Below are 72,089 nucleotides of genomic sequence, written 5' to 3' on the forward strand. Positions count from 1 at the left end.
ACTACAACCAACCCAGACCTCACAGGTCAAACTACCCATACAACCCACCACAAAATTTCTATCCACCTCGAGAACCACATTGTTCCGTACACCAGGCTCAAGCATACACTCAGCCTCCGGTTCGCCCGCAATGGCGCGCACCGGCTCCCCAGAACATATATGCACCCCCACAAAACACCTATCCTCCACCGAGAGCATATAGAAACCCTTCAGGGGCAGGCTTTCGGGGAAATCCAGATGCTAGGAATGACAGGTTGCGGAAACAAAGAACTTTCACGGAGTTGGGAGAAACCTACACCGCTTTGTTCCACAAACTGAGGCAATTGGGTTTGGTTAGTCCTGTCCAGACTCGAGAACCAAATCCCCCACCTCAGAATTTGGATCGATCAATCAGTTGTGAATACTGCTCAGGGATGCTCGGACATGATACCGAGAAGTGTTGGAAATTGAGGCATGCCATACAGGATCTTATTGACACCAATAAGATCGAGGTCCAGACACCGGAGGCTCCTAACATCAACCAGAACCCACTGCCAGCGCACCACGAGACTCACATGATTGAGTTAGTGTATGAGGGAGGAGAGTTGAGAAAACCCTCACAAATAGTGATGATGATCCAGGCCGCCCCGAAAGAAGTCTCAACCAGTGGAGGAACGAGGGTACAGTCGCAGGGAGAAGGCGTCAAGCCAGTAGTGATATTGGGAAAGAGTCCGTCCGCCATAACAAGCAAACCCAAGCCAAACAAGTTGGTAATATCAGGGATTCCGCCCACACCTACAATTGTGTTGAAAGGGGTATGTAGAGAACCGGTCACCATAAAGCCTGTAGTCCAGCTGCCGATGATTGATATCAAGGTTGTGCCTTGGAAATATGAAAAGGCGGTGGTGATGTATAAAGGAAAACAGGTGGAAGAAGTTAGTTGTGAAGCGCAAGGGCTGACTCGATCAGGTCGATGTTTCGCTCCGATGGAACTAAGGAGAACCAACCCAGCTGCAACCAAGAAACCTATGTCCGAAGAAGAGGCTGAGGAGTTCCTGAGGAAGATGAAAGTACAGGACTATTCTGTGGTCGAACAGCTAAGAAAAACACCGGCCCAGATCTCACTGCTATCATTACTGATCCATTCTGAGGAGCATCGGCGGGCCCTGATGAAGATATTGAACGAAGCTCATGTACCCAATGAGATTTCTGTAAACAACTTAGAAACCATTGCCAACAAGATCTTCGAGGTAAACAGGGTAACATTCTCAGATGATGATCTGCCGGTGGAAGGTACGGAGCATAATAAAGCTCTATACCTAGCTGTCAAATGTGAGGACTCGATGGTAACTCGAGTATTGATAGATAACGACTCAAGTGCCAATATTTGTCCACTATCTACCCTGAACCAGTTAAAGATCGACCACGGAAGAATCCACAAGAACAGCATCTGTGTCCGAGGGTTCGACGGAAACGAAACAGCCACTGTGGGGGATGTTGTACTTGAATTGACCATCGGTCCAGTCCTGTTTACCATGGAGTTCCAGGTGTTAGATGCCATAGTATCTTATAACCTTCTGTTGGGACGACCATGGATTCATGCAGCCAAAGCAGTGCCCTCCACCCTACATCAGATGGTGAAGTTCGAGTGGGAAAGACAAGAGGTCGTGCTACACGGCGAGGACACGGCGCGCACCATGGGTGGCGCCATTGTACCTTTCATAGATACCGATAATGGAAAAGGTCCTTGGGTCTACCAGATTTTTGATACAGTGTCGGCCAACAAAATTTCTGAAGGAGAAATCATCCCGCACCCTAGAGTAGCTACCGCAACAGTCATGATGGTCTCGGAAATGCTGGGTAATGGATTTGTGCCGGGAAAAGGCCTGGGAGTCGAGCTTCAGGGGATTTTCCAACCTGTCACCCTGCCTAAAAATCTGGAAACTTTCGGATTGGGGTTCAAACCAACCGCAGCAGATAAGGAGCAAGCGCGAAAAATGAAGAAGAGGGTCTGGTTTCTGCCCAAACCGGTGCCACGTCTCTCAAGGTCCTTTGTCAGAGCCAGTGCCAAGGGGTCGCCCGTCCCAAAGATCCTAGGACCATTGATTGGTATGGATGGGGACCTGAATCAGAGTTTCGAGAGGCTATTCGCTGATGTCAGTATGGTAGAGGCTGGAGAAGGTTCCAGCAGAGCAGAGATACAGTTTGTGGGGCCTGAGGCCAAAACCAACAATTGGACTGTTACTCGTCTTCCTGTCCGAGGGGAGTCTTGGTAGTAGGCTTTGATTTATGTTTTGTTTGTTTTGTTTTGTTCGGATTATTCCAGGGTGTAATCCAAATTTTACTTTTGTTTTGTAAAAGTGTGAACCCTTTTATCCCGCAAGTTTAATAAAGTTCTCTTCTTTTGTCCCATTTTAATTTTGTTTTGTTCTTTTTCTTTCTGAACAGTTCTCTTTTTACTGGTTCTAATGACATGGCATGCACAGCGGATCTTCGACCTAGTCTAATAAATCAATCTGAATCCGACTCAATGATGCAAGAGGTCGTTTGTGACGATGAATCTGAATGTGACGAAGGTGAAGCCTTCGAAGAGATAAACCGAGAACTGTGCCAATTTGAGGAAAAACCCAAACCCAACCTAAATGACACTGAGGCTGTGAATCTAGGAGACGCTGATAACGTCCAAGAAACCAAAATCAGCATCCACATTGAGCCGAATGTTAGGGAAGAATTGGTCAAAACCCTCATGGAATTCAAAGATGTTTTTGCATGGTCATATGACGATATGCCTGGATTAAGCACCAATTTAGTAGTTCACAAATTGCCCACTGACCCGGCATACCCTCCGGTCAAGCAAAAGCTAAGGAAGTTTAAACAGAAATGAGTGTAAAGATCAAAGAAGAGGTGATTAAGCAGTTGCAGGCGAAGGTCATTCGGGTCACTCGATATCCTGAGTGGTTGGCCAATGTGGTACCAGTCCCAAAGAAGGATGGGAAAATCAGGGTGTGCGTCGACTACCGCAACCTCAACAAAGCAAGTCCCAAGGACAATTTTCCGTTACCCAACATTCATATCCTGATCGATAATTGTGATGGGTGCGAGATTGGATCCTTTGTGGATTGCTATGCGGGTTATCATCAGATCCTAATGGACGAGGAGGATGCGGAAAAAACAGCATTTATTACGCCATGGGGAACTTACTACTATCGGGTAATGCCGTTCGGATTAAAGAACGCCGGGGCAACGTACATGCGAGCAATGACTGCTGTGTTTCATGACATGATACACAAAGAAATCGAGGTGTACGTCGATGATGTGATCATAAAATCTTGGCGTCAGGAGGACCATGTAGCAGACCTAAGGAGGTTTTTCCAAAGACTCCGAAGGTATGATATCAAGCTTAACCCGGCCAAATGCGCATTCGGGGTTCCATCAGGAAAGTTGCTAGGGTTCATCGTCAGTCGACGAGGGATTGAGTTAGACCCATCCAAAATTGAATCCATCCGAGATTTGCCACCGCCAAGGAACAAAACAGAGGTAATGAGTTTGCTGGGTAGACTCAATTACATCAGCAGGTTCATCGCCCAACTCACAGCAACTTGTGAGCCCATATTTCGGCTGCTGAGAAAGGATGCTGCGGTAGGTTGGACGGCAGAGTGTCAGGAGGCCTTCGACCAAATCAAAGGGTATCTGTCTAATCCACCCGTATTGGTCCCGCCTAAGCCTGGGAAGCCCTTAATTCTTTACCTGACGGTCCTGGAAAATTCATTTGGTTGTGTACTGGGGCAGCATGATGACACGGGAAGGAAGGAGCAGGCCATCTACTATCTTAGCAAGAAATTCACAGTACATGAGGTCAAGTATACTCAACTCGAGAAAACATGTTGCGCCCTAACTTGGGTAGCTCAGAAGTTGAAGCACTACTTGTTTTCATATACTACTTATCTCATATCCCGTTTGGACCCATTGAAGTATATCTTTCAGAAACCTATGCCCACAGGAAGGTTGGCAAAATGGCAAATTCTACTCACAGAGTTTGATATCGTCTATGTGATGAGGACAGCCATGAAAGCCCAGGCGCTGGCCGACCATCTGGCAGAGAACCCCGTTAATGAAAAATATGAGCCCCTAAGAACGTATTTTCCCGACGAAGAGGTAATGCATACAAATGAGCTGGAGTTACCCGAAGAACCGGGTTGGAAGCTTTTCTTCGATGGAGCTGCAAATGCGAAAGGGGTTGGAATAGGAGCAGTACTCATTTCTGAAATAGGACGCCATTATCCTGTTACGGCTCAACTACGCTTCTATTGCACCAACAATATGGCCGAGTACGAAGCATGAATTTTGGGTCTACGATTGGCTGCGGACATGGATGTCTAAGACGTTTTGGTCTTGGGAGACTCGGACCTCTTGGTACATCAGATTCAGGGTGAATGGGAAACGCGAGATCTAAAGCTCATACCATACCGACAATGCTTGCATGATCTGAGCAAGCGATTTCGATCGGTGAAGTTCAAACATATCCCGAGAGTTCACAATGAGGTTGCGGATGCCTTGGCCACTTTAGCATCAATGCTGCACCACCCTGACAAAATGTATGTTGATCCTCTGCACATCCAGGTCCGTGATCAGCACGCTTACTGCAACTCCATAGAAGAAGAAGCAGATGGCGAACCCTAGTTTCATGATATCAAGGAATACCTCAGAATGGGGATATATCCGGAATAGGCCTCTGGAGACCAAAAAAGAGCCCTTCGGCGTTTGTCGAATGGTTTCTTCCTCAGCGGAGGAGTATTGTACAAAAGAACCCCGGATTTGGGATTGTTGAGATGCATAGATGCCAGTCAAGCAACGACGGTTATGGCAGAGGTACATGCTGGAGTTTGTGGGCCACACATGAGCGGATATGTATTGGCAAGAAAGATCCTTCGAACAGGGTGTTATTGGCTCACCATGGAACACGACTGTATCACTTTCGTGAGGAAATGCCATCAGTGCCAGATACATGGAGATCTGATTCATTCTCCGCCAACAGAGTTACATACGATGTCAGCACCCTGGCCGTTTGTGGCATGGGGCATGGATGTCATTGGGCCCATCGAGCCGGCAGCATCCAACGGTCATAGGTTCATTCTAGTGACCATTGATTACTTCACCAAATGGGTTGAGGCTAAAACCTTCAAGTCGGTAACCAAAAAGGCAGTGGTGGACTTTGTTCACTCCCATATCATCTGCAGATTTGGAATCCCAAAAGTGATCATCACGGATAACGGTGCGAATCTTAACAGCAGCCTGATGAGAGAGGTATGCCAACAATTCAAGATTACCCACCGCAATTCCACCCCATATCGTCCCAAGGCGAATGGAGCGGTCGAAGCAGCCAATAAGAACATCAAGAAGATACTGCGAAAGATGGTGGAAGGATCCAGACAATGGCACGAGAGATTACCCTTTGCTTTGTTGGGTTACCGCACTACCGTTCGTACTTCTGTAGGTACAACTCCTTATTTATTGGTGTACGGAACTGAGGCCGTGATACCAGCGGAGGTCGAAATTCCATCCCTCCGAATTGTCGCTGAAGCCGGGATTAATGATGATGAATGGGTCAAAGCTCGATTGGAACAGTTGAGCCTGATAGATGAGAAAAGATTGGCAGCAGTGTGCCATGGTCAGCTGTACCAGAAGAGAATGGCAAGAACATATAATAAGAAGGTGCGCCCCAGGAAGTTTGAAGTAGGGCAGCAGGTATTGAAGAAGATCCTCCCACATCAGGTCGAGGCAAAAGGCAAATTCGCCCCAAATTGGCAAGGGCCTTATATCGTGACCAGAGTATTGTCCAACGGTGCTTTGTGTTTGACAGATATCGAGGGGAGATGTGTCGACATGGCTATCAATTCTGATGCAGTCAAGAGATATTATGCGTAATTTCTTTAATTATGGCAATTATTGGTTCGTTTGTTTGTATTTGGCATTTATTGGATAATGAGATGACGGAGGCAATTCTTTCTTCTATCCAAACACTTTTAACCCTTGCTTCCCCCTTTGATCCTTAAGTTATTCTTCCATACCCCTCTTTTGGAATCACTAATGGAAAAGAAAAAAGAAAAAAAAAAGAAAAATCTTTAAAGGAAAATGAAAAGAAGGAGAAAGAAAAGGAAAAGAAGATAAAATCATAAGAGATACAAAATGGTGGGAACTACGTTTGACCTGATTCCTCAAAGAGGATACGTAGGCGCCTCACGGCTCGGTCATAGTGTGCATCACAGTGTATATAGGATGCATAATGTACATAGTGTGCATAATAGGCACAGTGTGCGTAACGCACGTAGCTCAACCTAAGTGTAAAAATAAGATTCCCCAAGCAAGAAAACTGGGGCAGAGGTTATGTTTTAAGTTCCAACAAAGGTTTGATTCCAAAAGTTGTAGCACATCACCCATCAAATTATTTTCATTTTTATAGCCTTTCTTTAGCCCCACACCAAAACCAACATCAACGTCCAAAAGACCTCCCGATCAATGTCCAAGAGATGCCAAGTCAGGCAAATAAGGCCGAGAATAATACACCGATCACCAGCAAAGAAGAGGATCGTAAGACTGGGAATGAATTGATGGTCAAAGGAATCTCCAGAAGAGAGGGTCGTATCAACAACACCCCGATTCCTCGAAAGAAATAAAATGAGAGAGTCTTATCGGTGAAAACCTTCACAGGCACCGAAAGGCGACGTAAGATGAGGGATATAAAAGGAGAGAGTCTTATCGGTGAAAACCTTCACAGGCACCGAAAGGCGACGTAATATGAGGGATATAAAATGAGAGAGTCTTATTGGTGAAAACCTTCACAGGCACCATAAGGCGCCGGGAGATGAGAGAAAGAGAGAGTCTCATTAGTGAAAACCCCTCGAAGGGCACTATGAGGCGACAAGACAGATCAACAAAAAGCGACCACATTCGCAACGAAATGGACACTCATTTATCATCCCCAGCAAGTCAGACCATCGGGCAAGTCGATTGATATGAATAGACTGGGTCGGGAATCTATGGTGCACGTCATGATCACGGGGACCAGTCATGTCCTCCAGATAAGTTCTTCTGAGTTTCTTCTCCCACCAAATATTGGTTCAGAAAGATTTTCTCCTTTTTCTATCTTTTATTTCTCTTCCTAAAAATTTGTCTTAAAAAGGATTTTTTTCAAAGCTTACTACCAGAGACCGAAGGGGAATTCATCCAATGCAGGATAACACAAACAATCTTAAAGGCCGGCCCCTAGGCAATGCAATAATCGTGCCTCGCAGTTTTGGAGGAAGTAAGCTCCAAAGGGAATGGTTTCGGGAGTAAAAGCAGATTCCCACAGCATGTGCTTAAAGAGAAAGCAGAAAAGGGAACAAATTGAAAACCAGCCCCAGCAGGCTAGAGACCCCCAGCAGGCAATTTTGTCCACTAACCAATTATGGGGACATAGAGCAAGAAAAGGGGAAGAGAGGAAAAATCATCCGCCGGAAAGGCACCCTCTACCACCACGATTAAAACTAATTAAATCCTTTTGTCTGCTGCAGGAAAACAAAGGATTGATGATGGCAGCGAGATGCAACGCCAGGGAAATCACCAAAAACCGGGGCAGAAAATTTTCTGCCGATTGTCAAAAATTTTCTCGGAAGAACGGGGAAACAATTTCAAATACATTTAAGTTCTAGGTCGCCCACTAGTATAATGCGGGAATACTTTTAAGTTCTAGGTCGCCCACCAGTATAATGCGGGAATACATTTAAGTTCTAGGTCGCCCACCAGTATAATGCGGGAATACATTTAAGTTCTAGGCCGCCCACCAGTATAATGCGGGAATACATTTAAGTTCTAGGTCGCCCACCAGTATAATGCGGGAATACATTTAAGTTCTAGGTCGCCCACCAGTATAATGCGGGAATACATTTAAGTTCTAGGTCGCCCACCAGTAAAATGCGGGAATACATTTAAGTTCTAGGTCGCCCACCAGTATAATGCGGGAATACATTTAAGTTCTAGGTCGCCCACCAGTAAAATGCGAGAATACATTTTAAGTTCTAGGTCGCCCACCAGTATAATGCGGGAATACTTTTAAGTTCTAGGTCGCCCACCAGTAAAATGCGGGAATACATTTAAGTTCTAGGTCGCCCACCAGTATAATGCGGGAATACTTTTAAGTTCTAGGTCGCCCACCAGTATAATGCGGGAATACATTTAAGTTCTAGGTCGCCCACCAGTAAAATGCGCAGCACCAAGGAGCGGAAGGCTGCAAAAGCATGCACGCAATTCAAAAGGAAGAAGGAACGCGTCTCAGAAGAAGCAGTTGGGTACGTTATAGCATGCCCAACATAATGATTTTGATGAAGAAAGCCATACCACTGAAGAAACCATGGAAAGGCTTAAAGAAGAGGGCTATGTTCCCAGCAGATCAAGCGAAGTGATGAAAACTGGTATTCAGAAAAGGCGAAGGACCAGTATCATCCCCCCAAGTTCACAAAATAAAGGCATCAGAGGAAAGCGCTGGCCGACAAGAAATCAAGGCAACAAGAACCAGTCGAGGATAGATGAGATCTCATGATCCATAGTCTAGCTTAGTTTCTTGTTTTTCCTTTCAGACAATGTAACAAGGAGATCAGTGAGCAGTAGCATCCTACAGCAGCATGCAACAACGCACAACAGCAGCGAGCACTACAGTCACACGGTAGTCCCAGCTACCAAAATTTCCCGAACTATATTGACCTGATTCCCGTTCAGCCCAGGATATGTAGGAAACCTCTGAAGCAAAGGTTCGGTCAAATATTTTTCAAAAAATGCTTCACACGGAGTACTCAGACGAGCAAAAATCGCCCGCTTTATCTTTGCGTGAAAACCCTTCGTGTCTTCGTGCAAAGAGGGGCAGCTGTAAGCACGTGATTTTTGCTTCACGGACAATCGCTCCAAAAGAAAACAAAAATAGTGACAAATGACTCCGCTGTACAATTCTTTCGATTTTTCGTGGCATGTGCTGTTTAGTCATTTGTGGTTTGGTCCATGTTGCATTTGATCTTATCAATCAAAATACAAAGTATGTCTGTCATGGTAATCAAACCGTAATTCGGTCATTGAAAGAAAATTCAAAAAAAATATATATATGTGCATCGTCCGTTCTAGGTTGTGATTTAACTTGCTTAAACATTTTAATTTGGCGTGATATTGGTGTTGAAGTGTTACATTGTTGTTTGTTTTAATTTCATTTGTTTTATTATTTATTTGTTATTTTTCATTTTTTGTTTTAAAATTAGAAAACAAAGAAAAGTGATAAAAATTGATTTGGGCCCAAGAAATGAAACAAAATAGGCCCAAAACCACGTCCAAGGACCCGGTCCAAACCAGGCCTGCCCAGGCACCTCCCAAAACGACGCCGCATCAGGCGTCTGATCTGAGCCGTTCAAACACACCCATCCAACGGTCCACATACACACCCGTAACCCGACCTGTTTAGCCGGTCCAACCCAACCCATCACTTAAACCCAAACGACCCCGTTTTAATACCAAACGACCTCGTCTCACCCCTCACCATCAGATCCAAGCCGTTGAGATCATCTGATCCAACGGCTCAGATCTAAACCCCTAGACCATATATAAGCTTTCTATCACACCCCACGCCCCCTATCCGAACCCCCCCCTTCACTTCACTCATCTCCTTCCCCAAAGCCTGAAACCTCCCAAACCCTAGCAGCCGCCCTGATTCCCCTTTCACCAGAACCCGGCGGCATGAATGCCGATGACCCCCTCTTGAACACCCTAAGACCCCCTCACTCTCCTGAACATGGATCTGTTACTCCCTAGCCTCAAATCACCTCCCATCGTCTCGAATCTGGATTTGAAGATTCGAGACAAAACTCGATCTATGCCAAACCTCACAATCTTCATACCAGACACTCCCCTGACCTCCCTCGTGACCAAACCAGGCCTGGTTTGGTCCGAATCTACCCACAACTTCTAAAAAACCAGATCTGAAAATCCAGACCTTAGAACACATGAACCTGGGGAATCCGGCTAGCCTTAACGGGGGTTTGAGGTCTAATAGACCTTAATCAAGGTGTTCTCATGTGAGAACACCCTGATTAAAGTTTGTTCGGCCTCAAAGGGTCAAAGTTGAGTCAGATTTGGTTCAGTTTTGTTTGGACATTTTTTGGTAAGTTTTCTTTTCCTTTTTGTTTTATTCAACTGCTAGTTAAGTTGTCAGCATGTTTCGTTGTGTATGTTTGGTTATTTTCTTTTGTTATTTTCCATTCGGATTTCTTCCATCTATGTCAAAGACCTTTTATTGGGTCAGTTGATTTTCTGTGTGTTCTGAATGTATTCTGTGGTATACATGATCGTCAATTAAATTAGTCGTCAAATGAGTTAATTCATATAGGTTCCCAGTGATTGAACAAAGTTGTCTGAAGTCATTCGGGACTCTATACGTGTTGTTTATATGAACGATTGATTGTTATGTGTTACGATTAATATAGTCGAGTCGATGTATGTCGTCAATTAGTTTCAGTCATTAATGGTAACAACTTGATCCGTGTTGTTTATTTCTACTGTGATCGTATTTGAATCCCATTAGGAACTGAATTGTATTGCCTATTGGTTTTGTTCAAAGTTGAATTAAAAGAACATCTAGGGGGTAGGTTATAATGGCAGTTCAGACTTTGAGCTTAAATGGATGCCATGTTCACTTAGTTCAGATGGTGGGCAGCATACGTATGGTCAGTTGTTTTGGATTAAAATAGCCTGACAGCACATGCTGTCAGATTATATTCCTGCTGCCCATACTTTGGTTAAATAAACAAGAGATTAGGACACTTTAACAACAAAAAGAGAGAGGGGCTGTCAGGGATTTCATGGGAGTTTTGTTATTTAAAATGAGTGAGTGGAAAAACAACAGGGAGGGGGAATTTTGAGTGGTCAAACAGACTGTAAAGTGTTAAGGTTAGGCTATAAAAGAGGCAGACTTTCCATTAGAAGAGAGATTTTTTTTGGAGCCGAAAAGAGGAGGTTCTTCTGGAAAAAAACTTAGTCTTGAGAGAGGTCTTGTGAGTTAAAGGAAACTGAAAAAATATAAGGAAATTTCCAGAAACACTGTAACCAAACACTGTCTGAAAACTACAGAAGAATTCATATTGGTCAAGCTGTCTTGGCCAAGTTCTGTTGTTTGCCCTGATTGAGCTGCTTGTGATTGTTGAACTGCTGGTGTTGCTGCATCGAATACTCTGTTATTTCTGTTGTTTCACTACTCTTTTCTGGGATTACTTGTTTGGTGCTCGACCATCTGTTGGTTTTCTTTGTTCTGGAAACTGTTGCTGGTTGTCTGTGGACTGTGGAAAACACTTGTGGTTGTTGGTTTGTTGCTGTGTTGTTGCTGTGTATCTGCTGTTGCTGTGTTTGTTGCATACTACCCAGCTGATCATTCCTTTCTTCTTTTGTTCTCTATACCAGGTACACAACCAATACACTGTCAAATGTAATTGGAAAATTGAGCATGAATACAAAAAGAAAAGACCTGAAGTTGACTTTCATACATAGATTGTTACATTAGATATCATGTACTGTATAATAATTTTCATTCCTGTGTTGACAATAGAAGTAGCCTGTATGCCCAGTGTATATCAATATAGATTAGCTGAATGATAGTTTATATATGTATGCTGATAGGTGAAAATATTCCCAATGAAATAGGTTGTATCTTAGACTTAGTTTAACTTTGTAGTATGTCCTTTAATGTAGGCCAAGCATGAAAATCGTACTCTACTAGTTAAGTTCTTTCCTTTCTGATAAACTGCTTCATATAACTGGTAAACCATGTTTTAAGACAAAGAACACGGAGACTGCAATCTCAACCTCACGAAGGTCGAGCCCAGGTCGAAACAGACCAAGCAGGTCTGCATCGAACAAACAATGGCCCAGGTCTGGTCCATCACGCATGGGCTGGATTTGGGCCCTTAATTTTTGCTAGGATGACTGTGTACGTGGCCGTGCTTCTGATTTTGTGCAAGCACTCGGAATTCTGTATAGATAACTTGCAAGCATGTAATTAAGTAGGGCTATCTACTGTTTTCAATTAGTAGAGACAAACGCGACAAGAAACGTAGTTGCTATAGGATATCCTTTTAAAATAAGGACGAGATGAGCCTCGACAAAAAAATAAAGAAAAACGCACAAATTGCGGGGCCCTTGTTAAATATATATATGTTGAAGCATTCAGTCCCTAAGGTGGGTCGTTTAGCAAATCTCACGACCCTCCCGGAATAATAACGCGATAGCCTCTTTAAGCGCGCATTTAATAATTTTACCTTCTTAAATTCGGGTGCGCATTTATGTGACCCAAATCCAAATCTCGACGGATTCGAAATGTGTTTCTAATCACGGGTACATTGATTGTGACGTGGTTCGAGATGCATGTCCATGACGTCGCAAATTCCTTTTAAAAATAGAACGAGACGAGCCTCGACAAACAAAATGTACAAAGCTGCGGGGCCCTCTAGATGTATGTATATATTAAAGTATTTAGAATTCGGGATATGCCGTTTAACGAATTTTTACGACTTTCCCCAAAATAACAAGACGCTAGTTGCTTTAGGCGCGCCTTTAACAATTTATTTTCCTTAATTCGGGTGCACATTTATGTGACCCAAATCCAAATCTCAACCGAGTCGAGATATATCGATAACCACGGGTACATTGATGTAACGTGGTTCGAGATATGTTTTCACGACGTTGCAATTCTCGTAAAAATAATAATAATGACAAAAGCGGTTAAAAGATAAAATTTGCACATGGTTCATAATTGTATTTAAAATCAGATAAATAAGCCGAATATAACAGTTGAGCGACCGTGCTAGAACCACGGAACTCGGGAATGCCTAACACCTTCTCCCGGGTTAACAGAATTCCTTATCCGGATTTTTGGTACGCAGACTGTAATATAGAGTCATTCTTTTCCTCGATTCGGGATTAAAATTGGTGACTTGGGACACCCTAAATCTCCCAAGTGGCGACTCTGAAATAAATAACCCAATCCCGTTTCGATTGTCCTTTAATTGGAAAAACTCCCCTGCCCCCTCGCGGGTGATAAAAAAGGAGGTGTGACAACGAGGATAGAAGATTTAATGTAAAGTGAAAATGAACAAAAGAAGTGGTAGTTATAAGAACTCGGCGACGTTTCGCATCCAGGGATAGCCGACCGGCGGCTGACACGCATTTAATGCCATTTTGACATGACTGACGAGACATTTCAGATGTTTTGTTGTTTCTATCACGACGTATCAAAGTGGGAATAAGGAATTCATGTCATTTCTCGTCATTTACTCTCCGAGAAACGAGGGGACTATCTATGTACGGGTAAAATCGATCTCGTGATACACCCCGATCTCCGACATGTTAAGCTAATCTCGAGATATGATAACAAGGGGCTGAGACCGAGGTATAAGTCTCATCGATTCAAAGTCCGGGATTATAATGCCCACCCTCGAGAGTATCGCGGTCATGGTTCGGGATCGGTCTTAGCCTTGATTCATTTCAGAGGACGTTATCAGGAAATCAAGCCCAGCCAACAAAATGTCGTGATATCTGTGACCGACCAGATATCACGGCGGGGATCTCAACACGTATCAATAGGAAATCGGCAATCAGTTAATTAAAAGTTTTTTTACTTTTATAAGAATTTTACCTAAAATGAGACTCTCCTACTATATTGGAGGGGGGGGGAGGGTCTGATGTTCCATAACACATATTGTAATACGCATTACAAGGCAATATATTATTATTATTTTTTCTCTCATTAGCTCCTATCTTGTTCATCAGTGCTGGTCACAGTGTGCCCGGATCGAGAGGGAAGATTTCACTAAGGCGGAAACTATCCTACGCGCGTGGTTTGAATTTGTTTTATTTTTACTTGTTTAATCTAATCTAATTCATAACTTTGTGTCAAATTAATCCGCGTATCCTTAAAATCACTTACAAATTCAATTGTTATCCGATTTTAAGGGTAAACATAATTCTATTCTATTTTTCCTACTATGCTCTCAACTTTAACTTGCAAGCTGTTCATAAAGCACTGGCCAAGCATTCATGCCTTGTGATGCAGTAGCAACTATCCAGATTTGCATCAAAGGGCCCCAAATTCCCTTATCCACTCACCTCTGTCCATTTATTCCCCCTGAGTGTCATTGTTCTGTCTTACAAGTGATGTTAAGATTTTATCTAGGGTACCTCTCAAGTTCCTTCCCCAGTCGTCATCCCTGAGTCCCCATTTTTAAAAGATTCAACATTCCAGTCCTGGAAAATTCTATGCTACACTATGTTCTTGCATCTAAATGATAGCTCTTCCACCTTCTATATTCTTCCATTCATAAGAGAAGCAGAAGATTATTGTTTTAAGGCTCTATAGCTGGATGCTGTTAAGGCAGAGTAGTCCTTTTAGCCCTGTTAAGGCTCCATAGCTGGATGCTGGACTCGCTTAAGCTTACTACTGACTATAATTCTAGCTTTTTAGTAGTTTCCTTCAGTTACCTTTTCTTTTAAGTCTACTGTTTTTTTACAAGTTCTTATACCCAAGGTCCCAATATGATTGTCTCATATTGCAGCAAACAGATCTTTGTAACTATCTATATAGATGATCATTAAAACTAGCTGTTACCATTCACTACTCTAGAAAGAAATGTCATACTGGTAAGATAGTGGGTCCAGTTTCTTTAGGTTTTCAATATTATAGGTTTCTTGGAGGATTCCATTATTGGTCATCAACTTTACGAGAGATTAGAAAGGTCAAAGGCAAGAAATGTACAGCCGTTACCTAACTCATATTACCAATGGAAACTGTTGCAACTAACTCGGATAAGTTCTTATATTCTACCTGTCCTGTTTAATTTCTCAAGATGAATGACAGATTCCTCCTGTATTTTGTGCACAAATGTTGTGATGTGATATGACCTGAATATTATTACTATCAAGGTCATGGATGATGGATTCACTGCTGAAGTTCTTTTGAGATTATCTGAAAACATTGGAACCTTATAACATACTTATTTAATAAGCCGAGTTCTTACTATCTGATCAAAGTTATCCTGTGGTGTTCTGATTACAATTGTCGCCCCCAACCATCAACCATCGTTAAAGTTGGAAGAAAGATTATGGAAGACTAGGATTCAGTTCTAACAGAGGCAAAAACCTAGGTGATCTCTTCCCATTTGCCTAAGCCTTGGTGCTAGAAGTACCCGATATTATGTTGGTGGGGGATGCAAGCACCCAGGAATAGTCAAGGTATGTGCAAACTAGCCCTACACCACCGTTTTCAAAATAGAAATAAGTAAACAATGTCTCCCCTGTCCAGTATTTTGTTAAATGGCCTTTATTTGTTGCAGTATGAACAATTAACTAGCAAATTTCACATTGCGGGGCAGTATTAGGTAAGTTAAGGAAATAAATGCTAAAAGAGTTTTGTAACAGACAGATGTTTTACCCATTCGAAGGGTCTGCGGATTGGTAGTAATTTATAATGATGAACAATTAACTAGCCAATTTCATAGTAACTTTACCCCAGCTTTTGACGGAAAGTGAATAATTTTATTATGCAAAGAACTTTCTTCTTGTTGTACAAGGATAGGTTGGCCATGTTGTGTGTATGAAAGTGGGAAAAAAGATAACACTAAGTAAATGGGATAAACTCTTCATCCAAATTTCAGTTTGAAACTCATGCCTCACATAAAAAAGGGTCTAGTTTTAGGTCCGGCATCAACCCTAGCTACACAAGAGTAGTTTGATGATCTTACAAGAATCAACTGTAAAACGTGATGATCTCAAACTCTTTGTTAATTTTGCGAAAAACCATCTAAACTTTGTCTACAGAATCTTCCATTTCCTGCAACACATCTGCATCTTCTTTCATGTCAGGCAGTTCTTTGTCTGCTGGTTCCTCCTTCCCTTTCTTTATCATCACTTCTTCTGCCAGTTTGAGAGCTTCAATCAGCTTCAGAAGGCATTTCCTTGCGTCTTCTTTCGGGGAGCTAGGCATCAGGTTCTCTGCAACATCAGCAGGTATGATATTTGTCTCCTTCATTAACATTTCAATTGGTTCAAACAGGGGGTGTTCGTCCAACAGCAGGTAATTCTTTGCAAGCACCTTGAATCCCTCGAAACTACAGTAGGAGAGTTCAATATGCTTATCCATTCTTCCCCTTCTTGTAAGAGCTGGATCCAACTTATCCACATAGTTTGTAGTAAAGACGATTATACGCTCTCCACTGCATGCTGACCAAAGACCGTCAATGAAGTTCAAAAGCCCGGAGAGAGTGACTCGACTTCCACTCTCTTCGGTATCCTTGCGAGGAACTTCTTTCTTGTTCTTTGAAGTCTTCTCTTCTGGAGGTTTTTCCTGTTTCTTCTTCCTTTGACCTGTTAGATCAAGTGAGCAGTCAATGTCTTCTATCACTATAATAGATTTACTCGATGTTTCGGCTAAGAGCCTTCTCAATTCTGTGTTGTCCCTGACCGATGTTAGCTCAAGATCATAGACGTCATAATCCAATAAATTTGCCATTGCAGCAATCATTGTTGACTTCCCAGTACCTGGGGGACCATATAGTAGGTAACCCCGCTTCCACGCCTTCCCAATCCTGGCATAGAAATCCTTACTCTCCCTAAACATGAGGAGATCATCCACAATCTCCCGCTTCTTTTCCGATTCCATTGCCAGGCTATCAAATGTTGCAGGGTGCTCAAATACAATATGGCTCCATGTGGTCTTGTTGTGGCCGTTTGTGTAGAGCTTTCTCTTCCTGTTTCTCATCTGGATTTCTTTTCCTGTCTTGATCACATGCTCCAAGTAAGTATCAGTTACCATATCACGATATTTCTTGTGGAATGTCACCTTGTAATATTTTCTTTCTACATCTGGCAAGTACTTGCTTTCCCGTTGCACAATTTTCCCAGATATCCATTGTATTTTTGCTCCGCGAAACTCATCATTAACTCTCTCATGCTCATCCATGCTTAGCACCAGCTTTCCCCCACCATGCACAGTTTCAGCTCTGAGCCTTTTTGCCTTTTTTGCTAAATGGACACTGAGATACGCCTCGACTGCTGCATAGGCATCATGTGGCTTGAGATTGTTGCTCATGAATTCACTGATGGAAATCTGAATGAAAGGGTAGAAAAAGCTCCTGATTCTTCTTGTCCACTTATCTGAAGCTCGAATGAGCTCGGGGGGACAGTATCGACGGATCATATCCCACATGAATATGAAACTAGCAATGCTAGTCCCTAAACCACCCCAACTCTGCAGCAATCCCATTGTGCTGATCATCGCTAATGATCGATGTTTCCCCTTCTCTCCCAAGGAAATTGGTGATAACTTCTCTTAAACTCTATTCACTTATATAACAGGCAATGAGATGCAGAGAGAAGCCCACTCTTTTACTTAATAGACGCAAATTCTGCTTCTCTTCAAGGCAATTGGTTGGTAACTTCTATTAATTCTGTTCACAATATATATAACATATTTTGAGTGCAAAGGAAGAAAAAGAGTAGGTAAAGCTTTTGAATACATATTAGTGTATGACTTTAGAAAATAAAAGGCATGATGTTTTATTTGTCCTTTATCCCTCATTGGTTTGAGAGTACGTGGATTACTCATTAAGGAGTGACGCTTGGGAATTGAAAAAGATGAATAATCAAGAAAATGACAAACTAGTGGACGGCTTCGTGAGGTGTATTTTCTCCTTCTTTATGTTATTATATTGAAAATGATTAGACAAAAGATAAAAGGAGAAAGTGAAACTAGGATGGTGCAAGACCAAGAGCTGGACATCATTGAGAATATTACTTGTTTTCATGTTACGTAATAATCTTACATCACTCAATATGACATTACCAAATAGGATAGCAACTGCTGGCTCTTTTCCTCTTTTTTTTCCCCTCTTCTTTTGTTTTCCCTTTTTTCCTTTTTGATTAAAGATATATTAAAGCTAAAAGATCATTCTGATTAACTAAAGTGGGAATCAAATGTAGCAATTTGTTGGGATGGATAGAATTTTTGTGTCTTTTTAATTAAAGATTTCGAGTACTAGTCTTGAAATAGAAAATTCCTAGTAAAACGCGTTTTTTTGTTGTAACGGTCCTTAAGCAGCGCTAGCGCTAATCCGAATTAGTCGATGCTTAATGCCAATCAAACAAAACAACAATGACTAATTGTTGATCTTAGATAAGATTTTACAAAATAATAAAAGTACAGAACTATTGGAAGCCTAAAAGTAGTGTTGAACACTTGAACTAGTGAAATCTTGGAGAAAGAAGGTGAGTAATGAAATCTTAGAGAAAGAAGTGGGTAATAATATCAAAGAGAAACACAAAAAATATATAGGATTTTCTGAAATATGAAGAGATTGGAAAAAAGAAAGATTGACTTGGACGAATTAAGGAAAACAAAGAAAGTTTTTTACTGAAGAGTAAAAAATGAAAAACTAAAAATTATGAAAACTATTCATCTACACATTTTTAAGTAAGTCAAATTATTATTTTATTTATATATCTATAAACTTTTCTTTCCTTTATATTAAAAACTCTAATTTTTTATTAAAAATACAAAATATTATTTTTTAAATGCCTATGGACCTATTGTGTTTTAAAAATGGGGCCCCCTAAATTTGGGAAGCACAAGCCTTACTCCACATAAGGTTGGAGCTGGCCCTAGTTGTGAGATGGATAGTATCTTTTTTATTAGAGATTTCGAATTCAAGTCTTGAAATATAAAAATCCTAGTAGGATGCGCGTTTTTAACAAGCCTTATGCAGTGTTAATTCGGAATAGTCGGTGGTCAAATGCAAATGCTAATCCGGATTAGTCGGTGCTCAAATGTCAATCAAACATTAGATAGAAAATCAAACAAAACAACAATGACTAGTTGCCACGAAGTTGTTGTGTGACTTCCTTCTCTATCTCTTTCCAATAGAAATTTATTAAGGAGGTTCGTTTGGTTTGCGGCTGCGTTGTACGTTATTAGTGATTGTGATACATTGAATAGTAATCAAAGGTCTATTTGTAGAATTATTGGATGTTTCCCAACTTGCATTGATATATAATGTGTATTTCAATATGTTCATTTGATTTATGAAGAATTGTTTTCAGTAGTACCCTTGGCAAATTATTACTTCATTCTATTTAATATTTGGTTTATTAAAAATGTATCAATAGTAATTAAAATAATATTATCGACTAACGTTCTCAAAAAGAATAACTTAAAAGAAGAAATTAAATTTAAAATAAAGTATCCTAAATATGGGTAAATTAACAAATAAGTATTTCACTCTTTTAAACATTAAAAACGTATTTACACATTTTTCTTTATTGAAAATCAACATAATAAACTTTAAGAAACAACTAGAGATGCCAAGCAAGATACGGTTACTTTAAGTAGCAACAGTAGTAGTAGTACAGAGGGTATTTTGTCAATTATGTTTTCTTATGCATATTTTTTTACTAATACATGCATTATAGTTTCTCACTTAATTCGGCAGAAAATGATACAGAATTACGCGCGTAATAGTGTAACTGGCGGAGCGTGAATCCAACTTGGATAGAAAAATTGAGATAAATTTCACTGGACTCCATTCCGTTCTGGTTGGTACAATTGAACATAGACGGGGCTTTCAAAAAAGGGGACTAAAGTAGTGGTATAGGAGGTGTCTTTAGAAATCCAAACGAAGATTGGATTTTAGGATTCACAGTGAAAACAACCTCAAGAACTCCAATCCACATGGAACTCCAAGCCCTCTACCAAGGGCTACACATTGCAGAGGAGAGAAAGTTATATCTCATGGAAATAGAGACGGATGCTACACAGATAATCACTTATATCAACGATAGATGTGTAACTTACGACTCTATTATTAAATCATGCAGGTTGCTTCTATCCGCAATGGGCATGGAGGTGATTCAGCATAAATTCAGACAAGGCAATGAAGTAGCTCATTTCTTGGCAAAGCATACAAAGACTTTTACCGCTTTCAATAAATTAGGACTTTTGTATTTTCCTCCATCCTATGTCATGTTGTAGTCTTCTAACAAAATTTGGTAATCAGTATGCAATGCATGAATTATCAATCACTAGTATTGATCCTCAGGATCATATTTTTTGTCATCCCTAATCCTTATTAAATAAAATGTCCAGTTTATCAAAAAAAAAAAAAAAAAGACTATCAATGTGTAATTTTACCTCAGGAATCAGAATTATTTCCACAATAACCAAATGACCACTAAGTATATTAATGTAAGCAAACAAATTAAAACATTGTGATTAATTTATTCAAAGTCTGGTAAGACTAGTGGGTAGTAAAGGCACTACCCACCAGTAAATGCACAACTCACTAGTCTTACTTTCTTTAGTCCGGAAAGACATAGAAAGCAAACGAAGGATGAATTCAAAGACTAGTGGGTAGCAAAGGTACTTCTAAAGCAAATGAGTTACAAGAAACAAATATAATCAGGATAAAAAAGGTTATGAGTTCGGAGTTCTAATCTTTTTAAATTACTAAGTTTTAAATTAATAAATAATACATATTCAATAAATTTCATTAGACAAATATAAGGTTTGGACGATCGAACCCGTAGTGAGTGGGCTAGCTCCGCCCCGGAGAGAGTGGTGGGGTACTAAATTTCCAACTTCATATAAGCTGGTCCTAGGAGATCTCCGATTTATCAAAAAATGAACAAGGAAGAGAGTTCTAACCTTACTCTGGCTGAAGCTTATGTATGATTGGCGTTGGAGCAAAGTAGAATTGTGAGCTTTAGTTTTTGTTATTTGAGAGATGGAACATAAAAAAGGCTAAGAAGAGACAATCACCTCAAACATTTATTTTTCCTTCTGTCTCTTTCTTGATTACTTTGTTGGAGAAGAAAGCAAAACTTTAAAACACATGAAGATCAATTATGCCATTGGGGACTCTTAATAGTTTTCATTTTTAAGTAATTTGAGTGTGAAGTGGTCAAATGCAAGGACCAACAGAATTGCTTTTGGCAGAAGACCAAAGCTTGTGTTCCCAAGGACAAAGGTATAGAAACAAAAAAGTACTGCGAAACCAAGCTAACTAATAGCCTAATTGCCAAGTTTTTTTCAGCCAAAAGTTAGTTTTTTCTTTTTCAAAATTATCTTTTTTTTAATTGTTAAGTTATTTCGCCAAGCTTTTATAAAGAAAAATAATATATTTGAGCAGAAACAAAAAAAAGGTAGTTTTTTTTTAAAATCACTTTTTAAAAAATACCTTTGAGAAAATATACTTAGAAACACTTTTTATTAGTTTGTCCGAATATAAATTGTATTTCAAAAATATTTTTCAAATTAATTAGCCAAAACACAAATTGTTTATCATCAAAAGTATTTTTTTGAAAAGTACTTCTTAAAGTAAGGCGATTTTAGAAGCTTGACCAAACATACTATAAGTAATTTATTTATCTATACATATCTCATATATTTATTTTATTACTTACAAAGTAGTCTAAAAATAATTAAATGCATTTAACAAAATAAAAGAGAAACGGATAAAAGCTGGAATACAAAATTTCATGACTTAAATAAAAAGAAATAGAACAAAATTAGGAAATAAGAACTTTCCTAATGTGTTTAAAACTTGAAAATTTGAAATAAGAACTTTCCTACATGTTTAGAACTTGAAAACTTGAATAAAAACTTAAAAGTTTGGAAAGGATTTAGTTACTTGTTTCCTGCCATCAATATGTACGGAAAAAACAAAAAATCATAAATTGTAGGAAAGTTGAAGTGGCAAAACATATATACCTCAAATCCTAAATATGTGTCCATTCTTCAAAGAATTATTTCAATATCAAAATTTAGGTAATTAATCATAATTACGATTTTATTGAACATAAAATATATTTTCAGCTGTATTGGTGAAAATATAATGTATGTACTCCATCCCCCGAAAACTGTATTATCACAAATGGAAAAGATCATGGCAAACTTTTCTGGGCAAAATGGAGGATAGAAGCAAACATCACTTGAAAGCTTGGGCAAACTTATGTAATCCCTTATTGAAGGTGGAGTTGATTTTAGATCCTTTTCTTTCTCTATTAAGATGTAGTGGAGTTTTAGAACTCGAAAAACTATATTGAGAGAGTCCTTTGAAGTCAAATACTGCAAGAAAAAATATTTAATTGCAAGAAAATGGATTTATGGGCAATCTCATACGTGGAAGAGGTTTATGGATGTCAAAGAAGATGCTGAGAAGTATATTTTGTGGAAAATAATTTTTTTTATGTTGCATGATGTTGGGTATATTTTCATATGTTTTGATATTACTTACTCTATATTCAGTCTGTCGTGATGACACCTATTATGTTACTATACAAGCCGACAACTCAGACATTGCCAACATTTTTAAATTTAAAATATACTAAAACAGGTTATAAATAAGTAAAAGATCTCATAAAACCGGATGAAACGTCACAACTCAATACGGAAATTTCCAAAATATGGGTCTCACTTAGTACATGCGCATTTATTTACATAATGACATAGTCTGATACACTGTCTAGAGAGTAGAATTGAACAAATAAAACTAAAAGATAGGGAAAGGAGAGTCAAAGTCTGCGAACGCCAAAGCAGCTACCTCAATGATCTCCGAACAGGTAAACTCCACGATCAACAACCATCGTACCAGGAAATACCTGGATCTGCAAACGAGGTACAGTACGTAGTGTGAGGACAAGAAACTCAATAACTATCGCAAATAAACAAAGAAAGGTAAGATAAGATTAAATTATTTAGGATGCTAGTTGTTTCAGTGTAATTCTGCTTTTTTAGACTAGTAAAACACAATATTTGAAATTAACTCTTATTTGTGAGAAGAATATTTGTGTGTGCATGTGCATTGTATCTCAAATATCCTGTTCAAACAGTATTATGGCATGTAGAGCATGGGAACAAGTAAATTAGATATATGATCAAGAAAAATACAAGTTTTACACACTGCACGATAACTCACTTGTTGCAAGGACAACTCACGTGCGATACGAACAACTCACATGTTAATATCATCAATATATGGATCCGCACAGACAACTCACGCGTTGAACGGGTAACTCACATGCCAATAATATAAATACATGTATTTGCACGGATAAATCACGTGCTGTACGGACAACTCACGTGCCAATAACATAATCCGTCCGGCATAGCCGCAGGCCCTAGTCCAAACATCTCATACAGAAATAATAAAGCAAGTATATAGGTATATGACAAATGAAATAAGTTTCTCCTGTCTCTGGACTAGTGTAAATAACATGGTAAAGTGTAGGCATGTGCAAAATGTGCTATCCTAGCTCAAACCGGCGTTTTCATCAATAAAAGGCATATATCAAGTTCATTGAGGGATTAAACCTCTAAGTAGTCTCATTATGGCTCAATTAGATCGCATAAACTGTTATAACATATGGGATATCAAAGCTTAAAGCTTAATAGTAATTTCTGAACTTATAAGTGTCCGAGCACAAGCCAAACATGAATATACAATCCCAATGCCTGCACATGGGATCATCCCCACATATGTACGCACCCAAAATCACGTGGCTATCACAACAATTCAGGCAACTAGTACCTCAATCGAGTTTAAATACGATACTTACCTCAAGTAAATCTATCACGACCCTAAACCGGACCCGTTGGTGATGGCGCCTATCGTGAAACAAGGCCAACCGACACAAATTCCCAAACCAATTAGACAGTTATAACAATTCATTTTTAAGTCATTAATAAGCCATAAATCCCAAAACATAGAGTAGAATAGAATAATGCGGAAACAAACACAGCCTGACATCAGGGTGTCACCAGTCATGGGCATCTAAACATCTGTCTAAGAGTATCAAATGACTACATAGTCTAATACAAGGCCAATACAAAGGAAAAATAAGGATAGGAAGGAGAAACACTAGGCTGCGAACTCCGAGCAACTACCTAGTCAACTCCAAACAACCTGCTGGAAAGCAATCAGCCCTCGCTAGCATGACTTGAGACTCCTGAATTTGCACACAGGGTGCATGGAGTAATGTGAGTACGCCAACTCAGTAAGTAATAAAAGTAAAGGTAGCTGAGCGATAAGAAAATACGTAAAACACAACAAAATGCTACAAAGAGGCAGTATAAAACCAGAACAATGCAATGAAGCAGTAAAAGCTCGTAAAAATACCTTAGTTCAGTAAAAACCTCTTTAAAATATTTTTGAGCAGTTCAAACGAGTGAATGAAAACAGGGAGAAAAGATAGAAACATAAATCAGCCCCTCGAGCAAAAATATCAACAGAACCAGCCCCTCGGGTTATCTCACAATCACTCGTATCAGCCCCTCGGGCAATAACATGGAACAACACTAGCCCTTCGGGTTATATCACATCTCACACTAGGTACCCGCACTCACTGGGGGTGTACAGACTTCGGGAGGGGCCCCTTACGGCCCAAGCGCAATAACAAGCCATCTTGTGGCATAATCAAACAGGCTCTCGGCCTCATATCAAGCCACCTCGTGGCGTAACAACTTAGGCCCTCGGCCTCATAATCATGAATCAGTACAATACCGCTGCGGCGCGCAGCCGGATCCTATAATAACCTCACAATACAGGCCCTCGGCCTCACTTAGTCAGAAATCTTTTAAAGCCACTCGGACAGAGTAAAATATGATGCTTAGCCCAAAATATCATTTAAGATGTCAAAACAGAGTAAGTATAGTTGAGTTATGAAAATAGTAGAATACAGCATGACTGAGTACAGATATGAAGTCAAAATAGTGAGGAATAGTAGTAAAAATCCCCTAAGGGTCCAAAACAGCTGGCACAAGGCCCAAATATGGCATTCAGCCCAAAATATGATTGTAGCAACCAATTTTTAGTCAAATACGCAGCCTAATAGTCATACTGGACGGACTAAGTCGCAATCCCCAATGGTGCATGACCCCGCGCTTGTCATCTAGCGTGTGTGCCACCTCAAAGTAGCACAACGATATAAAATTTGTGATTTTATACCCTCAGGACAACATTTACAATCATTATTTACCTCTATCCGGTCCAAACTCTAGCCCGCGATGCTTTTACCTCTCGAATTGGCCTCCGGATGCTCCAAATCTATCCAAAAATAGATTTATACCATCAAAATATGCTAATGGAACAAAGCCCACTCGAAAATAACCAATTTACATCAAAAATTCCGAAATTGGCCAAACCTGACCCCCGACCCCACATCTCGAAATCCGACAAAATTTACATCAATGGAATCCTAATTCCCCCACGAGTTCATTCATATCAAAAGTACCAAAATCCGCACACAAATGACCCCTTAAATCCCTAATTTTAGGTCTCCAATTTCCCAAGCCCTAACCCCTAATTTGCTACTGATTTTCCCATAGATTTCAAGCTTAATTAGTCAAAATCATCATACAAACAAGTTTCAGATCCAAAAACCTTACCTCCACGAAATCCCTTCGAAATCCCTCTTCAAATAGCTCCCTCAAGCTCAAACCCGAATGAAAATGGTGAAGAACAACTCAAAAATCGCGAAGGAGTTTTTATATACTTTCTGTCCCAGGGTTTTCGCACCTACGGTCCATTTTCCGCACCTGCGGAGCCGCTTCTGCGTTCAACCAAACCGCTCTTGCGGTTTTCACTTAAACCCCTGGGACCGCACCTGCGCATACCCTTCCGCACTTGCGGTCTCGCAGGTGCGCTGAAACTTTCGCACATGCGCCTCCTGAACATCTCACTCAATTCCGCATCTGCGACCCTCTGGGCGCTTCTGCGAGCCCTGACCTGCGGTCCCCAAGCCGCAGGTGCGGTTATGACAGACTTCAGCAGCAACTCCCCAACTCCAACTTTTTCGTCAACCATCCGAAATCACCCAGAGGCCCCCGGGACCCGAACCAAAAGTATGAACAAGTCATAGACAACTATCCACACTTATACCAACCTCCGAAACACCTAAAACAACATCGAATAAACCAAATGACATCGGATTCAAGCCTAAGTTTCTAAAAACTTCCGAATTCCGCTTTTGATTAAAAAGTCTATCAATTCTTGTCCAAATGACCTAAAATTTTGTACACACATCAAAAATGACACAAAGGACCTATTCCAACTTCCGAAATTCCATTCTAACCCATATATCAAAATCTCACCTATCAACCGGAAAACGCCAAAATTTCAATTTCGCCAATTCAAGCCTAAATCTACTCCGGACCTCCAAAACACATTCCGATCACACTCCTAAGTCCCAAATCACCTCCCGAAGCTATATGAACCATTGGAATTCACATCCAAGCCCTTTTTCACATAAGTCAACATCCGGTTGACTTTTCCAACTTAAGCTTACTCAAAAGAGACTAAGTGTCTCAAACCTTACCAAAACCTCTACGAACCCGAGCCAACCAACCCGATAACACTTAATACAACTGAACAAGATAATAAGAAGCAGAAATGGGGGAAACGGAGTGGTAACTCATGAAACGACCGATCGGGTCATTACAAAATCGAATCACTCCGCTAGCAAGCTCTTGCCTCGCGAATCAGCCTCCGAACGCCTCGAATCTATCCACAAACAATTCGATACAATCAAATCAAGATATAGGAATCAATTCCATATAAAAATACTAAGTTCTTAATCAAAAGTCAAAAAGTTTTCTCAAAAGTCAACCCCCAGGCCTACATCTCAAAAATCGATAAAAGTTATAAAATCCGAAAGCTCATTTAACCACAAGTCCAACCATATCAAATTTACCAAATTCTAATACCAAATCATCGCTCAAATCCCCAAATTGAACTCTCCAAAATCCCTAACCTCAAACTCCCAAAATTACACCTCAAAAACATACAAACTAGGTGGGAAAATCAACAGGGAGACAAGATTATTGAATAAAAATGAGGGGAGACAAGATTATTGAATAAAAATGATCACAAGTGAATTACCTCAAGAAACCCTTCGAAATCCCTCTAAAAAATTGCCTTAGTTTGAGTTTGCAAAGTCCAAAATGATAAAAATCACGAAACCTTTGAATTTAATACTCTGCCCAGTGCTTTTGCACCTGCGGGCCAAATTTCCGCACCTACGGAATCGCTTCTGCGGAAGTCACTTAAGTCCACAGGGTCCGCACATGCGGAGGCGCTTCTGCAACCCATAATCTGCTTCTGCGAAGACAACCCCTCCTTCCAGTCTCCGCATCTGCGGAGCTTTCCTCACACATGTGGGCTCGCAGATGCTGCATTTACCTTGCACCTCCGACCCATCAACATCCCATTCAAACTTGCTTCTGCGCCACTCCAGCCGCACCTACGGCCAATCCCCTCGCAGGTGCGATCACACCAGAAGGCAAAATTTCCAGCAATGCTTCAACTCCAAATTTTCATCCGTTAACCATTCGGAATCTACCCAAGGCCCTCAAGACCTCAACCAAATACACCATCAAGTCCTAAAACATCATATGAATTCTCTGGAAGCGCCAAATCACATCAAATAATGCTGAAACCACGAATCGCACATCGATTCAAGCCTAATGAACTTTGAACTTCCAACTTCGACATTCGATGTCGAAACCTATCAAATCAAGCCCGATTGACATCAAATTTTGCACACAAGTGATAAATGATGCGGCAGACCTATTCCAACCTCCCGAGCCAAAATTCGGGCCCAGTAATGACATAGTCAACTCTTGGTCGAACTTTTGAATTTCCAAAACTTCTAATTTTTCCCAACTTTCGCCATTTCAAGCCTAAATCAACCACGGACCTTCAGATTACTATCTGGACATACTTATAAGTCCGAAATCACCCTACGGAGTTATCGAAACCGTCAAAACTCTATTCCGTAGTCGTTTACACATAAGTCAATATCTGATCAACCTTTTCAACTTAAGCTTCCAACCTTGAGACTAAGTGTCTCAATCATTCCGAAACATCCCCGAAAATAAACCAACTACCCCCGCAAGTCACATAACAACCATTAAGCATAAAATGAGCAGTAAATAGGGGAACATGGTTACAACACTCAAAACGACCAGCCGGGTTGTTTCAATATATACATTAAGTTAGCTTGAATAGGCGAGTAGTACTTTGGGAGAATATTGCGAGTAATATTAACCTTATCAACCAATAAACTAGATTATTTAATTAGACAATTTAAGTGGAAGATTCAACGGGATTGTTAACTGACCCATAGCTCTGGAATATTTTCTTGCATTGAATTCATCTCTAAGATTACAGACTTGATCCCATTGAATTCATTTCTAGTTTTTTTCTCTTCTCTTCTTTTAGTCTCATAATTTATATTGGGATTGGAGGTTGGTGAATGAGAAATGGAGGAAAGAAATGTGAAAGGAAAGGGAGTTATTCTTTTATGCTTTGGAAAAGAGCGATTGTCCTTCATTGGTAGTGAAAATGAAAGGGAGTGTGCTTATATTAAGAAAACACTTTCCTTGGTGTTAACTGAGTTGGAAAGAAGGTAAACCTCGTGTCACTACCGTCATCGTCGCTCGCTCGGCTCGGCTTTAGCTTCATCTTCGGATTTGGTCAATGATTAATTGATTAATTTTTTGGAAAAGTTTTCCTTTAATTAATTAATTAATCAAATTAATTATCAAAAGTCAACCCAAAATAACCCAGGATTCGCGTGCACAACCCGACAAATAATTCATTTCTTTTCCCGGATTAGTTCAAATATTCCCTCGTGTTCTAACAACCATGGCTATTTCTAAAATGTTGCAGATTTTTAGAAACAATGCCTGAAAATGGCTATAAATTCACTTTGATCCCAGAATTTTTCTTAGGAAATTTTCTGAACTTCTACCTTTTTCTTCTTTTTCTGCACAAATAAAATCCAATGTGGTTTACAGTCATTGAGTGGTTTGCAGTTTACCAGTGTTTTAGGTACCGATACTCTGGTGAGTCAAATTTATCTATCCTGGGAGGATAATATTCTAAAATCTCATGTACTTGAGGGAAATAATTTTCTTAAGGACACATTATACATTCAGTGGGCTTGATTTCATTCCAAAAATATATTATCAGATTCTGTTGTTTTGATTATTTTCAGATTTGCTTTACTTCTGTTTTTTTCCTGTTTCTGTTTTTGCTACAGGAAATTTACCGTTTCATAATATTCTAGTTAATACAGATTAATAACAATCTTAAGAAAATTATATTTATACTTTAATCTGCATTCTATTTTCTGGAGATTAAAACCTTTGAGGTTTTCTACTCCTTGTGATTTTTTCTATTTCTGATTTGAAGATATAAAAACTTCATCGGAGTATTAAAGTTGTAATTCAGAAACGATTCGAAGAAAATAAAAACTTCATTGTTTTCCTGTGAAACAACGTATAAAAACTTTGGTTTTTATTTATTAAAATTATTTTTTACTATTAATTAAAGTATTTTTTACTGTTTTATTAATGCGACTTTTGCGGCAACGACAATAGCCTTCTCAAGCCGAATTATTGTGCCATTGACTGAAAAACGGGGAAAAGTTTTTGGATCCAACCTCAAAGGATAGCAGCAATTCCTTTGGCTTACCATGCTTGGTATGCCAAAATTCACCAGTGAAAACCCTCCAATGTGTGTCACTGAAATGTCAGACAGTAAAAAAATTATGATTGTTGAAGCGCGGAAATAGATCGATTTTCTTTGCAAAAGATACATCCTAAGTGCTTTGGAGGATGATTTGTACAATGTCTACAGCGCTAGGAATAATTCCAAAGAATTCTGGGATGCACTTGAGAAAAAGTATAAGACTGAAGATGCGTGCTTGAAAAAGTTTGTGGTTGCCATATTTCTATACTATAAAATGATAGACACCGAAACCGTTGGAACCCAAGTTCAAGAGCTTCAACTTATTTTTCATGACCTTATTGTTGAAGGCATAGTAGTAAATGAAGCATTTCAACTTGTTGCAATGATTGAAAAGTTGCCTCATTCGTGGAGAGATTTCAAAAATTATCTAAAGCACAAGTGCAAAGAAATGAAGTTGGAAGATCTATTGATTCATCTCAAGATTGAGGAAGATAAAAGAATAATTGAGAAGATATCGCATGGATATTCAATGATTATGGGAGCAAATATCGCTGAAAAGGTTGCTCCAAAAAGCAAGAAAAGGAAGAGGTCTTTAGGATAGACTAAAGAGCAGAACAAGAAAAAATTCAAGGGAAACTGCTATAATTGTGAAAAAGCTGGTCACAAAGCCCCTGACTGTCGTCTCTAGAAAAAGGACAAGAAAAGGGGACATTCCAACATAGTGGAGAAGAATGATGACATTGACGATTTGTGTGTAATGCTTTCGGAATATAACTTAGTTGGAAATCTGAAGGAGTGGTGGATTGACTATGGAGCTACTCGACATGTTTGTGCTGTCAAAGACGCATTTGCTACTTACTCTACTGCTGGTTCCGAAAAAGAGCCTCCCATGGGAAATACTGCAACAACCAAGATTGAGGGTTATGTGAAGATATTTTTGAAGATAACTTATGGCAAGGTATTAATACTCAACAACATTCTTCATGTTCTTATTATTAGGAAAAATTTAGTTTCAACTTCCCTACTTGTTAATAATGGATTCAAATATGTATTTGTATTTGACAAAGCTATTGTAAGCAAAAATGATATGTATGTTGGAAAAGGCTACCTCACAGAGGGCCTTTTCAAACTCAATGTAATGGTTGTTGACAATATTAGTAAAAATTGAGCATCTTCTTATTTATTGGTGTCAAATGATTAATGACATGTTCATTTAGGACATGTAAATTACAAAACCTTGCAGAAGTTAATTAATTTAGAAGTATTGCCTAAGTTCTAGTGTAATAAATAAAAATTTCAAATATGTGTTGAATCTAAGTTTGTCAAACATCCTTATATGTCTGTTGAAAGGAATTCAATTCCTTTAGACTTAATTCATACTGACATTTGTGCTATGAAGTCAACACAATCTCGTGGTGGAAAAAAGTATTTTATAACATTTATTGACGATTGTACTTGATATTATTATGTTTATTTGCTTAATAGTAAGGATGAAGCAAATGAAGCATTTAAGAAATACAAGAATGAAGTGGAGAATCAGTTGAATAAAAAGATTAAAATGATTAGAAATGATAGGAGTGGAGAATACAAATCTCCTTTTGCAGAGATATGTTAGGAATATAGAATTATCCATCAAACTACTACCCCCTAAACACCTCAATCCAATGTAATTGCAGAAAGAAAAAACCGGACATTAAAGGAAATGATGAATGCTTTATTAATAAGTTTCGGATTAACGCATAGTTTGTAGGGGGAAGCTATCCTTACAGCTAACTAAATACTCAATAGGGTAGCTAAATAAAATTTATTCTCTATGAAAATTGGAAAGGAAGAAAACCAAACTTGAAATATTTCAAAGTGTGGGGGTGTTTAGCTGTCACGACCCAAACAGAAGAGCCACGACGGGAACCTGGTGCCTAACTCACCCGAGTTCCAATATAACGTATCTTTATGATCATACTATCATGGGTAAATGGGCCAGGAGGGCCATCATGAGATAATCAGAATAAAACATAAGGGAATACTCAACATAGGATGACCCAACATGATATACAAATTTATGCATGTGACATACAGGCCTATAAGACCGAAATGATCATTTGTACACTCAAAATATAGGCCGACAAGGCCATACAATCATCCATATACATGACATGTCTACAATCCTCTAAGAGTGCATAAATGTCATAAAGGCCAGGGTAGGGCCCCGCCATACCAATCTATACATGTCCAAAGCATGCTGACCAAATAGGCAACTTCGGAGCAAGTAGAGTGCACCAACACTTTCTGCTGAGATAATACCCTACTAGGAGGAATGTCAACCTGCCTATCGAGACCTGCGGGCATGAAACGTAGAATCCCTAGGCAAAAGGGATGTCAGTACAAAAAGTACCAAGTATGTAAGGTATGAAAAGCAGTATATAAAAGACATGAAAGTAACACGGAGTAAAGACTCAACATGTATGTCTGAATAACTCTGTGAATTTTGAAACATTTACAATATCATGCATATGTATATAAATGTCATATCATGCATAGGTATATGCGCACATAACATTATCAAGCCTTTGAGGGCATCCCATCATATCATCTCAGCCTATGTGGGCGAAATCATCAATGTATACCAATTGATTAGGTGGTGGTGCATATATGACTTCATAACCTTTCCCCATACCCATATACATATAATATACATGTATATATGGTCATGGATCAATGTAAATGTATAAAAATAAATGCAATGCATAAGAAGTAAGTCAATAAGATCTCTCGGGATATCATAAGATCAATATCCTTCGATTAATATCACGAAATAAACGTTATCAACTTACGTATTTTCTGAAACCCATGAACAGAAGATATAATAACAGGACACATGGGGAATCACGAACATATGTATCCCTACTACTTCTATGAATAAAGTCTTTGTAAAATATTGCGCGTTTGCTCGTTTCGTTTGTATCATATGGATCACGCCAAAAGGAAAGAAGGGATAGCCTTAAAATACCTTTGAAATAATCTATCCAATCATCAAGAAAGCTCAATATGATCTTCGTACATCTACAATTAGTAAACCGACTTCGTTGTCATCATATAAGTGTTTTAACTCTCATATTTGGAAACCAATATTCTACAAGAAAATAGACAGCACCTCCCCTAGTTGTACTATATCCCATATATGACCAAAAGTCACCAAACAGCCCAAACAACAACAATATCATTCACAATAAGCTCTCCGATTACTTCAACAACCATTTTGAGCGGCAAGATCGATTAATGATTAACAAAATATGGTTTGAATCAAATTTCTTTTCCATGAATCTGCCTACAACATCTATAGCATCATACTTATGCTTATTGTTGATACCCAATTTTGCCCTCACAATTTATAAATATCATGTATACTTTTAAAATATTATTTTTGTATTATTACCTAATTTACATGGGTCATATAAGTATTTTCTATAATTTTTCATAACTTTTAAACCTTTAAAATTGATCAACTATTTATTAATTACCCCTTTTAAATTACTTTGTAATGACTTACATTCAAATTTATTATTTACATCTAACATGTTTTATAATATTTTACTTCATTTCATATGATTATCTTTGCATCTTTGAGCCATTTATATAATTTTACAATAATAGCCTATATTCTATGCATAATTACGTTTATTACATTAATCATGCTGAAATAACATTTTTTAAACATTAAGATATTATTTTCTATTATTTTATTGCATAAGTAATATTTTTACTATTTATTAATTATTTTTTTTATAAATTATTTCTAATAAATTTTGTATATATAATTTATAGACCCAACATAGGGCTAATTTCGGACCAAATTTAGCCCAAATCATTAGCCCAATATCCCCACAGCCCAAACCAAGCATCCCTTTAAGCCAACCCGGTCGGACCCCTTCAAAAAACTCGCCTCGCTTCTCCTTTGATCCTGGCCATTGATCTCAAATGATCAATGACCCATAATAAACCTACTCATCTCTTTATATCCCCTCACCCAAAAAATCCTAGCCCATTTCTACCTGTAACGACCCGATCGGTCGCTTTGAGCTCCCCTGCATCGTTCAATGGTTTGAGGACATAAGCAGCTTTACTTCAGTTATTATGACTCGTACACGTGGTCGGAATTGAAATTCGGGACGTTCGGAGTCGATTTGGAAAGAGAATTCTCATTCGGAAGCTTTAAGTTGGAAGAATTGACTAAAGTTGGATTTTTGAGTAAACGAACTCGGAATTGGAATTTGAAGGTTCTAGTAGGTTTGTATGATGATTTCAGACTTGGGCGTATGTTCGGATCGGGTTTTGGATGACCCGGGAGCATTTCAGCGTCTATTGTGGAAGTTGACATTTGGAAGAAATTCATGAATTTGGGTTGAAGTGCAATTCAATGTTATCGATATCCGTTTGGGATTCTGATTCTGGCTATAGCTCCATATGGTGATTCTAGAATTAGGAGCGCATCCGAAAGAGGATTCGGAGGCCCGTAGATCATTTTGGAGTCATTTGGCTAAAGTTAGAAATTTGAAGGTTTTTGATAAGTTTGACTGGAAGTGGACTTTTTGATATCGGGGTAAAAATCTAATTCTAGAAGTTAGAGTAGGTCCATAATGTCGAATGTAACCAATGTGCAAAATTTGAGGTCAGTCGGACGTGATTTGATAGGCTTCGACATCGAATGTAGAAGTTTGAAGTTCAAAAGTTCATTAAGCTTGAATTGGAGTGCGATTCATGGTTTTAGCGTTGTTTGATGTGATTTGAAGGCTTGACTAAGTTCGTAATATGTTTTGGGATGTGTTGGTATAATTGGTTGAGGTCCCGAGGGCCTCGGTTGGAATTTGGATGCTAAACGAATCGAGTTTGGACTTGGAAGAAGGGCTGAAGCAGCTTCCTTCTGGTGTAACCGCACCTGCGAGGTTTGGGTCACAGGTGCGGAGCCGCAAAAGCGGTCAAGAAGGTCACATGTGCGATTTTAATGGAGAGGTTCTGAGACCGCAGATGCGGCCATTTCGCCGTAGAAGCGAGACCACAAATGCGGAAGAGAAGGCGCAGAAGCGGAGCAGGCAGCTTGGGGAATCTCTGCAAAAGCAGATCATTTACCGCACCTGTGGAACTGCAGAAGCGGTCAAGTGACCGCGGGTGCGAGGATCACTGGGCAGTGAGGTTTCTTTAAAGCAGGGATTCGGCCCATTTTCTTCCATTCTCTCTTGGTTGGATGATTTTTGGAGAGCTTCAAGTGGGGGGTTTTTCATCATCTATATCAAGGTAAGTTAATCCCACCTCTTGTAAGTTAAATACATGGTTTTATTATGTATTCAAGCATGAAAATTACTAGAAATTGTGGGATTCTGAAGAAAACCTAGAAATTAATATTTTTGGATTTTGACCACGAATTTGGGCGTGGGATTGGAAACAAATTATATATTTGAGTTCGTGGGGTTATGGGTAAAGTTTGTCTTCGAATATTTTCGGAATCCAGGCATGTGGGACCGAGGGTGATTTTATCGACTTTGCAAGTGTAGTTGGAAATTATTGTAAATTGGATTATAATGAATATTTGAGTATATATTTATGAGTTTGCACAAATTTTGACTAGTCTTGGAGCGTTGGGCATCGGTTTGAGTCGCCAAAAGGGCTTGGGAGCCGAATATGGAACTTCGGAGCAAGGTAAGTCTCCTTTCTAACCTTGTAAGAGGTAATTTACCCCATAGGTGAAATAATTCAACATGTGCTTCTATTTGTGGGGGCTATGTACGCATGAGGTGACGAGAGTCCGTACGTAGCTACTAGAACAGTTTATGTCTGGGTAGTTTTAGGTTTACACCATGCTTTGTGGACACCGTTACATGATTATATTTGTTAATTGTATCAAATGGAACTAAGTTGAGGATCTTCAAAGATTTAAAAGCTTCAAGTTGAATTATCTTTATTTTGAAAAGAATCAAGAAAGGGTTACGATTTAATGATAAATTTATATTTAACTGCGTCACAAGTATAATCCGCGAGCGCGGTAATTCCTTAAATTTATATTTGACCGTGTCGTAAGTATGATCCGCGAGCGGGGTAATTCCTTAAATTATATTTGAACACGTCGCAAGTATAATCAGGGAGCGTGGTAATTCCTTCTATTACTCTCATGGGAGCGGGCCGATCGTCTCGGCAGGTTAATAGATGCATCTATGGTTCACACCATTCGACCCTCGGCAGTTCACAATTTAAATATTATGTTGGATCGGGCCGTACGACCTCGACATGATTTGCGCATGACTTAATTGATTGTTTTGGAATTATTGAAAATTAATGTGGACTTATTGGCCGGAAATATAAATTCTTAAAAGATGAAAATAAATTTGGAAATCTCCTATTAACAAAATAATTGTTTACCTGCTTCATGTTATTGAGTTTACAGTCGCCTTATAAAAATCCATAATTTATTATATTATCGGTATATTATGTTTGTCCATAGCAACTGTCGGAGTCGACCTCTCGTCACTAATTCTTCGAGATTAGACTGGATACTTACTGGGTACGCATTGTTTTCGTACTCATACTACACTTGTTGTACAGGTACATGTATGTCTAGTGGCCTTGTGGGAGCAACAGCGTGGTTGATACGGGGACTTAGAGGAGCTGCATCTTAAGAGACGATCCGCTGCCAGCAGAGTCTCCTTCAGAGTACTTGTATTTTCTTTTCTGTCCAAATTTGTATTCCAAATAGTTATTGTATTGCATATTAAATTCCTAATAAATGCTCATGCACTTGTGACACCGGGTTCTCGGATGATACAGGGATATTCAGTATTGAAATTGGAAACCGTTGTTATTTATTCTGTAAAGTTCATCATTTACTAGTTAAATTGAAGGAAATTTACGATTTCAAAAATACTAAAATGAGAATTGAATTAACTTTATAGTGTTGACTTGCCTGATAGTGGTGTTCGGCCCCATCACGACCTTTAACAGATTTTGGGTCGTGACAACATGGTATCAAAGTACTAGGTTCACTTAGGTCTTAGGAGTCATGAGAAAGTCTAATAGAGTCTTGCAGATCAGTATGGAGACATCTGTACTTATCTTCGAGAGGCTACAATGCTATTAGGAGCACTTCCCTTCTTGATTCCTCATAGTGCGATTTGATTCCTTTGAGGCTTATGCCTTTATTTCTTCCTATTCAATCTTATGTGACATGAAACACTTGCTATCGATCAAGAATTGAGGAATTGTAATAGTACTACAGATGCGGTGCGGGATGTTTCTCCCTGCATAGCTGATTGGGCTATTGTCGTTGCCTCACGGAAGGATGTCTTGTCATTCCAGCTCTGTAGCTGTATTTTTGATGTTTTGAGGCTACGTACAAGTTGCTATGATGCCCATTAATTGTTATCACCTAGTATTGGGGTAATGTAAGGTGCTTGCCTATGTGTCGGGGCAGTGAATTACTTGAAAGGAGGTTTATTCAATGCATGATTCAGAGATTCAACATTTTATTTTTGGCAGAGAAAAGGCAATCGGACTATAAATGTTCAGGTTTGGGTTGATAGAGTAACAAGACTTGGTATTTTCGAGCATGGTGGAATTTTCATATATGTTATGGTGGCATTATCCTTGTTAAATACGTTAAGTTTGCCGGTGTTATGGTTTTCTTTAATTTGCCTTTGGGGCAGAGTAGCGTGAAATAGTGACGGAGAAGCGGCTATCAAAGATCACGGTATGCGGTCGTTCAGGATCGAATCAGCGTTCCTAGTGTTGATGGCTCGAGAAGGATGATTCTCAGAAAGGTTTAAAGTTAGTAGTGATCTATTGGTTCAAGTGCTACAGAGATAGATTTTCATTTAAGGCAACAACGGGATGGCGAATGATAAGGAAGGACATGTGGAAAGTGTCATGTGGTGGTTAAATTTCTAGAAGGCCAGATGTAAGAAGCAGAAGTCGAGTAGTTGCTTAAAGAGAGGGTTTGACCAAAGTGGGAGAGTGGAAGAGTAGCATATGGGTTTAGTGGTAGGATACTACACGCCTTGAGAAACATTTAGAGCGATTTGGGATTTGTGGTAGACAACGACTATGTCTACAGACTTAATTTGGAATATTGGCTATTATATGGGGGAGATTGGATCGACGAGGAGGAGTTGCTTGATAGGAAGAAGGATACAACATGCCTTTGTATGGGAATGTATTGTCGCACCTTTAGTTGATATCCATGAGGAGTAAACGGACTTGTACAACTGGTAAATGAGCATGGGCTCAGGATGGGTTACTGATTTTGTAGTAATTGTATCTAGTGCAGCGACGTTGGAAGATATCGGCATGTAATTTCCACAGGTGGGTTATCACCTGTGAGCAGGTTAGTGGTCGTGTGGTGTTGACGAAGCATCTCAAAGGATTTAACTTGCTATCTGGTAAGAGGTCAAATATGTAAATGTGGCTAGTGATTTAGAGTGTTCGCGAAATGTTAATAGAAGGAACTTTGAGGAATTTAGCGGGTTGATTGTACAAAATCATGTCAACGACGAAGGAAGAATCTTGGTGGGTTCCAAGTTTATGCAATAGTAGCTTCAAGCTAAGTGGGAGAGCCCCACCGTCTACGAATTTGGATTTGCATGGTTGTCTACTTGTGAAGTTTCTAGTTATCGGCATGTTGGTGGATTATTATGATTAAGGAAAGAGAACATCAATGTTAATTTGAGCAAAAGATTTGAGGAATGTGCGCTATAATTGGCCTTATCGATCCATATTCAAGCTTTGGAAAGGTTCAGGATTTATGCTCCGTGTAGAGGTGATTTACAAGGAAAAGTGATCCAGTCGAGTGCTTCTTTGAGAGGGTGTTCATGTGGTAAAGAGCCTTGGAGTTTGATTATATTCGGTACCAAGTCAGAGTGGGTGACTCACAATAACGGTCCTAGTGGATTCAAAAGTTAAAGTGCAGTGCCTAAGGATTTCGAGGCTATAGTATGGTTGAGTATCGAGTTTTTGCAGCGGATTGTGATAAAGGAGCTTGAGGTGTTCTGCGTTATCTCCGATATGCGTTGTAGTATAAGAGGAATGGGAGGAAATTACTTTGTATTTATAGAAGAATTATCAGAATTGGTGTACTATTTGAAGACGCAATTATGCACACAAGGAGGGTATGAAATGGTTCAAGGGTTTTGAGACAATGTGGTCTTGTGAAAAGGGATCACTCAGTACGAGTGCAAATTAAGTTTGCTATGTTTTGAATGGAGGTATTATTTATTCCTAAGGTAAGTCCAGGGGAAATTAGAAGAAGTTGGATCGGTTGGCAATGGTTGAATTGACATGATGGCGGTAGTGATCAACTCCTTCAGCATGCTAAGTGGTGTAGGTGATTAATGGCGGTACGTGCGAGGCTTAACGTCAGCCGTAATTGATTTCATTTGGAGGCGCTTGAATATTATGGCTTGTTAAGTGTAGATGGATCCTGGGAGAGTTATGGTGGTTTAGACTCTTACTAGAGGATTATATTTTCTGTAGTTGTGGGAATTTAGTCATGTGTTGCAATGATTCTTTGAAAGGAGTTAAGCGAAAGGTTGTTATATGATGAAGTGTTTAATTCTATTAGTGGTTTGGGAGATTTTAGGAGATCCCTGTACTGTCGCGTATTGGTATGTTACGCACAGTGAGCGGCATGGGGATCGAAAGTTGATGATCAAGGTTGTCGTTTGGAATTGGCAAGAATAGCACGAGCTCGGATGTGCGAGAAAAGACTTAGATGGTTAGAGTCAGCTGATATTGTATTTGGCGTCACTTGAGATCGGTATCTGGTGTGAGAGCCTTTGCATACTGATTGTGGATTCTTGAATTGCTTTACAGCGTGTGTGTGGCCGGTAGTATGGATGTGCAGTCTCGTTGTCTAGTGCGGAAGATCGGGGAAATGTGTCCGATGGAAAGATTGTATAAGTGTGACAGGTAGTCACTTAAATGATTAAGGATTTAAACCAAGTATGGAGATTGTGGTACTATCGTTGATGTGAGAATTTATGCCTAGAGGGCGCTCAGTTCATTTGGTTGTGGATTGTGGAGGTTTGTTCTGGATATGATGGTTGTTCTTGTGTGTTATGGTAAAAGGGTTGTTATGAACCCTTGAATGGTTATTAGCCTAGTACGGTGCGATTAGAATCGACTTGAGGTCTGCGGATGGATATAAATATGAATGTGGGCTTTATATCAGGCCGGATGTATTCATTTCAGCATAGCGCTCCTTATGGAGGAGTATTTAGATGTTGGATGTTATTTCATCATCAACTATTTCATGTAATACTATATGGTGCCGTGTGAGTTGTGAAATGACTTGATTAAATTTCATATGTGTTGGGGTTCCGCGTAGCGACGATATTATGTGAGCAGGATGGCTCTCGAGATTTAGATCATATATCGCACTTTAGTTGTGCTTGAGTTTTGTAGCGTATGCGCTATCTGTCTCCCTAGGGATGGTATTATGCACTTGGCATGCTTATGACCGATATTCGGGTATTTTGTAGTAATTAGCGTTCTAGATTAGTAAGTATCTCCTTATATAGATTTTACGTGTGGATTGGGTGGCACGCCGCTACGGGTATGTTGTTTGGATCGGGTTGCACGCCACAACAGTGTGATGTTGAGTATAGTCCCCTATAGCTATTTTTGCGTGTTTGTTTTCTATTTTCTTAGGAAGGTTCATAACACCTTTTCTGTTGTCTAATTAGTTGCGTGGGTTGAGTAGTCCTTTCTAGAGTTCATTTTCCTTATGTATCACATTCGAGTTAGTAGCTTGTTGGCACATTATGACATCATATGATATTCTTAGTCGTGTCTGGGGTGGCTTATTTCCTGAACGACTTATACTGGGTGAGACGATATTATTGGATCTGGGATGAGTGCGATCGGATTATATGTAGTATATTAAAGATTAAATACCATTATTTGGTTCATAATGTAGTCAAGAGGAGAGATTCAATGATTTGTTGACACGGTAGTTGGTTATGAATTTCTACACATCTTTTTCGTCGTGGCAATATTGCAAGAGTTGCAACAAAACTTATATATGCCATGAGGTGCATTGTGAGCATCAGATTCGTGAAATTTCGGCTGTTGTGTCACGACACAAACCTATGGGTCGTAACGGACATCCAGTACCTTACTCGACTGAGTACCCACACAACATATCTTTCTTATCGTACTTTCATTGGCAAATGGGCCAAACGGTCCGTCATGGGCTAACCAGAATAAACATAGGGGAATACTCAATATAAAATGATCGAACCTGATATAAAACTTATACATGTGACATACAGACCTATAAGTCCAACATGATCATTTGTAAACTCAAAACATAGGCCGGCAAGGCCATACAAATATCCGTATACATGACATCTGTCTACAAGCCTCTAACAGTACATAAGTATCAAAAAGATCGTGACTGAGCCCCGCCATACCAATCAATACATGTCCTAATTATACTGACCAAATAAGCTACTACGGAGCAAATGGAGCGTACCAACATCTTCCGCTGAGCTGATAGCTTACTTGGAGGACTCTCGACCTATCTATCGGGAACTGTGGGTATGAAACGTAATATCCCCAACAAAGGACGTCGGTATGAATAATGTACCGAGTATGTAAGGCACATAAATAAGTATATAAAGGACATGGAAGAAACATGGAGTAAATGACTCAACCTGTAAGTCTCGATAACTCTGTAAATCATGAAATACTTATATTGTCATTCATATGCGTATGAATGTCATGTCGTGCATAGGTACATGTGTTCATAACATCATCAAGCCTCTGAGGGCATCCCATCATATTATCTCAGCCATTGTGGGCAAAATCATCAATGTATACCAACTGATCAGGTGGTGGTGCGTATATAACGACGTAACCTTTTCCCATATCCCATACACATACATATATATATATATATATATATATATATATATATATATATATATATATATATATATATATGATGACATCTGGTCACGGGTCAATGCACATGTAAAAATGAATGCAATGCATGTCAATAAAATCTCTTGGAATATCACAAGACCATTATGCCTTTGAGTAATATCATGAATCAAACTTTTTCAACTTCCATATTTTTCTGAGACCCATGAATAGAAGATGTAATAATAAGACACATGAGAATCAAAGAACATAGGCACCTCTAATACTTCTATTAGTAGAGTCATTTATAGAAGTTGTGCATTTGCTCGTTTCGTTTGTATCGTAGAGATCATGCCAAAAGGAAAGAAGGGATAACCTTAACATACCTGAACTAATTCTCTTGACAAACCCTCTAACGCACGTCAATTGCGACAAATCACGTAACGGCGGATCGAAGTAGAAAAAAATCCGTATGATATTCTTTGAGAAAGATTACACTGTACTCCCTTAGAATCGCAAAATCCTGTTGCTATAACATTACGTAGTCTCATATGATTTTTGAAGTAAAATTACGTTCCTAATATTTGGTCTTTCATGAATGAGTTAGCTGAACTTTCATCTCTTAAATTAGTAGAGATGCGCAAATCATTTTGGTGAATTTAGAGAAGTTATTTTTATCCTTTAGGTGTGGGCCCCACATATGTGGTGACTTGGCAAAAGAATGCCCAAATTATGCCACCTAATCTCAAGACCGACTTAATCACATTAGGCTTGATTAAGCCTTTTATGCTTGCATCCATGTTGAGGGGGGTGTCCCTCTTTAGCTTTATCCAAAAAATTCTATTTACAAATTAATCTTCCACTTAAAAATTCATAGTTATCCAATTATCCCCACAATTAAGAATTATCTAAAATTACTTATAATAATACTCACTTTTAATACACTTTGTATACCTTACTATCATGGTCATGTGGTACCTCATAGGGCCATAAATACCAGGTATTATAGCTCGGACAGTATTTATCTCAAATATTCTAACTTCGACAAAATTCATTTTCTTCGACTTGTTTATCCTTCACCTTCACGAATTTACTCATCACCTGTTTGAAATAGCATAATGCTTATAATCTCAAAGTAATCCCATTCTCGAACTTAAGTCGATTAACTTACGACGAAACTTCAACGTATGAAAATGCGAGATGTAACATCTCATTTCCGAGCTAATATCAATTTACTTATAGTGTACTTTCACGTACGAAAACATGGGGTGTAACATCATCCCTACTTTGGAACATTCGTCCTCGAATGTTGACTGATGCACTTATCATTATTATAACTTATAGCTCTTGTGAATACCTCAATACTCTCATTGTCATTTAGGCATTTGTTCTGTGAATAAATCCAAAGTCCAGTGTATTCCCACCTGTAGGTCTCTTCCTCGTACCATGGCCTGTAATCGGAATTCTTCCAATCTCGTAATTCTTGCTACCTTCTATCATGAAGCCTGTACGACTTTTTCCTTATATATGCGCCTATGGGACTCTTCCCTCTACCTGTTAGCCAATCTCTAGACCTCACTTTGTGAACATATATAGAGCTTGATAAAACGTCCCTCTGGCAGCTATAAGTATATTGAAGTTCTTCACTCGGTACTTTGTTGAACTTAAATATCACTATATCTTATTTCATAGACCTGGTTATACATTTGTATGACTTTACTGCATTTAGGTAGGTCATACTATACCATAACTCTTGTACACATGTGATTTTTGACCCTCCCCAAGATCTTTTATATATTAGCGTAAAATATTTAATTTAGGCATAATATAGATATTTTAAGTAATTTTGACTCTTTTACTTTATTTTAGTACAAGAAAACAAAAAATTACAACAAAAAAAAATAATATAATAATAAGTTCATTAATATTTGTAGTCATTTTTAATCTAAAAAAATATAAAAATAGTATCGTATTTTTATTTTTAATATAATGTTTGAAAATACAAAAAATAGATTAGTTTTAATGGTTAGTTTTGTTTTAATAAACTATTTTAATAATAGGACTAATTAATAAATGGACGCGTATTTTTAATCTCATTCGCGGCAAAAGAATAGAGCTTGGGCTCGGGCAACCCATCTTTAAGCCTAATTTTGGACCTAGCCCACAAGTGTCAAGCCCATAATTCCTAGGCCCATACCCCTTAACCTAAAACCCTACAACCTCGACTCTACACTATAAAAGGAAGACTAAAGAATAAGAAAAGGGAGGGGAGAACGCTGAAAAGGACTGGGAAAAGCTGTGCAGCCTTTCACAAGAGCCCCACCCCCTCGTCAGCGTCTTCTTTGACCCCCCCCCGGTCTTCGTCTTCCTCATGTCAGGTTGAAGCCTAGAAGAAGCCCACCCCATCGTTCACCTTCTTTTTCTGAAAAAAAAAACAGTGAACCAAAAACTCCCTTGAACAAAATTTCAGCCGATAAACACACACGAAAGACACACTCGACCTTTCATCTCTTCAACGACCAACGATAGAAAACTCCATTCCCTCTACTGTTTCCTTCTCGCCACAATTCCAGGATTTAGGAGTTTCCATTTTCAGAGAAACTAAAGCAAAGTAGGTGAAATAAGTTCTCTTAATCCACGGGTCCGTTGAGGTTGCTGGTGTGGTCTCCATCTTGTATCGATTTTTGGGTTCAATTTGGTCGATAACTTGCATTCACAATTCGTTTGTGGCTGATTCGGTTTAATTGAAAGTTTTGTTTGCAAAGGTCCATTCCTTGCTCCTTTAACTTAATATTGTGTATGAGGTCTTGTTTACATAATCTGTGATTTTACTCCTAGTTGAAACTCCTTGTTCACGATGTGCTTTGCTATGAATTGTTTGATTTTGGCTCAAGACCGTCACTGAAATGGGTTTTGGAATTACGTTTTGTTAATCTTTCACTTGAAGTTGAGTGATCAAAATGCTAGTGAAATGTTAGCTTCTAAAATCATCAAGAAAACATTAAGATGGAACCATATTCTGTTAGCAAGTCGATCCTTTTCTATAGCGACGAGCGAAGCTGACAACATTTTTGTCTCTAATCAATATGAGAAGCTAACATGAAGACAATTTTCTCTTTGGTTTGTGAAAATAAGAATAGGCCATGGATTTGTTCTTGAAACATTAGTATGGGTTCAATCTAATAAATAGAATGTGGCCTATTTTCCGTAATAAATCTCTGTTTAAGTCACATTTTAGTGTTTGTTATCAATTAATCTCAAGCTTTAGAAGTCTAGTAATTTATTTAGTTGTAAATTGTTTTAAGATAGATATTTTGTTAATATTTCAAATAGCACTTCCAAGAGCTTCTTATCCTTAATTTGGATCTTCAAAAATCTCAAAGCTTAGGAAGAATCATGAACACCATAGTGTGCCTCTAGCACGTTATAATAATTATCATGGCTACGGGTATGGTTCCCGTGACGTAGTTGTGATACGTAATCCTAAATTCGGGTGCGCATTTATGTGACCCAAATCCAAATCTCGATGAAGTCGAAATGTGTTGACAATCACGGGCGCATTGATTGCGACGGGGTTCGAAACACATTTTCATGATATCGTAATTCTTATAAAATAAATAATGATAGAAAAGAGGTTCACAAATTGAGACGAGCCTCACCGCACAAAAATGAATAAATGTGGGGCCCTCAATAAATGGTTATTAAAAATGATTAGAATTTGGGATGGCCATTTAGCGAACTTCACGGTCTTCCCCAAAATAATATTACCTTAGAATCTTTAGACGCGATTTTAATTAAATTACCTTCTTAAACTCGGGTGCGCATTGATGCGACCCAAATCCAAATCTCGACGAAGTCGAAATGTGTTGGCAACCACGGGTGCATTGATTGCGACGTGGTTCGAAACGCGTTTTCACGACGTTGCAATTCTTTTAAAATAAATAATGATAAAAAGTGGTTTACGAATAAAAGGCACATAAGCTAACAGGTATTAAAATTAGATAAAATCAAATGCAACCGTTAAGCGACCGTGCTAAAACCACGGAACTCGAGAATACCTAACACCTTCTCCCGGGTTAACATAATTCCTTACTCGGATTTCTGGTTCGCGGACTGTTAACAGAGTCATAAATTTCCTCGGTTCGGAATTCAACCGGTGACTTGGGACACCATTAATATCCCAAGTGGCGACTCTGAATAATTAATAATTAAATCCCGTTCCGATTGTCCTTTAATTGGAAAAACTCCTTTACACCCTTGCAGGGTGTAGGTAAAAAAGGAGGTGTGACAGCTCTGGCGACTCTGCTGGGGATTTTAACCCAGAATCTCTGGTTCAGGGTTCAGAATTCGAGCTTTGATAAATTGTTGTATTTGACTGTATCTGATTTTCCTACATGTTTTGTGCTGAATGTGCTAAATGTTACCGCTTTGATATTATCTGAACTGTATATAAACTGTGCTGACACCCTTCTCTCTTCACCTCCAGGGATGTGCTTACTGGTTGAGACTCCCTATTCTGTTAGTGACATACCTTGAAATAAGAAAGAGGCCGGACAAGTTACGAAGTCGAATGGCCTTTTGGTTCCCGGTAAGTTGCCCCCTCCTCGACTTGAGTTGTCCGCTCGGGTACATAGTCTAGAACACCGAACCAGGTTTTGAATATAGAATAACGTGACTTCATACCGGATCCCTAGTAGGAACGATTATTTGCATCATGTTGCATTTGACTTAGGGGACTCAACACAGAGGTTGAGTCCGTCTAGGACTAGCAACCTGAAATGAAAAGACCATCTTGATACATCATACTTGCTTTGTACATATATTTGTTTCGAACCTGCATGTTGACCGATTTCTGAATTTCGGGAATGTTGGAAAATTGAGAGAAAAAAAAGAGAAAAGAGAAAAAATATCAGTTAGGGAGTTAATTGATTATTTTAGAAATAAACATTTATGACCAATTACTGGCGAAACTCTGCCGAAATTTTGAGGAAATAAAAAAAAAGAAAAATGTTTTATTTTGTTTTACTAAAAAAAAGCAAAGAAAAATAGAAAAAAAAGAGTCTTTTAATTTTGGAAAGTTGGTTGTTGAAAAAGAAAAGGATAAAAAGAGTCTTGGTTTTAGTTTGAAAAACATGAGTTATTTCATTATTTGTTGAAAAAGGAAAGGAAAAAAGAGTCTTTTATTTTTAGTTTGGAAAAATAGGTTGTTTTATTGTCTGTGGAAAATGAAAAAGAAAAAGAGTCTGTTATTTTTAGCTTGGAAAAATAGGCTGTTTTATTTGTTGAAAAGAAAAAGAAAAAAGAGAGTCTTGTTTCTAAAAATAGTTTTTATTCGCTTATAAAATGCCAAAAATAAAAATGGAAAATAGTCATGTTTTAAAATAGTTCGGTTAATTCGCCCGAACTACGTATGGTTTGATTCTCGCAGGGCGTGAGATACATAGGCACCCTTCATCGGGTCCAACCTCCCCTTTGCAAAAATAACCAAAAAATATCAAAATTTTAATTTTTGTCATAAATAAACTAGGTGATGCCATTTTTGTCAAAAATAGTCAAATGTTCCCAAATGGGGCGCCGGAAGGTTGACTTTGCATAAACAACCACCTTTGGTCGTATTTTGATTTTTAACCCTCACAGCCTTAAAATCTTCGCCCCCGAGGCGCAGGAAGGCCGTGTTTGCAATACCAGGTCATTTATTTTAATTTTGAAAAAAACAAGAAAAGAGTCAGTGGTCAAGTGAATACCGTTCGGATTTTTTGGTCAAAGTTGGCATATAGGGGAAGGAATTTGTCATTTTGTTTTGGGTTTGTATTTCTTTTGATTAGAGTATATGAGTCGTTTGATTTTCGAGTCTGTATTGCATCGTTAAGTTGGTCAGTTTTGTTGTCATTATGAAAATGGAAAATTCCAAAAATATTTTATTGTCATTTACCTTTTATTTGCAAGAACTACGCACGGTCTGATTCATGCGGGGTCATGATACGTATGCAATCTATATAAGATTCGACCGCAACCAAAAAAAATGAAAAATGAAAAATGGAAAAGAAAAATTGAAGAAAAATGGGAAAAGATGTTGTGAATAATGAGGACCGACCCAATCCATTCTAACATGTTTTGTTTTGAATTGTGAAGAAAGTTGAGGTGGTCGGTTGTGGTAAGCTGGAAACACAAGATCCAAGGAAAATGATAACTGACATCGAAGCTGTTACGAGTGCTCAAGAGACTCAGGGTCAGAGGGTTCAACAAGGGTCTACTGTGGTTGAGGAAAATAGAACACTGAAACAACAAATGACCAAAATGCGTCAAGCCTGGGCCAATGGCCAAGGACAGCCTTGTCACGAGTCACAATTTGCTACACAGCAAGAACAGTGCCACTATCCCGAGTACCACTCGTACTCGTTTGAGCTTCCGGTAAACATCGAGAAGTCTGCCCGAAAGAGAGTACAGGAAGAAATAACCCAAAGAGTGAAAAGATTAGAACAACGGTTGAAAAACACGCAAGCAATGGCAGGTCAAAAAAGCGTTGCCTTCAGAGATCTATGCATGTTCCCCGATGTCCACTTGCCTCCTGGCTTCAAGGTTCCCAAATTTGAAAAGTACAATGGACATGGAGACCCCATAGCCCACCTGAAAAGGTATTGCAACCAATTGAGAGGTGTGGGAAGAAATGAGGAATTGCTTATAGCTTATTTTGGGGAAAGCCTCACCGGGGTAGCATCTGAATGATTTTTGGATCAGGACACATCTTGCTGGTACGTCTGGGATGACATGGCACGAGCCTTTGTCAAACAGTTTCAATACAACATCGACATCACCCCAGACCGCATTTCCCTTTCTAACCTAAAAAAGAAATCAACTGAAAGTTTCAGGGAATATGCCATCAAATGGAGAGAGCAGACAGCTAGAGCTAAGCCACCCATGGATGACCACGAGTTAATCACTGTCTTTCTACAGGCTCAAGAGCCAGATTATTTTCAATACATGACATCTGCAGTGGGTAAATCCTTCTCGGAAGCAATCAAAATGGGAGAAATGGTGGAGAACGGTCTTAAGACAGGCAAAATTATAAGCCAAACAGCTCTCAAAGCTGCAGCTCAAGCTGTCCATATTGAATCTGGTAACACGAATGAGAGGGATGAAGAAATCATGGTGATATCAGGGTCGAGAAGAGGTCCTAGGAGAACATCTCGAAGGTATGTGCAGCCTCATCAATTTTCCCATGACCCCTTTAAGCATTACTAGCCACCTCCAAACCCCCCATACTCTGTTGATCCTTCCCAGTATGTTGCCCAACCATCAAATCACCCAAGAAAGCGAGCACGAGTATCACAAAATCTCCACCAGCCTCCGCAAAATTTTCAATTACTTTGTAACCCACATCCAAGCCAGGGGTATAGAAGGGAACAAAAGTTGAAAGATAGTTTTACACCAATAGGAGAGTCCTATGCAAGCTTATTTGAGAAGTTAAAACAACATGACATGATTGTACCCATTCCTCCAAATCAGGTGGACCTACGTGCGAGAAGCTTTGACTCATCTAAAAGGTGTGAATACCACTCTAATGCTCTGGGGCACAATGTGGAAAATTGTCGGGATTTGAAAAGAGAAATAGAAAGGATGATCCAGGAAAATTTGATTCAAGACAGTGGCACCCAGAATATCACGTTGCATCCCTTACATGAGGAGGCACACTTGGTGGGGATGATACCCGGTGACATGGGGTATGAGAATACACTTGGGAACTTGTTGACTGAAGTTGAAGATACTGAAGTAGATAGTGGTCATGGCAATATGGATGCGAAGCTTAGTGGCTAAGATGTCGTGCTTGTAATTGGAAAGACGCTCCATTCCTAACTCAGCTGGGGAGGAGTTTTGGTGGTCCATTTGGCTGTCATTTGTGTTGTCCGGATTATTTGCAGGGTTGTAATCTGGATATGGTCTTGTGTTCAAACCCTCTTATCCTTTCATTTTTGTCTAGCTTGTTTAGTCGTAATGGTTCATTTAAGTGTTGTCCATGGATGTTTCAGGTTCATTCTAGGGTTGTACTCCAGTTTGTTTGCTTGTTTTGTTATTCGAGTTATTTCATCGTTGTCTAAATGCAAAATTCCGGTCTTTTGTTACTTCCAATCATTGTTCCTCGTTTAGTTCTTTTCTATCCTTTTGTTTTGTCTTTTGTCTAATGCTGGTTCTAGTGCCATGACATGCACACATAATTCTCAGTCGGGTCTTTAAAAGCTATGTTAGTCGGAAGCAAGGAAACCATTTTTGAAAACGATAAGGGCACTTGAGGGAATAAGAACAGATTGGGACGTTTTGAGATTGTTTGACGCCCGAACCATGTGAAACTGGGAAAAGTAAAACATAAAAATCCCCGTAAAAGCAAGTTGGACAAATCGACAGGGGGCCGGTCGTGGTAATAAGAGTAAAAGTGTTGTCGAATGGCACGTTATATCTGACAGATGTAGAAGGAAAATGTGTGGAAATGGCCGTCAATTCCTATGCGGTCAAGAGATGATGTGTATGGTTTCTTTATTCTGATTGTACTTGTTTTGTATTTGGCATATTTTGAAGTTTGAAATGACGAAGGCGTTTTGTTCTGCTATCTAAACACTTTACCCTTTTGTCAACCTCTTTGAGCCTTATTTGTTTTCTTTCATACCCCTCTTTCGGAATCAACGGCACAATTAAAGAAATGCAAGTGCCAGAGATACGCAAATGGAAAAGAAGGAAAAAGAAAAGGAAAGAAAAAAAAGGGAAAAGGAAGAAAGGTAAAGGAGAAAGAAAGAAAGAAAGGAAGAAAGGGAAAGAAGAAAAAAAAGAAGGAAAGAAAAGAAAAGAAAAGAAAAGAAAAGAAATGAAGAAAAGAAAGGAAAAAGAAAAAAAAAGAAAAAGAAAGAGAGAGAAAGAAAATCGCAACAACGTAGTTTCTATGACGTGAACTACGTTTGACTTGATCCCGAAAGGGTACGTAGGCAGCCTCTCTGAGGTTCAGTCATACCAAAACAAAAATCCAAAAGTCCCCAAGCAAGAAACTGGGGCAGAAATTGTGGTTGTTGTGAGAAGTTGGATTCCGAAAGTTGTAATTTTAACCCATTTTGAAATTGTTTTGAGCCTTTTATACCCTTTCTTTCTAACCCATCCAAAAGCCTACATTACGGTCCAAAGAAAGACCTTCTGATCAGTCTTTGAGAAATGCCAAGTCAAGCAGGTAAGGTAATTCATGTCAGGGGCAACACTCCGGTCCAAACAAGGAAAATGAAAATGAGAGAATCTTATTGATAAAAATCCTCATGGGTATCGCAAGGTGATGAAAGCTGAGAGAAATAAAAAATGAGAGAGTCTTATTGGTGAAAACCTTCACGGGCACCTTGAGACGACAGTAAGTTGAGAGAAAGAACGAAATGAGAGAGGTTTGATGGTGAAAACCCTTTGGGCACTACTAGCCGAATAAGGAATGCGAATCAAATTGGATAAGCGGAGCAATGAAGCCCGGTTTCACGGCAAAAAGGAACAACAAGAGTTGACCATCAGGTTTGCTTAACAGTATAGGTAGCAGGTGCATGTCAAGGTCATTAGAGTCGGTATCCACATCCGATAGGTTTCTACTGTGTAATTTTCTTGTTAGGAATCATCTCTTTCTATTGTCTTTTACTATGTTCCTTTTGTTTTGTTTATTTCCCCTTTCTGAGTTTTTTGGTCGTAACAAGTGAGGAATGACTTCAAAATTTTCCACCAGCTTTCCAATTGCACAAAATGGGGTCACAAGTTAGGAAAAATAATAAGAGCACTAAGCTGGTAATAATCAACATACTTTGGGATCCTTATGAAACACAAAGTTTGGTAGATGTCGGTTCAGGAATAATGCAACAGATAGAGGGTATTGGGATTGAACGGGGAAAAAGGGTATTTCAGTGACACAGATGACGGGGAAAGCGGTTAGTCAGTAAACATGCAAGACCTTCAAGAAGAATCAGTTGTCACAAAACAAATGGGGTCAGATAAGAAGACTAGAGGTAATAATTGAGAGATAGTCGTCAAGAAGGGCGGAAGTTATCAGCCAAGTTTCAAAGATGGTCGGAGAACGCAAAACATGGAAAGGAGAAAAGGAAAGCCATCCTAGCGGGAGTACCACAACCAACCACCGCACTTTTAAACTGACAAAATTTTCTTTGATTTGAAACAGGAGCATGGAAATGATATTGATGGAAGAAAGATATGCTACAGGAAGATTATCAAACTGGGGCAGAAAATTTTCTGTCGTGTTGAATTTTTTTTCAGGTACCCATCTGAAGAACATGAAGGTCAATACAAATGTTTTAAAAAAAAAGAGAGGGAAGTAGTTTTCAGGAAAGAAACACCAGTTCTCAGAAAAGTAATTTTTGGAGGAATGAAACACTAGTCTTTAGGGCAGTGGTTTTTTGAAGGAGGACAACACCAGTTTTTAGGGAAGCAGTTCTGAAAAAAGATAATTCAAGTTAGTTGGTAGATAAAATAAATTTTGAAGGAAAATGGTTAAAGAAATCTTAGTCTGTTGAATCTTTCACCTAAGATAAAGAAATCTTAGTCTGTTGAATCTTTCACCTAAGATAAAGAAATCTTAGTCTGTTGAATTTTTCACCTAAGATAAAAATCTTAGTCCGATGAATCTTTCACCTAAGATAAAGGCAGAAGTTGGAAAAACGAAAGGAATGCATAATTTGGGAAAAGATGAAGGCAGAATTTGAGGAGAAAGAAAGGAAGGCATAATTTAAAGAAGGGGAAGGCAGAAGTCGAAAAAAAAAGAAGGCATAATTTGGGAACAAGAAAGGAAGGTAGAATTTTAAAAGAAAGGAAGTTGGAATTTGGAAAATTAAGAAAGTCGGGATCACTCAAAAATGGATCTAGTCTGATGAATTATCTCCTAGAGTCACAATCTTAGTTTGTTGAATCTTTCTCCTAAGATGAAAATCTTAGTCTGATGAATTTTTCACCTAAGATAAAGATAAAGAAATCTTAGTCTGTTGAATCTTTCACCTAAGATAAAGAAATCTTAGTCTGTTGAATCTTTCTCCTAAGATGAAAATCTTAGTCTGATGAATTTTTCACCTAAGATAAAGATAAAAATCTTTGTATGTTGAATCTTTCTCCTAAGATGAAAATCTTAGTCTGATGAATTTTTTACCTAAGATAAAGATAAATCTTAGTCCGTCGAATCTTTCACCTAAGATGAGAATCTTAGTCTGATGAATTTTTCACCTAAGATAAAGTTTAAATTTTAAGATACATTGCGGTCTCTAAAATTTTAAAAGTTGCATTTCAGTCTTATCACAATTCAAGTTTTAGTTCTTATTAGTATGTGGTAACAAACAACTAGTTTTCCAAACTGGGGCAGAAAGTTTTCTTTGTTTTGTCTATTTTTGTGAAGTCAGGAGCCCGCCTGGATAATAGAGGAATACATTCAATTTCAAATTCAGCAATCAGGAGCCCGCCTGAAGAACAGAGGTGATACAATTCAAATTTTAGTTTTCAATCGATTTCTTTGTCTTTTTGAAGTCAAGAGCCCGCCTGAAGAACACAGGCATACAATTCAAGTTTCGGAAGTCAGGAGCCCGCCTGTATAATAGAGGTATTTCAAGTCAAGTTTTAATCAAATTCTTATTAATATCAAGTAACATGTACCCAGTTTCCAAAATGGGGCAGAAAGGTTTCTTGGTTCGTTTATTTTTATAAAGTCAGGAGCCCGCCTGGATAACAGAGGAATACATTCAGTTCAAGTTCAGTAGTCAGGAGCCCGCCTGAATAACAGAGGTGATACATTTAATTTCAAGTTTCGGAAGTCAGGAGTCCGCCTGGAGAATAAAGACATACAATTCAAGTTTCAGCAATCAGGAGACCGCCTGAAGAACAGAGTTTCGGAAATCAGGAACCCGCCTGGATAATAGAGGAATACATTTCAAATTCAGCAATCAGGAGTCCGCCTGGAGAATAGAGATATTCAATTCAAGTTTTGGAAAATCATGAGCCCGCCTGTATAATTGAGTCAGGAGCCCGCCTGGATAACAGAGGAATACATTCAATTTCAAGTTCAGCAGTCAGGCGCCCACCTGGAGGACAAGGGAAAACAACTCAAGTTTCTAGGGAAAACAGTTTCGAAGGAGGACAGTTCGAGTTTTAGGGAAAATGGTTCAAAGTGTAAGGGGAAATATTGTCAAGTAACAAGGGAAGACAGTTCAGGCTCAGCAATCAGGCGCCCACCTGAAAAAAAAGGGAATTCAATTCAGAATGCAATTCAGAAGTTGATGAAGGATGTGAGCTGCTCAAGACATGGCCGAGGTCACAAGCACTACATGTACGGTCCTGACCCAGAAGCTGTAGAAGAACGAGCTAGCACCTGCAGCTAACAAGTGTCAAGGTTAAATCTAAAGTCTATATGAAGAACCATTCAAGACTCAAGATCAAGCTTCAGAAGACTTATAAATAGGAATCTTGTAGCTCGTAGTCGATAGGCTTAGCTAGTCTTTTCATTTTATGATTTTTGATGTAATAACAGGGACCGCAGACCGGAACCTCGACGGAACGGCACCTCGACCGGATCTCCACCTCGGCATACTCCATTATCTCACTCATCTCTGAACTACACGTGGCCTGATTCCTTTATAGCCAAGGATATGTAGGCAGCTCAAATGCCAGAGCTCGGTCACATTCCCCTTTTTCTCTTAGTCTTAGTCTCTCCAAATAAGGGTCGGGTCAAAAACCTGTCTAGTCAGTCTTTGTCTAAACACTCTGTACGTTTCCAGTCAAATAGGGGCAGCTGTAGACATGTGATTTTTGACCCTCCCCAAGATCTTTTATATGTTAGCGTAAAATATTTAATTTAGGCATAATATAGATATTTTAAGTAATTTTGACTCTTTTACTTTATTTTAGTACAAGAAAACAAAAAATTACAAAAATAAATAAATAATATAATAAGAAGTTCATTAATATTTATAGTCATTTTTATTCTAAAAAAAAATATAAAAATAGTATCGTATTTTTATTTTTAATATAATATTTGAAAATACAAAAATAGATTTGTTTTAATGGTTAGTTTTGTTTTAATAAACTATTTTAATAGTAGGACTAATTAATAAATGGGCGCGTATTTTTAATCTCATTCGCGGCAAAAGAATAGAGCTTGGGCTCGGGCAACCCATCTTTAGGCCTAATTTTGGACCTAGCCCACAAGTGTCAAGCCCATAATTCCTAGGCCCATACCCCTTAACCTAAGACCCTACAACCTAGACTCTACACTATAAAAAGAAGACTAAAGAATAAGAAAAGGGAGGGGAGAATGCTGAAAAGGACTGGGAAAAGTTGTGCAGCCTTTCACAAGAGCCCCACCCCCTCGTCAGCGTCTTCTTCGACCCCCCCACTGGTCTTCGTATTCCTCATGTCAGGTTGAAGCCTAGAAGAAGCCCACCCCATCGTTCACCTTCTTTTTCTGAAAAAAAAAACAGTGAACCAAAAACTCCCTTGAACAAAATTTCAGCCGATAAACACACACGAAAGACACACTCGACCTTTCATCTCTTCAACGACCAACGGTAGAAAACTCCATTCCCTCTACTATTTCCTTCTCGCCACAATTCCAGGATTTTGGAGTTACCATTTTCAGAGAAACTAAAGCAAAGTAGGTGAAATAAGTTCTCTTAATCCATGGGTTCGTTGAGGTTGCTGGTGTGGTCTCCGTCTTGTATCGATTTTTGGGTTCAATTTGGTCGATAACTTGCATTCACAATTCGTTTGTGGCTGATTCGGTTTAATTGAAAGTTTTGTTCGCAAAGGTCCATTCCTTGCTCCTTTAACTTAATATTGTGTATGAGGTCTTGTTTACATAATCTGTGATTTTACTCCTAGTTGAAACTCCTTGTTCACGATGTGCTTTGCTATGAATTGTTTAATTTTGGCTCAAGACCGTCACTGAAATGGGTTTTGGAATTACGTTTTGTTAATCTTTCACTTGAAGTTGAGTGATCAAAATGCTAGTGAAATGTTAGCTTCTAAAATCATCAAGAAAACATTAAGATGGAACCATATTCTGTTAGCAAGTCGATCCTTTTCTATAGCGACGAGCGAAGCTGACAACATTTTTGTCTCTAATCAATATGAGAAGCTAACATGAAGACAATTTTCTATTTGGTTTGTGAAAATAAAAATAGGCCATGGATTTGTTCTTGAAACATTAGTATGGGTTCAATCTAATAAATACAATGTGGCCTATTTTCCGTAATAAATCTCTGTTTAAGTCACATTTTAGTGTTTGTTATCAATTAATCTCAAGCTTTAGAAGTCTAGTAATTTATTTAGTTGTAAATTGTTTTAAGATAGATATTTTGTTAATATTTCAAATAGCACTTCCAAGAGCTTCTTATCCTTAATTTGGATCTTCAAAAATCTCAAAGCTTAGGAAGAATCATGAACACCGTAGTGTGCCTCCGGCACGTTATAATAATTATCATGGCTACGAGTATGGTTCCTGTGACGTAGTTGTGATACGTAATCCTAAATTCGGGTGCGCATTTATGTGACCCAAATCCAAATCTCGATGAAGTCGAAATGTGTTGACAATCACGGGCGCATTGATTGCGACGGGGTTCGAAACGCGTTTTCACGACATCGTAATTCTTATAAAATAAATAATGATAGAAAAGAGGTTCACAAATTCAGACGAGCCTCACCGCACAAAAATGAATAAATGTGGGGCCCTCAATAAATAGTTATTAAAAATAATTAGAATTTGGGATGGCCATTTAGCGAACTTCACGGCTTCCCTAAAATAATATTACGTTAGAATCTTTAGACGCGATTTTAATTATATTACCTTCTTAAACTCGGGTGCGCATTGATGCGACCCAAATCCAAATCTCGACGAAGTCGAAATATGTTGGCAACCACGGGTGCATTGATTGCGACGTGGTTCGAAACGCGTTTTCACGACGTTGCAATTCTTTTGAAATAAATAATGATAAAAAGTGATTTACGAATAAAAGGCACATAAGCTAATAGGCATTAAAATTAGATAAAATCAAATGCAACCGTTAAGCGACCGTTCTAGAACCACGGAACTCGGGAATGCCTAACACCTTCTCCCGGGTTAACAGAATTCCTTACTCGGATTTCTGGTTCGCGGACTGTTAACAGTGTCATAAATTTTCTCGGTTCGAGATTCAACCGGTGACTTGGGATACCATTAATATCCCAAGTGGCGACTCTGAATAATTAATAATTAAATCCCGTTCTGATTGTCCTTTAATTGGAAAAACTCCTTTACACCCTTGCAGGGTGTAGGTAAAAAAGAAGGTGTGACAACTCTTACTTCGATTTATCGTTACTGAGGCCTACTACCAAACTCCAGGTTACTCTTTCGCTGCTTATCATATATGTATAAGTCTAAGTCCTTTAATGCTTCCTCATTACTGTTCATCTTAAGAATGACGACCCACTCTCATCTCATACTTTGTAACTCCTATCCATCCATTGTTGTTTCACCTAAACATTGATCTATAATTTACCATTGATAAATCTTAATGTCACATCACTCCATATTCCCCCTTTTAGGGGAGTACTAAGATTTAGTAATACGATGATTTACCTATAAATATTTTACCTTTTCCTCTTAGGCGTCTTTCCACATTATCGATGACCCTTACTTGCCTCGCAGTAATTCTTCTATACCAAGGATAACAAAATTCCTTACTCACGAGGGTGACACTTAGTATAACTAGCACATACCATCCCTTAAGCTTAACTTTGCTCATGTTGCTTGCTTTAGGGAAGCATCTTCCTGAATGACCTTTAAAGGTTATTCTTCTATCGTCCATCCTATTATTGCCGGAATGCAATCTCTGAATTTTTTATGATGCCGACTATTATCAAATCACTCAGTCCCTAATTCCAATTTAGTTTATCTTATTCACCAGCCCATACTGATTTTTATTACTCTAGGGTCTAACTTTTCCTTCTGGTAGTCACGTTGGAGACACAAACTTATTTCTCGAAATGAGGATATGACTTTATGGCCTATACTCTTTTGTTGTCTTAAGGCCTATTACCTCTCGTCTTTTCCTTTCTCTGACTATAAACTCTGTAATATTGTCATTTTTTATCTACCGTTGTGATCCATGTATCACATCTTACTCATAATGCTTCATTAACCCTCTTCTTATTTCCCTGCTAACATCTCTGTCTATCACTTTATTCTGAAAACTTCAATAAGACATTATCTTGCTTTTAGCTCCCCTTTCTCCATCCACTGGCTCTTCGGGTTGCCTAATATTCTCCCTCTACTAGGGATGGGAGCCACACTATGGTAATACTTATCCCTTCCATGCTTCTAGTGCCTATCTTTGTAAAAAAACATTTTCAACATTCTAGTATTCATATCTAGCTATACTATTCTAGAGAGCATCAGCTGGGTGTCTCAAATAATCCATTCACCATTTTGGGTTGCTCTAACCCCAGCTGGATGCCGATATCCCGACCTTCTCTTAAAACATATCTGTTAGCTCTCTATAGGGCATAACTGAGATAGGTGTGTCCAATTGTACATACCTCTATTATTGTTGAAGTTAACTCAAAAGTCTTTTATTCCTCTGCCTGAATTGTGAATACTGATAATCTTCATTAATTGGTTGCCTCGTGTCCTTCTTCAACTTGTTTCTTTTACTTGTTGAAACCTGTATCTATCTTCTGAATCTCTCATTGCTTTTCACCATAGGGGTGGATAGATATTCTTGGCTTAAGGTTCCTTATCAAGAGGCTTACACGTCTTAGTAAACACATGATCTACTGAAGACCTTACATTTACTCATCATAAGCATCATTAAAAATCAAGTTCCTCTGACTCAACTCTTCCAGCCACATTCAATCTCTTACCAATTGTCTTTTGGATGCAAGTATCATCTTATTACGAATAAAATAGAGTTTAGGAAATTGAGTTCTTACAACTGAGCTCTACCACATGATTTAGAGTAAGAAGAAAAAGTGACAGTCCTAAATGCATTGTAGCCTCTTGCTTATAAGTGTGGTGCACAACACACCCATAAATAAGACTCTACTAGACACAGCTTGTAGACATTCCTAGGATATAACTGCTCTGATATCACTTTTGTCAGGACCCAAAATTACGGACCGCAACGGGCACCCGGTACCTTACTCAATTGAGTACCAACATAACATATCTTTCTTATCGTACTTTCATTGGAAAATGGGACAAATAGGCCATCATAGGCTAACCAAAATAAACATAGGGGAATACTCAATATAAGGTGACCTAACCTGATATAAAAACTTATACATTTGATATACGGGCCTATAAGGCCAACATGATCATTTGTAAACTCAAAATTTAGGCCGGCAAGACCATACAAGTATTAGTATACATGATATCTATCTACAAGCCTCTAAGAGTACATAAGTATCACAAAGATCGGGATTGAGCCCCACCATGCCAATTAATACATGTCCTAATTATATTGACCAAATAAGTAACTCCGGAGCAAATGGAGCGCACCAACATCTTTTGCTGAGCTGATAGCTTACTTGAAGGTCTCTCGACCTGTCTATAGGGATCTGCAGGCATTAAAAGCGGCGTCCCCAACAAAAGACGTCAATACGAATAATGTACTGAGTATGTAAGGCACATAAATAAGTATATAAAGGACATGGAAGAAACATGGAGTAAATGACTCAACCTGTAAGTCTAGATAACTCTGTAAATCATGAAATACTTATAATATCATGCATATGTGTATGAATGTCATGTCATGCATATGTACATGTGTTCATAAAATTATCAAGCCTCTGAGGGTATCCCATCATATCATCTTGGCCACTATGGACAAAATCATCAATGTATACTAGCTGATCAGGTGGTGGTGCGTATACAATGCCGTAACCTTTTCCTATATCCCATATACATATAATATATACATATACGCGTATATAACGCCATCTGGTCATGGGTCATTGTACATGTATAAATGAATGCAATGCATATTAATAAAATCTCTTGGAATGTCACAAGACCATTATGCCTTTGAGTGATATCATGAAGCAAACTTTTTCAACTTACGTACTTTTCTGAGACCCATGAACAGAAGATGTAATAATAATACACATGGGAATCCAAAAACATATGCACCTCTAATACTTCTATGAGTAGAGTCATTTATGGAAGTTGTGCATTTGCTCATTGTCGTAGAGATCTTGCTAAAAGGAAAGAAGGGATAGCCTTACTTACCTGAGTCAATTCTCTTCACAAACCCTCTAATGCACGTCAATTGCGATAAATCACATAACGGAGGATCAAAGTGGGAAAAATCCGTATGATATTCTTTGAGAAAGATTGTACCGTACTCCCTTAGAATCACAAAATCCTGTTGCTATAACATTACGTAGTCTCATATGATTTTTGTAGTAAAATTACATTGCTAATATCTAGTCTTTCATGAATGAGTTTGTTGAAGCTTCATCTCTTAAATTAGTAGAGATGAGCAAATCATTTTGGTGAATTTAGAGAAGTTATTTTTATCCTTTAGGTGTGGGCCCCACATATGTGGTGACTTGGCCAAAGAATGTCCAAATTAGTCCACCTAATCTCAAGACTTACTTAGTCACAATAGGCTTGATTAAGCCTCATTAGGCTTGATTAATCCTTTTATGCTTGCTGCCATGTTGAGGGGGGGGGGGTGTCCCCCTTAAGCTTTATCCAAAAATTCCATTTACAAATTAATATTCCACTTAAAAATCCATAATTATTCAATTATCGCCACAATTAAGAATTATCTCAAATTACTTATAATACTACTCACTTTTAATGCACTTTGTATACCTTACTATTAGGGTCATGTGGTACCTCATAAGGTACTAGTCCATATATATCGGGTGTTATAGTTCGGGCCGTATTTTATTCAAAATTGTCAAACTTTGACGAAATTCATTTTTTTCGACTTGTTTATCCTCTCACCTTCACGAGTTTACTTATCACTTGTTTGAAATAGCATATTCTTATAATCTCAAAATAATCTCATTCCCGAACTTACGTCGATTATGTTGCAACAAAACTTCAACGTAAGAAAATGCAGGATGTAACATCTTATTTCTAACCTTATATTAATTTATTATGGCATACTTTCACGTACGAAAATATGGGGTGTAACACGTTGTTATTAGAGGATGTTGTTATGGTCATGTATGTTATGCAGTGCATAGTGTGGATTCAGCAAAGGTATGTAATCATGTATTGGTGCATCTCATAGAGATTGACACGGTGTTCATATGATGGAAGTAGGCTTGGCAGAGAATTCTGGATGTTGGAATTGAGCTCTAAGGCCTATTTCGCTAAGCAAAAGGGAAAATCTTTAGATTAGCTCGAGCTAATGTGCTCAACTGAGTTGTGGTGTCACGGGTAGGTGCACGAGGTGTTAAACGGTGATTTCAGACAACTCTGGAGCAGTCCTTAGCACGTTCGAGGACGAACATATGTTTAAGTGGGAGAGAATGTAATGACTTGACCGGTCATTTTGAGCTCTAGCACGTCGTTCAACAGTTTGAGGTGATGGGCAACTTTACTTCAGGTATTATGACTTGTACGCATGGTTGGAATTGAAATTCGGGAAGTTCGATAGAGAATTCTTATTTCGGTAGCTTTATGTTTGAAGAATTGACTAAGGTTGGATTTTTGAGTAAACGACCTCGGAATCGAGATTTTAAGGTTCCAGCAGGTTCGTATGATGATTTCAGATTTATGTGTATGTTCGGATCGGGTTTTGGATGACCCGGGAGCGTTTCGATGTCTATTGTGGAAGTTGACATTAGGAAGAAATTCATAAATTTGGTTTGAAGTGCAATCCAATGTTATTAATGTCCGTTTGAGATTTTGAGTCTGGTAATAGCTCCGTATGGTGATTCTGGAATTAGGAGCATGTCGGGAAGTGGATTCGGAGGTCCGTAGGTCATTTTAGAGTCATTTGGCTAGAGTTAGAAATTTGAAGGTTTTTGAGAAGTTTAACCGGAAGTGCACTTTTTTATATTAGGGTTGGAATACGATTTTGGAAGTTGGAGTAGGTCCGTAATGTTAAATGTGACCAGTGTGCAAAATTTGAGGTCAATCGGACATGATTTGATAGGTTTCGATATTAAATGTAGAAGTTTGAAGTTCAAAAGTTCATTATGCTTGAACTGGAGTGCGATTCATGGTATTAATGTTGTTTGATGTGATTTGAAGGATCGATTAAGTTCGTAATGTGTTTTGGGATGTGTTGGTATAATTCGTTGAGGTCTGGAGGGCCTCGGTAGAATCTGGATGGTAAAGGGATCGAAATTGGACTTGGAAGAAGGGCTGAAGCAGCTGCCTTTTGGTGTAACCACACCTGCGAGGTTTGGGCTGTAGGTTCATAGCCGCAGAGGTGCCAAGAAGCGCCAAGAAGGGCGTAGGTGCTATTATGGTGGGGAGGTGCTGAGACTATAGATGCGGTCATTTCTCTGTAGAAGCGAGACCGCACCTACAAAAGAGAAGGTGCAGAAGTGGAGAGGGTGGCTGGGGGCATCTCCGCATAAGCGGATCACTTGCCGCACCTACGGAATCGCAGAAGCGGTCAGGTGACCGCATGTGCGAGGATCGTTGGGCAGTGAGGTTTCTTTAAAGCGGGGATTTGGCCCATTTTTTTCTATTCTCTTTTGGTTAGACAATTTTTGCAAAGCTTCAAGTGGGGGATTTTTCATCATCTATATCAAGGTAAGTTAATCCCACCTCTTGTAAGTTAAATACATGGGTTTATTATGGATTCAAGCATGAAATTTAGTAGAAATTGTGGGATTTGGAAGAAAACTAAAAATTGATATTTTTGGATTTTGACCACGAATTTTGGCGTGGAATTGGAAACAAATTATATATTTGGGTTCCTGGGGTTATGGGTAAAGTTTATCTTCAAAAATTTTCGGAATATGGGCACGTGGGCCCGGGGGTGGTTTTATCGACTTTACAAGCATAGTTGGAAATTATCGTAAATTGGATTATAATGAGTATTTGAGTATATATTTATGGGTTTGCATAAATTTTGACTAGTCTTGGAGCGTTGGGCTTTGTTTGAGTCGTCAGAAGGGCTTGGGAGCCGAATATGGAACTTCGGAGCGAGGTAAGTCTCCTTTCTAACCTTATAAGACGTAATTTACCCCATAGGTGAAATAATTCAATATGTGCTTCTATTTGTGGGGGCTACATACGCACAAGGTGATGAGAGTTTGTACGTAGCTACTATTCTTGTTTATGTCCAGGTACTTTTAGGTTTACACCATGCTTTGTGGGCATCGTTACATGATTATATTTGTTAATTGTATCAAATGGAGCTAAGTTGAGGATTTTCAAAGATTTAAAAGCTTCAAGTTGAATTGTCTTTATTTTGAAAAGAATCAAGAAAGGGTTATGATTTAATGATAAATTTAAATTTGACAGCATCGCAAGTATGATCCGCGAGCGAGGTAATTCCTTAAATTTATATTTGACCGCATCACAAGTATGATCCGCGAGCGGGGTAATTCTTTCTACTACTCTCATGGGAGCGGGCCGATCACCTCGGCAGGTTAATAGATGCATCTATGGTTCACGCCGTTCGACCCTCGGCAGTGCACAATTTAAATATTATATTAGATCAGGCCGTACAACCTCGGCATGATTTGTGCATGGCTTAATTGATTGTTTTGAAATTATTAATAATTGATGTGGCCTCATTGGCTGGAAATATAAATTGTTAAAAGATGAAAATAAATTTGAAAATCTCCTATTAACAAAAGAATTCTTTACTTGCTTCATGTTATTGAGTTTAAAGCCGCCTTATAAAAATCCATAATTTATCATATTATCGGTATATTTTTGTTGGCCATAGTAAGTGTCGGAGTCGACCTCTCGTCACTACTTTTTCGAGATTAGACTGGATACATACTGGGTACACATTATTTTTGTATGCATACTACACTTGTTGTACATTTTGTTGTACATACATATATATGTCTAGTGGCCTTATGGGCGCAGTGGCATGGTTGATACAGGGACTTAGAGGAGCTGAATCTTAAGAGATGATCCGCAGCCAGCAGAGTCTCCTTCAAAGTACTTGTATTTTCTTTTCTGTCCAAATTTGTATTCCGAACAATTATTGTATTGTATATTAAATTTCTAGTAAATGCTCATGCACTTATGATACCGAGTTTTGGGATGATTAGGGGATATTCAATATTGAAATTGGAAACCGTTATTATTTATTCTGTAAAGTTCACCTTTCACTAGTTAAATTGAAGTAAATTTACGATTTCAAAAATACTAAAATGAGAATTTAATTAACTATTTAGTGTTGTCTTGTCTGACAGTGGTGTCCGACTCCATCACGACCTTTAACGGATTTTGGGTCATGAAACTACCCGTCTGCCGCCCCTATATCTCTAGAACCTTCCTTCTTTTCTCCGAGGAACCCTAGTCGCCTCCCTTTTCAATCCCTCTCTGTTTACCGTGAAAATGGTAACAACAATTAAATTTATAAATGAGATTCTAAAAATACGTGATCTATTCTCGAGCTAGTTTTTAAAGTAGTTAATACTAAGAATGCTATGTTTAACGATGAAATGCGGGGTAAAAAGAGGCAGTAACCAAACTGAAGATGGGGGCTATTGTCCGGGTGCAGAAATGGTCGATGGGACCTCTGGGTCGGCATTAGTATCGATATCGAACTATCGGGGATAGCCGGGGATGGGATAACCGTTAAATATATAATTAGACAAGGCTCTTTCGGTTGATATTAAGTTATATAATGAAGAAGAAGTTAAGAGGCGATGAATACGGAGACAGCCTCGAGCCAGTACCAAGTGATAAACAAGAAGAACGACCGAATATAAATGGCTTTGAGCCAAAAGGAATAAGCAAATTAGAGAAGAGAGGAAGAGAGAAGATGTTATTGTCCTTGAGTAGGATGATTGGAGCTGCTTTACAAGATGTTGGTGGCCCCCTTTTATAGAAAGGGGACGCCCAAACTAAGTACAAGATGTGTAGTATGATAAAAGAGAATGAGATGTGACAGCCTGTTAGCTTTACGTCGCAACGTTGAGCCGCTTGAGTAGATTTGATCGACCCCGGGTGCATTCCTCGGGGGGGGGGGGTTCCTGCATTCTTCAGCCAATGTTATTCTTGGCAGGCCATCGACTTGTTTCGAGGGAAGCGACTGACCCGAGATCCCGTGTTTTTGGGGTCACTTTTTGAAGCATTATGTCAAGGGGGAATCGGTTCCCCAGATTTCACCGCACATAGATAGTCTCCGCGTTTCTTAGAGGGAAGTGATAAGAAACGGTATTGACATATTATTTCCCGATCTCTTGTAGAGGCGTCGTGCCGATGATGCTACTCTCCTTTGACAGGTATCGAGGTGCTTCGCATTTTCGCTTCTTCAGGATCACCCGAAAAGTTACGACCCTTCGCTCTTTGGAATCTTACCGTTGCTATGGGTTCAGCTTCTATGAATGCATTGATTGCGCCTGTCGTTACGTTTTTCGAGGGCGGTAATGATGTTGTTGGTTGCTTTGCCTCCCCTATAAATGGGGCTCTTTGTGGCTGGCTTTTTTATTCAAACTCCCTTCAATTCTTATCTCTTCTTCCTTTCCTACTGTCTTGCATCTCTACCATCTTATCGTGTTTGAGGCATGACACTTCAAGATTTTACGCCATATGCGCCTTGACCCCTTTCTTGGTCTCATTTTGGTTGGACGGAGTTGCGCCGCCATGATATTGCTGTTGCTGTTGTGTCGGCTCGGGTGATGAGGCAGAGGGTCGATTCCTTCTGACCCTGGGGGGTATTTTTGGACTATGCATCGCTGCTCATGAGGGGGCTCGAATTATACACCGCTACTCACCCTACTCCCTTGGCTCGGTGCATTGCACCCTTTTTGGTTTCTTGGGGGGTGTGGCGGCGGTACCCGCTGGCTATTGCCTCCCAGGACGAGGCAACGTCTCAAGAAGTGGCTCGTGGGATTGATATTGGTGGTGTTCATGACAACCAGATTTTTCACCAAGCCAATTCTCGTCCCCTTCCCTCATCTCTCTTCCTTTTGAAGATGCCATTCTTAGAAATCGAGATGAGGTCCTCTAGGGCCTCGGTCTTGGAAGATATTGTCTTTGAGGTCATATGCTTGAGGGTATGACAACAGAGATACCGCATAAAAAGTAGGCTAGACTCTTAGGCTTTTGTTGTATGCAAATCTTTGGTTTTCCTTTTATGCGTGATGATCCCCTTGCGGGCTTTTGTAACCATATGTAAGGACCCCTCAAGGGCCGTTGTTTATGGATCTTTATGAATATGAATATACCTTTTCTTGACTCTTGCTTTTGTATGTTCTCATGCCATTCGAGGCCCTTGGATGTGTTCCTCCGTAGTTAGCTGCCGATGCTTGGTTCGGATGCGAGCATTTTTCCCGATCTTCTGTTGATTGGTATGGCTTCTTTCCGAGCTTGTTGTTATACTTCGGATCGAGCCTAAGTTGATCTGATAGGCTCGGTCCGTCGAGTTCTCCATATCGCATGGAGATAGTTGGTGGAGTCCTGGGTCTCGAGAATGGTATCCCGAGTGAAGGTCATTTTTAGGTACCTGGGGGTCCCCTTTCTGACTGATTGTAGATAGCCCTTTGGAGCACATGCGATTGACTTCTGTTGAGGAGTTACCCATGCTCACATGATACCTCGATCCTTCCTGTAGCCTTTGATTGATTAAAATGGCTTCGCGTAGGGTCCTTAGTGTTCTGACCCTGAATAGGACCAGTAACTTCGGGCCGCCGGATCCTTATCGTGAAGGCGTGAGTAGTGTTTTTGGACTTCGTAGTGGCCTTAGAGAGGAGGCTTGCTCTAGGGTTGTCGGGTTTAGGGACGCCGATGGCTTCTTGAATGCTGTCTCCGAGCGGAGGTCTGCCTGCGTTTGGACCATCCAGATCAACATCCGGGGCCTGTTCCTTATGTGTGTATGTTAAAAACAGTTGGATTTGCTAGATGGCTTCCTTTGGCGGAGGCCTTTGATGCCGTGTGCCGATCTTTTGTTGGCGAAGGCGCTGTTGGCCTTCTGGGGCTTTGTCTTACCGCGATGGAGGCCTCTGGGGTTGACTATTATAGCGGCGCCGGATATGGTGCTGATGGCTGGTGCTCTTGGTTGTTTTTGAATTGTCGCCGCCTTTCCCATATGCATTGTGAGGCTGCTTTTGCCTCCTTGGGGGTCGTCAGAGCCTGCCTTTAATGGCTGCTTATTTGGGGAAAGTAGAGACCAGGCTTGGGGAATCGTTCCTCCTTGGTGTTAGCTACTGGTGCCACACCTTTGAAACTCTCGTTATTTGTTTGAAGAGATGAAAAGATGCACTTCAGGCAGTGTGCCTCGCGCTTCGCCGGCTCTACGTACGACGATGGTAAATTTAGCAGTCGTGCCTTCCTTCCTCTACCGGACCTTCCTTGTGTGGGCCTGTGACGGGCTTAGGTCTGAACTGCTTTCTTAAGGGGCCAAGCCTCAAAAAATTCTGGATGAGGGCGAGTCCCTTAGGCTCCTTAGCGAAGAGAAGGAAGATGAGCTGCAGTATTGGCGATGTGAGGCATATCGGAGCCCAAACTACGAGAGATATTTGATGGAGCAGGTGACTTCTTGTAGTACGCACTTCGCCCCTTTCTACCTTTAAGGCTTAAGGGCGATGTCAACCACGTCAGAGTTGTTTGTGGGGAGCTAAGGGCTCAGGTGCGGGCTCAAGCTTCGGAGGGGATGAATTCCTCGGCCAAGGTCTCTACCTTCGAGGTCCAATTCCTTGTGGGAGTGCCAAAGTTCGACCTGGTATGATTGGGAAACTTCGAATCTGATCTTCCAAAGTTTTAGAGCTGAGATAATTGATGTTTGGGCCAAATTGGCACTAATCCGAAGCAAGGCTGATCAGGAGATGGCGATTCGTATGAAGGGTGCTGTTGATGCCCAAGCTGAGCTGAAGCGAACCCTTGCCCGAGAGAAGGGGATCGAGGAATATGTTCTTTGTAGATCCCTAAGAGAAGCACTCGAGGAGGTCGGTGTAAGGGGCTCCATTTTCCCGGAGGAATTGGCTCGAGTAAGCGGGAGTAATCGTGGTGCTTGGTCACTTCTTGCTAAAGTTGCGGAGGGCGAATTTTGACAAGCGATAACCCTTTTAGTGCGGAGTGTAGATTTTTCCGCTTTGTCTCTTTGTTTCTAATATATGCAGAATATGCTTGTAGATGGAGAATTCACCTTTTTTGCGCATGTAATATATAAGAAGGAATTTGAAGCTTTATCTCTTCTGTAAATTTTTCTTTGTTATTGCTTTTGACCGGGCAGGCTGGTTTTGATGTTCGATGGGATCCTCGTAGGTCCGGGACTGATCGGACAGGTCCGGGGGCTCTTAAGCGTGATCCTTGACGTGAGCAGGTGTCGGGGCCTCCGTACTTGGCCTGGCTTTTTAGGCTTAGTCTCCGAGTCGGGCTTCGGCTCGATCCTCCTTACCCTTGCATTTTTTGTGCCCGTACGGGTAGGTAGTATTTGCTTTTATCTCCTCCTCTGGGCATTTGCCGTTCCAATTATTTTGGGTCCAGTCTCCGAGTCGCATTGCAACTCGAGCTTCAATTGACCCTCAAGCTCTTTCCTTCTTGCATGGGCGGATGATGATGGCCCTTTGTGTTTTGGGTTGAAGTGACCTTACGGGCGCGCGGCCCGGAGGTTTACTCAGCTGGCGACAGTGGCACTTATGCCGTGACCTTAGGCACATTATAGTTTTCGGGTCTAGTCTCCGAGTCACGTTGCGATTAAAGCTGTAATCGACCCTTAAATTTCTTTGAGTTTCTGTCTGGCGATGGTGGCACTTATGCCGTGCCCTTAGGCACATTACAGTTTTGGGTCCAGTATCCGAGTCGTGTTGCGATTCGAGCAGTAATCGACCCTTAAATTTCTTTGAGTTTCTGGCTGGCGATGGTGGCACTTATGCCGCTTGGTCGTTGAGACATTTCAGTATGTTGCCTGGAGGCTTGCATATTTAAATATTTTGGATCCGATCTCCGAATCGGGTTATGATTCAAGCTCATTTTAATCCTCAAGTTGTCAAATTTTTTTTAGCTGGCGACAATGGCTCTTATGCTGTTTGGTCGTAGAGACCTTTCAATATGAGGCCCGTAGGCTTGCTTAGCTGGCGACAATGGCTCTTATGATGTTTTTTCCTGTGGGCTTTTTTGTAGGCTTTGTTTTCGCTCGTTAAGGTCTTTTAGAGTATTTTTTCCCGACCCGTCGTCGGTTCCAGAGGAACCTCGATTTCAAGTCGTTCTCGGCGATGTTTTGAGCACCTCGTAAGGTTCATAGCTCGTAGGTCGAGTAGATCGACGCTCTTGCAATTTGGAGCCAACATGGTCGGAGCTCGTTTTTGACTGTTGAGGGAAGCCTGTTTTAACTGGTTCTTTCCAAAGTATATTCGAAGTAGTGGCCTGCGATTTTTAGCGATAGTCGGGCATTCCCGAGTCGCATTATTTTGGCTATATCAGCTATTTTGATCATAGTCATGTGCGTTTGGTCATAGCCATTTTTGATCCCAAGTGATAGTTTAGGCATCTACACTGAGGGTATGCCCTTTAGGGATTCTTACAAATGCGGTGTATGGCCTAAACTTCGGGATTTTCATGCCTGTTGAGGTCTTACAATTTTCCATGCCTCTTGAGGTGTTACAGTTTATCATGCCTATTGAGGTCTTACAGTTTGTGTGATATAGAATAGATCTGGTTATGCCGAGTCTGCCCGCTAGGGTCTTACAGTTTCAGAGTCATCAAGTTTTTTTAAGCTTGAAGACCGCTTCTCATGAACTCGGAGTTGCATTTTAAGGCTTTGTGAGCCCGGGGTTCCGACCCTGGGGTCGTGTGGGCGCAGAATCGTTTAAGTCTCCGAGTATCTCGGGACGTATTTGGCAGAGAGGCTTTTGTCGAGAGTATACTGTGATTTTCCCTTTTGGAGAATGAGATGTTTGGAAGATATTCTCTAATGCGCAATACATGTGTTGTTGTGTTGAGTCGATTTATTTTTAGGTCAAGTTTGGTTGCTCCGATGATTTTCACGTTGTCGTACTCTGATAAGGAGCCTTTCTCTTTTTTCATGGAAAATGGGTATTTTTTGATTGCCCGATATTATAGTACATGCTCCCGCTTTGGCAGGGTCTGATTACATCGACCGTTTGGCCCGATACATCGTCTCTCTATAGGAACCTTTGCTTGGCGTTTCCCCACCTCCTTCGAATCAGGTGACTTCCAGGGGGAATGCCCCTCGCCGCTTGAAAGTTGGCCATAAGGGTGGCTTTGAGCAATTCGTGGAGTTTCCCCTTTAGGCAGCTTCACCGATGTTGCCTCATTAAAAACCTTGCCAGTAAAAACCCTTCTTTTTGGGGATAAAAGCTCGGTCGAAGGAAAAGAGTGCAACAGGCGCGCTTTTAGGGGTCTCGAGGCCTCCTGATAGTGTTAGCGTTGTGGTATTTCAAGTCGAGTGCCTGCACGAGGGTTAGTTCTTAATCCGAAATGGAACAAAAGGAATGGTTGTACCTTGAAACGAGATATGGTGATGGCGCATTGAGATTTGCTTATTATGACCGTCTGAGGGCAGACATACGATGCAAATTTCTACTTCGTGTTGTCAAACCCGTCAGGGGTTGAGACCTGATTCATACGCTAGCTTATTCGGGAGCGGGGGTACGGGCATTGATAACACGTCGTGTATTGCAAACATTTCTCTTGCCACGTGCTGTTCCTCATAGATGGTTTTGACCCCGTCCTTCGTTGGGAATTTTATCATCTGGTGGAGGGTGGATGGTACTGCTCTCATGCAGTGTATCCACGGTTTCCCAAACAAGGTGTTATACCTCATATATCCCTCGATGACATGGAATTTGGTGTCTTGGGTTATGCCGGCCACAGTAATCAGAAGGACGATTTCTCCTTTCACTGTTTCGCTCGCCATGTTGAACCCATTGAGGACCCGAGTGGCGGGCACGATCCGTTCGAGTAGTCTGAGCTATTATATTACCCTCGCCTTGATAATATTGGCCGAGCTACCTGGATCCATGAGTACACGTTTTATCTGAAAAGAATTTACAAGAAAGGAAATTACCAAGGCATCATTGTGGGATTGAGACATGGCCTCGGTATCTTCTTCGCTGAACATGAGGGCGTCTTTGAGGATATATCCCCGAGTCCGTTTTTCCCTGGTGATGGATATTTTTGTTCTCCTCATCACAGGTTCCTACGGGGCATTGGCACCCCCCATGATCATGTGGATGACGTGTTGCGGTTCATTTGCCTTGTTCTTCTTGGTTGCCTCCCTGTCTCGAAACTGATTTTTGGCCCGCTCACTAAGGAATTCACGAAGGTGCGCTTTGTTGAGTAGCTGGGCCACTTCTTCTCGTAGTTGATGGCAATCCTTGGTCCTGTGACCGTATGTGTTGTGGAACTCACGCACTAAGTTGTAATTTCTCTTTGAAGGGTCCGACTATATTGGTTTGGGCCACTTGGCGTCCCTAATTTTGCCGATAGAGAACACGTTGTCTGATATGTCGACGCTAAAGTTGTATTCCGATAAGTGCAGCGCATTTGTCAGCACCATATTCCGATCGAACATGGTTCTATTGACGAGCCCCCGAGGATCCTATCCTCGATCTATCCTCCAATCGTTGCGGGGTAGGTTGCGTCTCGGGGCGTTCTTTCTGTCTTCAAGGTATGGTTGGCACCTTCCTTTGATTGGTTTCGACTCTTTTTCCAGGAGTCTGTTTGGGTATACTGAGCCCGAAGGGGCTCCCAGCTGTTCATCCTTGGCCCTGACCTCTGACTTGTATCAGTTGTGAACGTCCGGCCAGGTCATGACTAGATATTCGATTAGATTCTGCTTCAACTGTTTTGAAGCAATCGAGCTTCGTTCGTTCAGGCCTTGGGTGAAGGCTTGCACTGCCCAGTCGTTAGAGACTGGTGGAAGCTCCATCCGTTCCATCAGGAAGCGGGATACGAATTCTCGCAACATCTCGTTCTCTCTCTGCTTGATTTTGAAAACGTCAGATTTCCTCGTTGCTACCTTGATGGCTCTGGCATGTGCTTTTACGAAGGAGTCTGCTAGCATGGTGAACAAATCTATGGAGTTGGGAGCTAAGTTATGGTACCATATCATGGCCTCCTTTGAAAGTGTTTCTCCGAATTTTTTCAGCAACAGGGACTCGATCTCGTCATTTTTTATGTCGTTGCCTTTTACTGCGCAGGTGTAAGCAGTGACGTGTTCGTTAGGGTCGGAGGTGCCATTGTACTTGGGGAATTCCGGCATTCTGAATTTTTTCGGGATAGGCTTCGGCGTTGCTTCCTCGGGGAACGACCTCTGAATGAACTCCTTTGAATCCAAACCTTTGAGGACCGGGGGCGCACCTGGGATCTGATCGACTCTGGAGTTGTAGGTCTTGACTTTTTTGTCGTTGGCTGCAATCATTCTCTCACATGATTCGATTCTTTTGGTGAGGTCTTCGAGCATTTTTACGATGGCGGGGTCAGCCACTGGCCCATTGTTGCTTGACCTTTCGAGTGCTCGCTCGGTGGGG

General features: G+C 39.8%; 2 protein-coding genes and 1 long non-coding RNA gene across 3 annotated transcripts; 2 read left to right on the top strand and 1 right to left on the bottom strand.

Moving 5' to 3' along the window:
- Window positions 1-14,206: 14,206 nt before the first annotated feature.
- Window positions 14,207-20,143, top strand: LOC104227062 (uncharacterized). Its single transcript, XR_711016.2, has 2 exons — window positions 14,207-15,270; window positions 19,906-20,143. It is a non-coding gene; the product is annotated as an uncharacterized lncRNA (long non-coding RNA).
- On the bottom strand, window positions 15,665-20,881 carry LOC104227061 (AAA-ATPase ASD, mitochondrial-like). The gene is made up of 2 exons (XM_009779193.2): window positions 20,732-20,881; window positions 15,665-17,483 (listed from the first exon to the last, which is right to left on the bottom strand). The coding sequence occupies exon 2, from the start codon at window positions 17,309-17,311 to the stop codon at window positions 15,839-15,841; it is 1,473 nt and encodes a 490-aa protein (XP_009777495.1). The 5' UTR covers window positions 17,312-17,483; window positions 20,732-20,881; the 3' UTR covers window positions 15,665-15,838.
- A 7,464-nt stretch (window positions 20,882-28,345) lies between these two features.
- LOC138879759 (uncharacterized) lies at window positions 28,346-31,173 on the top strand. The gene is made up of 4 exons (XM_070159391.1): window positions 28,346-28,491; window positions 29,682-30,117; window positions 30,247-30,516; window positions 31,048-31,173. The coding sequence occupies exons 1-4, from the start codon at window positions 28,346-28,348 to the stop codon at window positions 31,171-31,173; spliced, it is 978 nt and encodes a 325-aa protein (XP_070015492.1).
- Window positions 31,174-72,089: the final 40,916 nt, after the last annotated feature.

The sequence above is a fragment of the Nicotiana sylvestris genome, chromosome 10 (assembly GCF_000393655.2).
Source record: "Nicotiana sylvestris chromosome 10, ASM39365v2, whole genome shotgun sequence".
Classification (NCBI taxonomy): Eukaryota; Viridiplantae; Streptophyta; class Magnoliopsida; order Solanales; family Solanaceae; genus Nicotiana; species Nicotiana sylvestris.

What these genes read in the sequence shown, in the direction of transcription:
- LOC104227061 (XM_009779193.2), bottom strand. Translation starts at nt 17,311, where the DNA reads ATGATCAGCACAATGGGATTGCTGCAGAGTTGGGGTGGTTTAGGGACT.
- LOC138879759 (XM_070159391.1), top strand. Translation starts at nt 28,346, where the DNA reads ATGGAGGAAAGAAATGTGAAAGGAAAGGGAGTTATTCTTTTATGCTTT. An exon ending in TTAACTGAGTTGGAAAGAAG is followed by an intron (nt 28,492 to 29,681) that starts GTAAACCTCGTG and finishes TCTTTGCAAAAG; the next exon opens with ATACATCCTAAGTGCTTTGG. An exon ending in GAGCAAATATCGCTGAAAAG is followed by an intron (nt 30,118 to 30,246) that starts GTTGCTCCAAAA and finishes TGTCGTCTCTAG; the next exon opens with AAAAAGGACAAGAAAAGGGG.